Source organism: Pygocentrus nattereri, chromosome 4, assembly GCF_015220715.1.
Source record: "Pygocentrus nattereri isolate fPygNat1 chromosome 4, fPygNat1.pri, whole genome shotgun sequence".
Classification (NCBI taxonomy): Eukaryota; Metazoa; Chordata; class Actinopteri; order Characiformes; family Serrasalmidae; genus Pygocentrus; species Pygocentrus nattereri.
Window position 1 is genome coordinate 48,136,301 of NC_051214.1, and position 72,089 is coordinate 48,208,389.

Genomic DNA, 72,089 nt, shown 5'->3' on the forward strand with positions numbered 1-72,089 from the left:
ACCTTTGGAAGGTGAGCAACCCATTTTGATAGAGAGAATCTGATCCTTATGTTGATGATGGCGCAATCACGGTAGTCAAAGGTGTAGACGCTTCTATGGATACAAAAGCAGCAGCTTGTTAAGAAAGGTAGCTTGTGTTTTCCATCCTGCCTGCTGGTACAGTTTTCCTCATGCCACTTCTGGGCAAAGAAGCAGCTGCTCTTGAAATTCTCTCAGTTCTGTCAAGATCCTCTGGTGTTGTAAGTTGCCGTCTTAGTCTGGGTATGCATTCAGTTGTATTCCGCTGAGATTCAGCAATATACAGAGACAGTACATTCTCTGCCCTCAGCTATACTGTGTCTTCTTCAAATAGCCCAGTGACTGAGAGGATAAAGCAGGATTGGAGATCCCCGCTCTTAGCATGCACAGATGGCCATGTTAAAAGAATAATGCGCACACGTAAGACTGTAAGCTTATCAAGGCAATAAGGTGGCTTGTGGGTTGCCTTTTTTCTTTTTTCTAAATTGTAATCAACACTTAATTACTGTACAGTAGATGTTTTTACTCTATGGCAGTGAACAAAGATAGCAGTAAATATGTGGACTTGTTACAGTAAGAGTTCTGCCATATTCTCCCATACCAAGTATGTGGACATTTTAACTATAGGTAAACTTTAATGAAGTTCTTTAGGTTATTTACAATGGCAAAGAAAATTATATTTCTTTTAGAGAAAAACACTTTTAACTTAGAATCAAACTGACGGTGTAGAGAACTCTTGTAGAGGAACAGACAGACTGCAACACAGTAATAATGATCAGAAACCTTTTGAAAGAAATGACTGTTGTAGTCTATGTGTCTGTATGACTGTTGTAGGGGAGGCAACTTGGACTGGAGTTCAGGGTGGCCTCTGCTTCAAAGGGGAATTCCACAGATTTTTCATAATATCTGCATAGTCTTTTCATAAAGGTTGACTCTCCTCAGCTTACTGAGACGAGAAAGGCATTGTTGGGCCTTTTTGACAAGCTGTCATGTGTTGAATGACCAGGAGAAATGCTCAGCAGTGTGAACTCAGAGGAATGTCATTTAGAGTGGTTTGATGTGAAATGCTCTGCTCTGGTGGTTTTTAATGGTAAATAAAGTGGCTGTATTGTGTTGTAGATATGGTGCCCCCGGTTCCTATCACCACCACTGTAAGAAATCCGAGTCTTTACAATCAACCATTTTACAACAACCCACTCAGAACGACTCTGTTTACATGTCAGCCACTGAACTATGCAGACATTTAGAAAATTTAAGGTTGCACATAAAGCTTGAAGTAGGTCAGAGATAGGACTGAGGAACAGGGAGGAGATGAGGAGTTTGTCATAGAGAGAGATTAAAATGTAGCTCAGTTTGTAAGTAGGACGGTGCGCCTGCTCCCAAATTTAGTTCATTTAAAACTCCAGTAAGTGCTAACTATATAAATAAAGATGCTGTGAAGTCTGTGCCCCAACAGCACATTGGCTGAAAATATTGATGCTTATAAAAACAACCCAACCTATAAATAGCCCCCCAATTATTTACTTTCCCTCATCTGCAGGGTTTAAAACGTGTTACTCATTTTATATTTCAAAGGTATTTGTGTTTGTATTACATTATTACATTGATTGCTGTTTGTTTCCACAGACACAGTGTGCTTAGTGTGACTTCAACTTGTTTACTAAGTTGTTGTCCTCCTCTGAAATCTTCTCTGGATGCATGCCACAGGTCTAAACTACTGCCACTGTGTCTGAAGATAGGTGACCTGAGGAGGCTGTAAATGTGGGATTACTGATGTTACAGGCATTAAAGACACCAACAAGGTTTATCTGTTCATATACAAATTCTAGTGGAACTGAAGGAAATGCATTTTATCCCAGAAGGATTTTCCAAAAAAACAACATAATGAATAATATTTAAATATTTTACAATATTATACAAAAAAATATGACTGACTCATTTTTTGGTGAGGTGCATGGGAAAAACGCAAAGCCAGACAAAGAAATGGGTGAGCATGCTAAAGATGATTAAACCTGTTTAAAAAAAATAGACCTGATTGTTTTTGTTTAAACCAGTTTTCACAGCAGGCTTTTCTTTTTTTAGCTGGGTGCACTTGCTTTAACAGTGGCAAATAACTGCTGCCTGATCACAGACAGTGAGTTCTCAGTCTTTTCCCAGAGGACCTGGTAGCACTTTGGGATGAAGTGACAAAAAATAATGCCATAGTTGGAGACCGAGATGGCAGAAGCCTGAATAATCAGCCGCTGTTCGTTTTTGGTGATGTACATGGGAATAAAGCAAAGCCAGACATGGATCAGCGTGTTAATGATATACCTAGATTATGCCTGTCTCGTTAAAATCATAGAACGGCTATATAGGCGTGCATCATAGCAAAGCCAATTATAGATCCCTCAGCACACACAAGGTTGATGAACATGCTTTGGGTTGATGGTGGGTCGACGTCTGGGGAAGCAAAAATCAACCAGAATGCACAAATAAGCCCTTGGCCAGCTTGACGAGGATAATGATGGGAATAGGCCTGTAAAGCTTATTAAGCTTGTGCTGCTTGTCTATGTCAAAGGCCAGAAATGCCAAAAAGGTGCAGAAAGACTTAATTAGAATGCAACACACACAGAAGGTAAAACCAAGACCATGCATGATCTGTTGGGCCCTGCAGAGATGGATATTTGGCCTGCCAATGAAGGCAATAATGCTTCCAAAACTAATAAGCAGTCCTAACTTCATTAAACAAGACATTTCAAAGCCGGACTTCTTGATCACAGGTGTGTGTTTGTGAAACACATATAATATTAATGAGTTTAGCAGCAACATCACGCCTATTGCTGCTCCCACCATTAATGCAATGGGATAAGGGTCATTCCTCTTTAGAAAGAGCACAGTTCTTTGCTTGCAATATCACAACATGTGAGTTATGCAGAAAATCAGAAAATAGAAAAATCCTTAAAATAATATGTTGTATATATCCAATTCAGAATAAATTAACTGTATTAAGGAGTTCACACTGAAGGTAAGAGGTAAATTTGTCACACCTAAATACAGAACAAATCATTCTGAACAGGGGCCTCTGACAGTCGTTCCCAGCATACACTTGCTATTTGCTTGGGCCTACTGGTCTGACCATCAGTCTTTCCTGCCATCTAATCCAAGTCACCATCAGACGGTGATCATTTGACAGCTCAGCACCTCTCTTCACTCGAGTGTCCAGGAGATATGGTCCCAAGTCAGATGAAGAACAACAATGTTGATCATTGACCTTTGACCCAAGGAGCTATGGTACCATGTACACTTATGAACATCCTTGTGTTTGAACCTGGTGTTTGTTCTGGACAATCCATGCCTGGCACAGAAGTTCAATAACAATTCACCATTCGGGTTCAGATTGGGCAGGCCATTCTTCCCAATCATGCCTCTCCAGGTCTCCCAGTCATTGCCAACGTGAGCATTGAAGTCTCCCAGTAAGACTATGAAGTCTGTAGGTGGGACCCTTTCCAGAACCCCACCCACTTGCTCCAAGAAGGCCAAATGCTCTGACCTGTTGTTTGGTGTATAAGCACAGACAAGTCAGAGTTTTCCTCTCTGCGATTTAAATTCACATTGAGGCGACCCTCTTGTCCACCAGGAGAAACTACAACTGCATGGTCGCCAGGTGAGTATCCCCACACCTGCCCGGCACCTCTCACCCTGTGCAACCTCTGAGTAGGAGAGAGACCAACCCCTATCCAGGAGTTTGGTTCCAGAGCCAACCCCCCAGTGAGGTTACATTCCACGTACCAAGGACCAGTTCCTACTGCAGGGGCCTAGGCCACCAAGGGCCTCCCTGCAATCTCCCACTGCCTATATGGCACTGCACTGCTCCCCTATGCTGGACCTTGTGGGTTCCCCTAGGCTTAACCGTGGGGTCATAACACAAAATTCAGCAGTTTCTTGACGGAGATTAATTCCATGTGCTATCAAATGTTTCATCAGATTTGACGTTATCTGTTTTGGAGGCCACTATCTGAAGGAACATTTTGCACCTGGAACTGTTCTTAATAACATTTTCAAGGTGGAGCTAGACTTTCAACCTCTTGAAAACCTTCAACCTCTACATATTTAGCTGTGTGCTTTCTGACTGGGAGCCAGTCACATTTTCTTTTTCTTTTCCTTCCTGCATTTGCAGTAAGGTTAACTCCAGCAATCCCTCGTGATTTGCGTTGTATGCAAAGTATTGAAAATAGGCACAGATTTGTCGGTGTTTTGCCGATGTGTTCAGTACCCAGCCCTAGATAAGATGCTAAGGCATGGATGGTCATTATGATTAAATAAGTGTCAGAAATCAAGCAATGACTTTGACAATGACAGTGTCTTGCACAGGACACTGGCTAAACAATCAAACCTATCATCTTATTTTATTTTGTTTCAGAAGAAGGAAAAACAAGCTACTTACAGCTGCAAAAGCTCCACAGGATTTCTTAGCCACAAGCTGCTAAACCCCACCCACTGACATGTGAGCTGCCTTGTGATTGGCCAGGTTGAGTTCAGTTATTAAGTGACACTTTTTAATCTCATAAACAGCAAAATTTCTACTATGCATTTAACATATCCATGAAATAAAACACCACATACACACTAGTGAGCACACTTGCCCGGAGCGGTGGGCAGCCCTATTCACGGCACCCAGGGAGCAATTGGGGGTTAGGTGTCTTGCTCAAGGACACCTCAGCCATGGACTGTCGGCTCTGGGGATCGAACTGGCAACCTTCCGGTCACAGGGCCAGTTCCCTAACCTCCAGCCCACAACTGCCCACTCATTTGTTTTTTCAGAGTATTCCCTGAATTTCCAGACCTGGATTTTTTAATGACCTGAATTTTTATTACTAGAATTATTGTTAACTGTTAACAATATGTCATTGTTAAATCATTGTTAAATTATTGTTAAAATTTTCTACAATTTTTAGTTTTTAATTTTAATTATGCCAAATTTTACATGCTTTTATTTTTTTCCAAGTATCATGAATTTGAGTTCAGCATCACAAATTCAGGTTCAGGATCGTGAATTCAGGTTTAGGTTCTGATGACACTCATTTAACTCCACACACTCCATATCACACATCCTTGTCTCAACACACAGGATTGCAGTAAACAAAAAATGAAAGACAAACATAAAACATGTAAACAACTTAAACATAATCATTCTTTAATAAATAATAACACTAAGACAACACAGGATTTGACAAACCGCGACTCTCCATATCCACAGAGCAGCTAGTTTTGTCTGATTAAAAACAATTTGAGATGAATGATGTCAAAAAGAGATTGTAGCCCTCTTTCCCTAGAAGAAAGCACCAAACAGGTTCAGATTTTTTAAATTAAGGAGGATTTAACTAAGATTAAACAGAAGACAAACAAAACAGTGGCATTACTTCTTTATGATATTCTCACAACACTGTTTTATAACACACCCTGGAAAATCTGGAACAGTGCTTTCCTATCACAGGCCCAAGTAGCTACCATCTGAGATGGCTTAATAACTTAAATTGTGTCCAAGCAGTAGATGTAGATAACACCACAAACTGCAGAAAAAAACGGGTTTTGACCACTACTCTTCGGCTTAGTTTCCTAGTGCGTGGATCCATATTAAACACATTTTAACTAGCAAAAATTACAGATGCTTCAAAAAAGTCATTCAACCATTAGTCTTGGTAGTTTTTATCGTTTATACAAGTTTTAGTTTTGGTATGACCATGGTGATGCAGACTTCTGGGTTTGTAGAAAATACAACCCACTAGAAACTTGCTTGTCCTGTTGCTTATCACTGGTAAGACATGTACGAATTTTATTACAGATTGTACAGATGAATAAACCAATTCAACCCAAACAGGCTTATAAATTACTTCCGGCTTCTTGGTCTCAGACTTTTTGATCTCCAACTTCTTTGTCTCCGACGCCTAAATGAGGCTATACTGGCTTCAGACAGATGCAGGCTGCTAATATCCCAGTTGGATGGGTCTGACTCTGCAATGCTGAATCGGCTCTGTGGAATGCTGTGCGTTGACTCTCTTAAGCCACTTGTGAAGTTAGAAATTACTCCAGAGTCTGAGTCATTTGTGAGAGGAGCAACTGGGGTTTTTACTGTCTCCAATGTCTTTTCTGAGAGGATCTTAAACCATTTTGGGGCAAAGTGGCAGAAGATGACTCCATAGTTGGAGACCATAATGCCAGAGATCTGGACGATGGGGCGTGATTCATATTGAGTGATAAAGATTGGAATAAAGCAAAGCCAGGCAAACAGATGGATGAGCATGCTGAAGACTATAGGATCAGTCTCATCACCTCTCCCCTTGAAGGCCAATCCAAAACACACCACAGCTAGTAAAGCAATGTAGACATGCATCACACCAAAGCCATACATGAAGCCCTGAGTGCACAGACGGTTCAGGGTAAGTAACTGAGTTTTTGATTGTTTCTCCTCAACATCAACAGGATCAAATACCATCCAGAAGATGCAGATGAGAGCTTGAATAGCAGTGAGGATTCCTATGATGACAAAGGGCTTATCAAACTTTCTTAGTTGGCGCTGCTTTGTAGGATTAGAGGACATTAACTCTAAGAATGTGTGAAGGGCCTTGACCAGAATGCAGGACACACAGAGCGTGAACCCAAGACCATACATGGTCTGTTGTGCTCTGCAAACATGGATGTTTGGGCTGCCTAAGAAAAGTATTACACCTCCAAAACTCACCATCAGGCCAAATTTCATCAGACATGAAATGACTAAGATGCCCTTTATGATGGGTTTTTCTCTGTGTAGGATGTAAAAGATGAATGAGAACACCAGCAGTAGAGCACCTATTACTGTTCCAATCATCACTACAATGGAATAAGCTGCAGACCACTCCAAAAACCAGATCTTCCATTTCTGACATTCCCTCGACCCTGGAAGAGACCAAGAGCCATCTGGACATTTTTTACAGGTGTCCTGATCTGTGGAGAGAAAGAAAGAGGAACGTATAACAGTGAAGTGGGGGATAAAGACAGAATAATGAATTGTTTCATTTTTACACAATAATCAGAACAATTATGGATTTTTGGAGAAAAACAAAAATATGTTTTAATTACTTCTGTTAAAAACATCTTAATAATAATCATGGTTCTTTAATGTACCAGAAAGGGCGATTTTGTGACATTGCTCCAAAACTCGAAAACAACATCAAATAGCTGTAGCGTTTCTGTAGAGAAACACTGGCGATAGAATGAGAGCTCTGTGACGTTCGACATGGCACTGCTATAGGGAACCACTTTTTGCCAAGTTCCTTCATAAAATTTAAGCTGTGCTAGAGTTGCCCCAACCAGTTGTAAATGCAGCTGTTCTAAAGTGTAAATGTATTGCAGCAACAACAGTTCACAGAAGGTTTGGCTCTAACAGTAATATCAGCGCAAGAAAAGTTTGGTGGAGAAGGAATAATAATCTTAAATAACTCTAGAATAACCATGTAGAATAACTCAGACATCAGACATCGTCCACCGGTTGGCATCATTTCTGTTTTATTAGGTGTGTTTATGGAGGCAGACCATGGGCACCAGTCATGTTTCAAGCAGCTCCGCTCTTATCTTTAATGCTGCCTGTTGCAACTGCCGGGACACCTTTCTAGTGCACAGTACTACTCAACTGGCGGTTTGATCTCATAACATGACAGTTTCAACAACAGTTCATTATCTTACTCACCTGTTTCATTAGAATAAAATCCTTCATTACAGTTAGTACAGTTATAGCAACAGGAGATGCTTGATATGTTCTTCTCTGTGCCAGGGGGACATGGCTTTGAACACCTTGACCAGGGCACCTGGAAGTAAAGAAGAAAGGTTTTTAGTTATTAATGCTTTAAGTAATGCTAATGTACAATGGCACAGACAGCATGTCATTTTATCTCACCGTAGAGTTGGTCCAGTGGATTTTGTGCTCACTTATCTCAACGTCCCCATTCTTTATGAAGAATTTTCCCACCACTTCACAAACTTTTTCATCCCCTTTCTGTTTCCACATCATGACATCATAACCATTCTCAAAATCACCGTTTTCATTGAAGGAGAATGTCTGATTATCCAAAGTGAAGTTCACCTTACGAAGAATGTCCACGAGCTGTAAAAGTAGAGGTATAAACCTGCCTTTATTTATGTAGTTTATAGAATGATCTCAACTAAAATCACACTGAATGCTAAACATTCGCATTTGCAACCCAGAGCTATCAAATCATGATGAACAGCAAACCTGACTCAGCGAGTTTTACTTCGTTGAACTTTACAAAGAAAGTATTCCCTGTAAATAAACTTAATGAACGGATGAGCATTTTTACTGTTAATATATTGATGATTGACAGTAATGTGTAAAAAGCAAGATATACAACCCAGTTTCCAAACCATATATTTAAACCCTATATTTAATTGAAAACAGTACAAAGACAAACATAAAATAGCAAAGATGTTTTGCTTTTCATCATCTTATAACATTCATAATAATAACAGTACAAGATTGAGAGAATCTGGAGAAATCTCTGTATGCAAGGGACAAGCCCGTAAACCAGTTTTTGCTGGCCGTGATCTTTGGGCCATCAGGCAGCACTGTATTAAAAACAGAAATGATTCTGCAGTGGAAATCACTGCATGGGCTCAGAAACAGCTCTGAGAACTGTCTGTGAACACAGTTTGTTGCTGCATCCAAATGCAAGTTAAAACTCTAAAACACAAAGAAGAAACTGTACATAAGCAGGACCAAGAAATGCTGCCACCTTCTTTGGGCCTAAGCGCATTTAAGATGGACCAAAGGAAAGTGGAAAAGTGTCCTGTGGTTTGACAAAAAAATGTGAAATTCTTTTTGGAAATCATGGACACTGTGTTCTCCAGACTAAAGACGGCTCTGCTTGCTATCAGTGCACAGTTTAAAGCCAGCACCCATGATGGTATAGGGCTGCATGCATTACATCACCACGGCTCCGTATTAAAAGAGTCTGAGTGCTAAACTGGCTGCCTGCAGTCCAGACCTGGCACCCACTGATAATATGTGGCGTATTATGAAATGAAAAGTATGACAAAGGAAACCCTGAACTGCTGAGCAGCAGAAATCTTATATCAAACAATACTGGAAAAAAAACATTTCACTTTTCAAACTACAGCAATCTCCTCCATTCACAAACACTTACAGAGTGCTGTTAAAAGAGGAAGTGATGAAACACAGTGGTAAACATGACCCTGTCCCAACATTTTGGGAATGTGTTGTTGGTGTCAAAATCAAAATGGGCATAAATTTAAATGAAAAAATACAAAAATTTCTCAGTTTCAATATTAGATGTGTTGTCTTTGTAGAATTGTCCTTTAGAAATATGGTTTACATAATTTGCATTATCCTTACTTTCTGTTTTTTATATTTTTTTTACATTCCAACTTTTTTTTAAAGAGGTTGTATATTATTACACCCAATTTTTACCTTGTATGTCATGAAGTTGGTATCTCCAGAGCAGGCAGTGTCATTACACTGAAGAAGTTTCTTCATGGCATGAGCTACAGCGTGCACGGCTACTCTCTGACTGTAGGCCTCCGTCACGTCCACAGCTTGGAGCAGGTAGTCATCGTTTGCCTCCTGGGGGTCTGTCACATTGCAGGCCAAAGGGGACGTGTGCTGTGATTGCTGACTGCAGTTAAACCTCATTTGTTTGTACTCCATGATGAAGTCATTTCTCACCCCTGGACGTGGCCTCAGATTCTGGAGGTAGTCTTCAAAACCTGGGATCTTCCCTGTGATGAAGGTAGTGCCAATAATGTCTCCCACCTTGTTTATGCCCTTCATCTTCATTAAGAGGCGAGACATAGACCATGCATTACTGGCAATCCAGGTTCGAGAAGTATTTGTTTTAATCATCTCTTCAAACAGCATCTCTACCTGCTGAATTCTTAGGAAGAGCACCACAACTCTGGCAGTTGCGTTTCGGATAATATCAGCCACCTCCTGGATGCGCTGTTTCACATTATTGTAGTTTGGTATCACTTCATCAAAGTCAAAGCATATCCTCTCTTTCTCTGCATGTCGCACAAAGTTCTCATAGATACCTTTTCCATAATCATCATCAAGGCTCACAATTCCAATCCAGTCCCAGTTAAAGGGCCTCATCAGCTTTGCGAGTGCCTGCGACTGATATATGTTACTTGGGATGACACGAAAGAAGGATGTGTAGCGTAATTTGTCACTTAGGGCTGCTGCAGAAGATGAGCAACTCACCTGTAATGAGAAAGTTGAAATGTTTAGATATGAACTGACCCTTTTAGTGTATATGTAATATAACATAAAGAAGGAAAATCTGAACTGATTTTGTAGGAATGAAAATGAGCAAGAAAAATGAAGCTGTATAGAAATCAATGACCAAACAATAACCGGCAAATTTTTGCCCTAAATTTAATTGTTAATTGATATTTTTCTATATAAGTGTGTTTGTGAACATTTTTATGAACTACAACCCCAATTCCAGTGAAGTTGGGACGTTGTGTAAAACATGAATAAAAACAGAATATGATGATTTGCAAATCCTTTTCAACCTATATTTAATTGAATACACTACAAAGACGAGATATTTAATGTTCAAACGGATAAACTATTGTTTTTTGCAAATATTCACTCATTTTGAATTTGATGCCTGCAACATGTTCTAAAGAAGTTGGGACAGGGGTGTGTTTCCCACTGTGTTACATCAGCTTTCCTCTTAACATTCAATAAGCGTTTGGGAACTGAGGACACTGATTGTTGAAGCTTTGTAGGTGGAATTCTTTCCCATTCCTGCTTGATGTCCAGCTTCAGCTGCTCAGCAGTCCGGGGTCTCCGCTGTCGTATTTTGTGCTTCACAATGCGCCACACATTTTCAATGGGAGACGGTCTGGACTGCAGGCAGGTCAGTCTAGTACCCGCACTCTTTTACTACGAAGCCACGCTGTTGTAACACGTGCAGAATGTGGCTCGGCATCGTCTTGCTGAAATAAGCAGGACGTCCCTGAAAAAGACGCTGCTTGGATGGCAGCAGATGTTGCTCCAAAACCTGTATGTACCTTTCAGCATTAATGGGGCCTTCACAGATGGGCAAGTTACCCCTGCCATGGGCACTAACACCCCCCCACACCATCAGAGATGCTGGCTTTAGAACTTTGCGCTGATAACAATCCAGACAGTCCTTTTCCTCTTTGGCCCGGAGGACACGACGTCCATGATTTCCAAAAACAGTGTGAAGTGTGGACGCGTCAGACCACAGGACACTTTTCCACTCTGCGTCAGTCCATCTCAGATGAGCTCGGCCCAGAGAAGCCGGCGGCGTTTCTGGGTGGTGTTGATATGTGGCTTCGCTTTGCATGGCAGAGTTTTAACTTGCACTTGTAGACGGAGCGACGAACTGAGTTCACTGACAGTGGTTTTCTGAAGTGTTCCTGAGCCCATGTGGGAATATCCGTTACAGAATGATGTGGGTTTTTAATGCAGTGCCGTCTGAGGGGTCGAAGGTCACGGGCATTCAGTGTTGGTTTCCTGCCTTGCTGCTTACTTGCAGAGATTTCTCCAGATTCTCTGAATCTTTTGATGATATTATGGACTGTAGATGATGAAATCCCTAAATTCCTGCAGTTGCACGTTGAGAACGTTGTTCTTAAACTGTTGGACTATTTGCTCACGCAGTTGTTCACAGAGTGGTGAACCTCGCCCGTCCTTGCTTGTGAACGACTGAGCCTTTCAGGGATGCTCCCTTTATACCCAATCATGACACTCACCTGTTTCCAGTTAACCTGTTCACCTGTGGAATGTTCCAAACAGGTGTTTTTTGAGCATTCCTCAACTTACCCAGTCTTTTGTTGCCCCGTCCCAACTTCTTTGGAACGTGTTGCAGGCATCAAATTCAAAATGAGTGAATATTTGCAAAAAACAATAACGTTTATCTGTTTGAACATTAAATATCTCGTTTTTGTAGCATATTCCGTTGAATTTAAAGGATTTGCAAATCATCATATTCTGTTTTTATTAATGTTTTACCTAATATTCCCAACTTCATTGGAATTGGGGTTGTATTTTCATTGCCAATACTGTGGCCCTAATTTTGTATAACAATTTAACAATATAATAATAATAATAATAAAAATAAAATTGTCAGAACAAAACCTCGCATCTCCAAAATGGTAACTTTAGAGGAGAAGGAAAAAAATCTTACATTACTTTCAATGTCAGTCAATAGAACCAGTGATTTTTGGCCATTTATTTTGGTCCATCCTTCATGAGATTTACACACAATATACAGGCCATCATGCATTTTTAAATTATCCCAAAAACTGAAAATCGAGATTAGAGGTTTTGTTCTGATCAGTGATACACATCCACACACACAGTCACACCAAGGGGCAATCTAGGTAGGAGGAAATCCACAAAGCCATGGGGAGAAAATGCGGACTCCACACAGACAGAACCCTGATGGATCACAAACAGCTGAACTAAAATAATCAAAAAATAAACTGAGGTAAAATGACAGGTAAAGAAAATGACTACATAGAAAATATCTTAAATAAATATATAAACAAATAAACACAACAATGTTGTGTTGCTCAGTATTACCTGGGGAATCTTGTACAGGCTAATCAGTTTGGCAGCAGGAATAGATGTTTCAGTATATCTCTCGCCAAGGAAAGCTTTCACAGGTGGATTGAATTTTGAAAAGTCAGAGAGGACTGTAAGTGACCCATTAACAGCCAGCATGTCTGCCACACACTGTACAGCTTTGGTTGCATATGCACACGGATCACACATCAGATATCCAAGCTGAATTCCAGGAAGAAATCCAGAGTCATTGATCATTTCGATTGTGTGAATTGAAGCTAAAGACAGTACAAATGTTAATAGATCAAAGCTGAAATAGACAAAGAACATTAATTACAATGAGAGTGTGGTTTTAACACATAGAGGTAATTATGTCAGGATATTGTTTTCAAAGCAACTTGATACAAACAAGGAGACTCACTTTATACAGGCAGACGTATCTGGAAGGATCCAAGGCTGAAGATCTTTTATATCAGTATGAACTGAGCTCAGAATCCCAATGATGATGTCTCCAGGTGCATATGCCCCATACATAGACTCTGTGCCACTGCCGTGGAGCTGCGACCCCAACATTACAGCCACCTCCAGCACAAGAAGGCATGAAAGAGACCTCATACTGAGAACTCACTGATTGACACAGGAGTGAAGGAATGGAAATTTGCAGTGGAGTTTAATTCACTGTTCCAGGGGCGTGCTCTTAGAGGAATACAGCAAAACGTGGGTGAAGAGACACAAACAATGTTCTGATCTAAACCATCAAGACGGAGAATGTGGGAGGACAGGTAACACAGTAAAGGGAGAGTCTGTTTTATCTAAAGCTGAGACGAGAAACTGACATCTGAGAACGCAACACCCAGAAATGACGTACTTATTAATGCAGTTCTGCCTTTTGGGGAGTTTGCTCGTCTATAGAAACCCTCAAGGGGAAAAAATGGCAAAAAAAGTTGAAAGCCTGCTCCTGAGTCCAAGTTTCACTTTAGTGCTTTATATTTTTTTCTGTCTGAAAATCGTCTGAAGAGAAAGTTGGTGCATCACTTGCACAATTCCAGTATGAGGGAGCTAACTCCTTTGTGTCTATGTTGTATAATGTTACACCAGTTTCAATCAAAAGGGGTAATAAGGGGTAATGTCAGTCAGTCCAGAATGTTAGCAGTAGATGAAGGGAAGTAAAAGTGCAACTCAGAGACATTAAAATGTTACTTTTCCATCTTTTGTGCAAGATGTTTCATGTATTTCAGTCTGTGGTGTTCATAAAGGATTTAGCTTTTCCTGGATGCTGTTTTTACACCTAAGCATAATAATATCACCTCTTTAAAAGTGTTTTCTGAAGAATCCGAGTGTGATCTGCTTCATCACTTCATGCTTTCTTTTACTCAATTTGTTTTGGTTTAAAAGCATGTGCTGGATTTGAAGGGAGGTGCTTAGCGACAGGTAAAATGTGCGTACAAGATCAGGTCTACATGAGAAAAAAAAACAAACTCAGTTGTGTAAACAGCACAAAGGCAATTTTAATTATCTCAATCTGCCACCCTGGAAATTAACTCAGGCACTTGTGCAGCACCAGTCTGAATACAAATGCTTTCTCATGCATAACTATTGAAGTTATTGATTTTTTATACTTGTTCATTAAGTTCCATTATGTTTGTGATATTTTGTATCATACTTTAAGGACTTGAAGTTAAATGGTAAGCAGTAGTGAAGGGGTTCCATCTCTGTACGTGCTTAATAGGTTTGTAACCTGTTGAAAGAAAGCAGTCAACCATAACACCCCTCATGACATGAATAAGAGAATGGAACCCATGAGATGGAGAGGTTGGGGTCAGTGCTGACCCAGTAAACTCTACTACCCTAGCCTAAAACCTTTGAATGTCTGGATATACCACAATAAAACCTGCACTAGAGATGCTTTTTGTGCCAGTGAGATACCTTATGAGTGAATCAGTGCCATAATTATTTGAAAAAAAAAGAGAAATCTAACATGTAGCTAAAGTAAATTTAGTATACAAACACAAAAACATGTCTCAATTATTGGGCGGCCTTGGAAATTCTTATGTAACTGAATGCAACAGGTACCTCATATTTATACCCTAGTAAAACTGGAAGTACTGGATGCCTGCTTGAAGAACAACTACACCCTAAGACCTTTTTTCATTAACAGCTGAAATGCACCGCTCTGTAATAATAAATTAGACCAGCCTTGCTTAAAATGTGAACACATCTTTCCAAACTGCACACATGTAATGGTCAGTTCCACCTCTGCTGTGTCCCTCTGGTCAACTCTGCATACAAATCTTCATACTTCATACACGTCGCAGTATGCAAATCAGTCAAAGAATGTGATGCACTACTCACACTGGCCTAAATATGAAAGTATTGGACCCTGGAGCGAGGGGAAAACCACACTTATGCGCTGAGATTAATACCCCTAGCACCACCTCACAAGGCGGGCAAGCAGCACTGGAACTACGGAAAGCGCAAATGTTCAGGGAAGGTTAATGTTACATGGCTGACTGTGTCAACCTTTTGTCCATACAGCCTTTCTCCACCTTTCTTCCCCTTTCCATAGTTTCTGTATTACTTGCCATTGTTGTTGTTTTTTTTCAGTGAGCGCAGCGCACGAGAGTTCAATTTACAAAGGGAAATGTGAATTTGAGTGGGAGCTGAATCAGATATAACACTGGGAAGTGTCGTGAACAGCTTGCAGAACATAAGGATTGAAGGCCATTGCAGAAAATACTGTTAATAAACAAGTTTATTTGTCATTTGCACAACATGTCAGAACATTTATGCATTGAAAAGTTTGTGGTGAGGCTCAGGTAACCACTCTACAGAAAAGTAAAAATTAAATATAAGAAAAATAAACTGAAAAGTATTAAATACTCACAAATTATACACAAAATATAGAGACAATATACATTTCAAAGTGACTTAAGTCACTTAGTGTTATTGTTCTTTAAAGTGGCTTAGTGTTAAAGTGTTAAATTGTCCATGGCAGAGATCATATGATATAATAACAACCCACAGCTTCACAGCTTGTTCAGAAGCCTGACAGCCTGTGGGTATAAACTGTTCATTAGCCGGGTTATTCTAGCCTGGATGCTGCGGAATCTCCTGCCTGATGGCAGGATGGTGAACAGGCCATGGGCTGGGTGTCCGGATCTCTTTGATCTTCCTGAGGCAGCGGGACTGGTACATGTCCTGTAAAGCTGGTAGTTTGCCTATAATGGCTTCTGCCGTCCTCACAACCACTCCTTTAAAGGCCTTGCAGTTGTAGGTGATGCAACTGCTGTACCAGGTAATGATGCAGCCCATGAGGATGCTCTCTGTGGTGCATCTGTAGAAGTTGGTGAGGATCTGAGGAGGCAGACCAAACTTCCTGAGCCTACGCAGGAAGAAGAGATGCTGATGGGCAGATCTCACAATAACAACCCAAGTCTGTGAGCTTAGGAACGAGTTTGACAGGGATGATTGTGTTGAATGCTGAGTTGTAATCTATGAACTGCATTCGTACATATGTGTTTTTCCTGTCTAGGTGTGTGAGAGCAGTGTGTATCATTAGTGCAATGGCGTTGTCTGTGGATCTGTCAGCGGTATGCAAATTAGTGAGGATCCATGGTGGCTGGAAGTGTTGAGCAGATGGAAGGAAGGAAGAGCGCTGCTCTCCTCCTGTTAGTTGCCTCAAAATGAGCAAAATGAACATTAAGTTCATCTGCAAATGAGGAGGAAGAGATCACAGATCACACCTTCTTTGTAGTCAGTGATGGTGTGCAGGCCACTCCACATATGTCAGAGATCAGCGCTAAGATAGTTGGATTGCACTCTGTCCCTGTAGCTCCTTTTGGCCAGCCTGATGGTCCTCTGAAGGTCATATCTGGCCTCCTTGTAGCTAGCCGAGTCACCAGAGTTGTAGGCAGCAGCTTGAGCTCTTAGGTTGGCTCGAACCTCAGCATTGATCCAGGGTTTCTGGGTGGAAAATGATCTGACACTGATTTTTGGTACAATGTCTTCAGTGCATTTACTGATGTAGCTTGTGATGGAGTCAGTCTGATCCATAGTGTAGAAAAATCACCAACCTCATAAGACCTCTCAGTTGCAAAAGTGCCATTTGATTCTGTGACTCTCCATATGTTCTGGTAGCCAACATATGCTAGTCCTTAAACCACAGCAGCCCAGCCCTCCCGGTTTCCCTCGCAGCCCCAGCTCCACACCCACAGATCACTGCAGTGCCCCTCCTAGTGTGCCCCTCCCATTTTTTAGCATTTTTCAAAGTTCATTTCAAAGCTCACAGAGTCCGAGTTTACTCATTCATTCGTCTGCATGGGGAATATTAGAGAATATGCAAATGAAATGAGCTAAAAGTGCGTTGACCATTATAAATTAAACAATAATTATTAAAATTAACTACACGCCTGAAAATGTCCATATCCTCCGGCAATAATGGAGTTTAAAACAAGATGGAAGTGTATTTAATCCATTGTTAACATTAACATGAAATCAAGCAGCTATGGAGTCTCTACAGAGGAACATCAGCAGTAATGACTTTAAACATAGTATGCCACCTTTCAAATTAGTTTGTCAATTTCAGCCTTTGAAATATTTATAAATATTTAGTTTGAATTTAATGCCAGCAACACATTACAAAAAAGTTGGGACTGGGGTAACAAGTTGTGTAATGCCAAAAAAATATCTGGTCGTTGATTGGCAACAAGCCAGTGACGTGACTGGGTATAAAAAGAGAGGCTGAGTCTTTCAGAAGTTAAGATGAGGAGAAATTCACCACTATGTGAAAGATGTGCAACAATTCAAAAATAATGTTTCTCAGTGTACTTTTGCTTTTCATCATTTATGGTACACTATATTGCCAAAAATATTTGCTAGTCTGCCTTCACACGCATATGAAATTGAGTGACGTCCCATTCTTAATTCATAGGGTTTAATATGATGTCGGCCCACCCTTTGCAGCTATAACAGCTACAACTCTTCTGGGAAGGCTTTCCACAAGGGTTAGGAATGTGCTTATGGGAATTTTTGACCGTTCTTCCAGAGGCGCATTTGTCAGGTCATCAGACACAGCAGTCTCCAATCTAATTCATCCCAAAGGTGTTCTATCGGGATGAGGTCAAGACTCTGTGCAGGTCAGTGAAGTTCTTCCACACAACTGGCTCATTCATGTCTTTATGGACCTGCTTTGTGCACTGGTGTGCAGTCATGTTGGAATAAGAAGGGGCCGTCCCCAAACTGTTCCCACAAAGTTGGGAGCATGAAACTGTCCAAATCTCTTGGTGCTGAAGCATCAAGAGCTTCTTTCACTGGAACTAAGATGCCAAGCCCAACTCCTGAAAGACCTCACACCATAATTCCCCCTCTACCAAACTTTACACTGGTCACATTACAGTCAGACAAGTACCGTCTCCTGGCAACCACCAAACCCAGACTTGTCCATCGGATTGTCAGATGGAGAAGCATGATTGGTCACTCCAGAGAACACGTCTCCACTGCTCTAGAGTCCAGTAGCGGCACTTTACACCACTGCATTCCACGCTTTGCATTGCGCTTGGTGATGTAAAGCTTGGATGCAGCTGCTCGGCCATAGAAACCCATTCCATGAAGCTCTCTACGCTGTTCTTGAGCTGATCTGAAGGCCACATGAAGTTTGGAGGTCTGTAGCGATTGACTCTGCAGAAAGTCGGTGCTCACCATGTGCCTCAGCATCCGCTGACCCCACTCTATCATTTTACGTTACTGACTACTTCGTGGCCGAGTTGCTGTCATTCCCAATCACTTCCACTTTGTTATAATCCCACTGACAGTTGACTGTGGAATGTTTAGTAGTGAGGAAATTGCACGACTGGACTTGTTGCACAGGTGGCGTCCGATCACGGCACCATGCTGGAATTCACTGAGCTCCTGAGAGCGACCCATTCTTTCACTAATGTCTGTAGAAGCTCGGCTTTATACACCTGTGGCCATGGAAGTGATTCGAACACCTGAATCCAATAGTTTGGATGGGTGGCTGAATACTTTTGGCAATACATTAAAACATTAAAAGATTCAAAGAATCTGGAGAAATCTCTGTATGTAAGGGACAAGGCCAAGAACCAGTATTTGCTGGCCATGATCTTTGTGCCCTCAGATGGCACTACATTACAATAGACATTAATCTGTAGTGGAAATCACTGCATGGGCTCAGAATTACTTCTGAAAAACATCCATCCATCCATCCATCCATCCATCCATCCATCCATCCATCCATCCATCATCTTCCTCTTCTCCGGGGTTCGGGTCGCGGGGGCAGCATCCTGAGCAATGAGGCCCAGACCTCCCTTTCCCCAGCCACATCCACTAGCTCCCTGGGAGGGATTCCGAGGCGCTCTCTCAGGCCAGCTGGGCGATATAGTCACGCCAGCATGTCCTGGGTCTTCCCCGGGGTCTCCTCCCCGGTGGACTTGCCTGTGACACCTCCCAAGGGAGGCGTCCAGGAGGCATCCTAACCAGATGCCCGAACCACCTCAACTGGCTCCTCTCGACGTGGAGAAGCAGCGGCTCTACTTTGAGTCCCTCCCGGATGACCAAACTTCTCACCCTATCTCTAAGGGAGAGTCCAGACACCCTGCGGAGGAAACTCATTTCGGCCACTTGTATTCGCGATCTCGTTCTTTCGGTCATTACCCAAAGCTCATGACCATAGGTGAGGGTGGGAACGTAGATCGACCAGTAAATCGAGAGCCTTGCCTTATGGCTCAGCTCTTTCTTTACCACAACAGACCGGTAAAGAGCCCACAGCACTGCTGACCCAGCACCAATCCGCCTGTCAATCTCCCGCTCCCTTGTACCATCACTCGTGAACAAGACCCCGAGATACTTAAACTCCTCCACTTGAGGCAAGAGCTCATCCCCGACCCAGAGAGGGCTCTCCACCCTTTCCCGCGTGAGAACCATGGCCTCGGATTTGGAGGTACTGATCCTCATCCCGGCCGCTTCACACTCGGCTGCAAACCGATCCAGTGAAAGCTGAAGTTCACGGCCTGATGTACCCAATAGGACCACATCATCTGCAAACAGCAGCGATGTGACCCTGAGGTCACCAAACCAGACACCTTCCATCCCCTGACTGCGCCTAGAAATTCTATCCATAAAAATTATGAATAGAATCGGTGACAAAGGGCAGCCCTGACGGAGTCCAACTCTCACTGGGAACAAGTCTGACTTACTGCCGGCCATGCGAACCAAACTCCTGCTTTGTTTGTACAGGGAGCTTTTTAACTACCTTAGTGACTTCGGCCTCAGTAATGGACAAACCTATTCCCGTGTCCCCAGACTCTGCCTCCTCACTGGAGAACGTGTTGGTGGGATTAAGAAGGTCCTCAAAGTATTCCTTCCACCGCCCAATGACGTCTTCAGTCGAAGTCAGCAGCACACCATCTCCACTATATACAGTGCTAGTGGCACACTGCTTTCCCCTTCTGAGTCGCCTGACGGTTTGCCAGAATCTTTTCGGAGCCGACTTAAAGTCACTTTCCATGGCCTCACCGAACTCTTCCCACACCCGGGTTTTTGCCTTGGCAACGACTGAAGCCGCAGATCGCTTGGCCTGTCGATACCTGCCAGCTGCCTCTGGTGTCCTACAGGCCAACTTTGATGGCATCTCTCACCTGGGGCGTCCACCACTGGGTTCGAGGATTACCACCCCGACAGGCGCCAACTACCTTGCGACCACAGCTACAGTCAGCCGCTTCAACAATGGAGGAGCGGAACATGGCCCATTCTGAGTCAATGTCCCCCACCTCCCCCGATATCTGGTCAAAGTTCTGACGGAGGTGTGAGTTTAAGATCAATCTGACAGGTTCTTCTGCCAGACGTTCCCAGCAAACCCTGATCTGACCGGCATCTTCCCCCACCACCTGATCCAACTCACCACAAGGTGGTGATCAGTTAACAGCTCAGCTCCTCTCTTTACCCGAGTGTCCAATACACATGGCCGCAAGTCCGCTGACACGACTACAAAGTCAATCATTGAACTGCGGCCTAGGGTGTCCTGGTGCCATGTGCACTTATGGACATCCTTGTGTTCGAACATGGTGTTCGTTATGGACAAACTGTGGTTTGCACAGAAGTCCAAAAACTGAACACCACTCGGGTTCAGATCAGAGAGGCCATTCCTCCCAATCACACCCTATGAAGGACTCTATGAAGGCTGGCTATTCTGAACTGCTGTTCGGTGCATAAACACAGACAACAGTCAGGACCCGTTCCCCAACCCGAAGGCGTAGGGAAGCTACCCTCTCGTCCCCCAGGGAAAACCCCAACACACAGGCGCCGAGTCGAGGGGCTATGAGAAAGCCCACACCTGCCCGCCGCCTCTCACCATGGGCAACTCCAGAAAAGAAAAAAGTCCAGCCCCTCTCAAGGAGATTGGACCCAGAGCCCAAGCTGTGTGTTGAGGTGAGCCCGACTATATCTAGCCGGTATCTCTCAACCTCGCGCACCAACTCAGGCTCCTTCCCCGCCAGTGAGGTAACGTTCCAAGTTCCAAAAGCCAGTTTCAGCAACCGAGGATCAGAACGCCAAGGCCCACGCCTTCGGACACTGCCCGATCCACAACGCACCGAACCCCTACTACTGCCCCTCCCATTGGTGGTGGGTCGATGGGAGGGGGGACTCATGTAACTCCTTCGGGCTGGGCCCGGCCGGGCACCATGAGTGAATGCCCGGCCACCAGACGCTCGCTGGCGAGCCCCTCCCCCAGGCCTGGCTCCAGGGTGGGGCCCCGGTAACCCTGATCCGGGCAGGGTACACAAGTCCTTCCTTTTTGGTTTCATAGGGGTGATTGTGGATCGCACTTTGTCTGGCCTGTCACCTAGGACCAGTTTGCCATGGGAGTCCCTACCAGGAGCTTTTGCTCCAGACAACATAGGTCCTAGGATCATTCAAGCACACAAACCTCTCCACCACGATAAGGTGGTGATCCATGGAGAGGTACTTCTGAAAAACCACTGTCTGTGAAATCAGTTTGTCGTAACACGCATAAATGCAAGTTAAAACTCTAAAATCTAAAGAAGAAACCATATGTGAAAAGGATCCAGAAATGGCAGCACCTTCTCTGGGCCTGAGGTCATTTAAAATGGACTGAGGGGAAGTGGAAAAGTGCCCTGTGCTCTGACGATTCAACATTTGAAATTCTTTTTGGAAATCTTGGACACTGTGTACTCAGACTAAAGATCACTCAGCATGCTATCAGTGCACAGTTCAAAAGGTACTATTCATGAGGATATGAGGGTGTATTCGTGCACATGGCATGGGTGAGGGGCACATCTGTGAAAGCCCAATTATTGCTGAATGATATATACGTTTTGGCACGTTACCATCCAGACGACGTCTTTTTCAGGGGAGGTCTTGCTTAATTCACATTCTGCATGCATTACAACAGCATTGCTCTGTATTAAAAGAGTCTGGACACTAAACTGACCTGCCTGCAGTCCAGGCCTGTCACCCACTGAAAACATTTGGCGCATTATGAAATGAAAAATACAACAACGGAGACCTGGAACTGTTGAGCAGCTGAAACCCTATATCAACCAAGAACAAGAAAACATTTCCCTTTCTATACTGCAGCAATACATTCTCCTCAGTTCCCAAATGCTTACAGATGGTTATTAAAAGAAGAGGTAATGAAAAACAGTGGTAAACATACCCACGTGTTGTTGCCATCAAATTTAAAATGGGCATATATTTTTCGAAAAACAATAACATTCCTTAGTTTCAGCATATGATTTATCATCTTTGTACTATTTTTCAATGAAATATAACTTTTAAATGGTTTGCACATCATTTCATTTTGTTTTTATTTACATTTTGCACAGTATCCTGGGTCTTTTGGAAATAGCATTGTAAAGACAGGCACATCTTCGATAGATTTTTTTTTGTTTGTCACATTTTAACAAACACATAACTGCTCCAATAGCCCACATGTAACAGAAAAACAGCAGATCCAGTGAGGTGCACAGACTGTGGAAAGAGTAGAGACAAAAGTATCGGCTGTGAGATTTTCTGGAAAACAGAGAGTGATTTCCATTACGCTTATGTAAAATATACCATGTTATTGATTGTTATGTGAAATACTGTAATAAAACAGTAGGTCTTTAAGAGTTCTTTAGCAAAAAGTTGGTTAAATAAAGAACAATTTGAATACTTAAATTAGGACTGCTTACAACCCCAATTCCAATGAAGTTGGGACGTTGTGTTAAACATAAATAAAAACAGTGATTTGCAAATATTCACTCATTTTGAATTTGATGCCTGCAACACGTTCCAAAGAAGTTGGGACAGGGGCAACAAAAGACTGGGAAAGTTGAGGAATGCTCAAAAAACACCTGTTTGGAACATTCCACAGGTGAACAGGTTCATTGGAAACAGGTGAGTGTCATGATTGGGTATAAAGGGAGCATTCCTGAAAGGCTCAGTCGTTCACAAGCAAGGACGGGGCGAGGTTCACCACTTAGAACAACTGCGTGAGCAAATAGTCCAACAGGTTAAGAACAACGTTTCTCAACATGCAACTGCAAAGAATTTAGGGATTTCATCATCTACAGTCCATAATATCATCAAAAGATTCAGAGAATCTGGAGAAATCTCTGCAGGTAAGCAGCAAGGCAGAAAACCAACACTGAGTGCCCGTGACCTTCGATCCCTCAGACGGCTCTACATTAAAAACCGACATCATTCTGTAACGGATATTCTCACATGGGCTCAGGAACACTTCAGAAAACCACTGTCAGTGAACACAGTTCGTCGCTCCATCTACAAGTGCAAGTTAAAACTCTGCCATGCAAAGTGAAAGCCACATATCAACACCACCCAGAAACGCCGTCGGCTTCTCTGGGCCCAAGCTCATCTGAGATGGATGGATGTCATGTCCTCCGGGCCAAAGAGGAAAAGGACTGTCCAGATTGTTATCAGTGCAAAATTCAATTATCAAACGTTTATTGAGTGTGTTAAAAGGAAAGGTGACTGTTAGGAAGGGTCTCCTTGGACAGTGTTCTCCCTCAGAAACCAGAGAATGAAGCGATAAACCAGCTCGGCAGATCCCGCTAAGACCCAAGTTTAGAGCATGCCCGGTGCAATGATGAACAACCACTCTTGTATAGAGACAGAGTTTATTCAGCATAAAGCACACAGAAGAAGGGGAAGTCCCCTCTTTTATAAACACAGAGAGCCCGTCCCTCGTGCTCGCAGGCAGCCAAGGAAGGGCCCGACCACATTCTAACATTTGTCGTAATGTGCTTGTCCATACATGGAGTTGTTTTTCTCCATCTCTGGATGTGCTCAGTTCAACATCAAAATCCAGTAAGTCAAAAGTGCAAATGGGCTGCAGAATGAAAGAGGAACAATAGTTATTAACAGCCACACAGTATGCACAAAGGGCAGACACCCTTGCACCCTCAGCAGAGTCTGATTTTATTAATACATGTTAGTCACTGGGGAAGAGACAGGCCAAAGGAAAGTTAACCCTTTCATTCCCCTCTTTTATAACTCATTGAAGACGGGTTATAAGCAATACGCACATCAGAGAGAACAGAGAAAAAGGTTCCTACACAGAGACAGAAACAGCATCATAATAAGATGGTTCCAATGACGCGTAGATGGGCTGTCGCACAGTCTGTGCCATAAAGACGTAGTCGGACCGGTGGGGGATGAGCGAGGAGGCCAGAGCGTACACTCGATCCATGAGGCACCTGAAAAGACACGGTCCCATACACAACAGTAGCAACAGCACACATACACATACAATAGGAGCTTTCATGGCGAGATACCTTCCGAGCAGAGAAAGAGCATTATCAGCAGCATCATGCTTCTGCAAAACAAAAGAGAGATTAATAATAGGCAGAGTGGGTTATAATTCAGGAGCTTTAACACAACGGGAGGCGTGGATCCACTGTGGGAAAAGGTCAGTTAAGACACCAGTACACGTAACAGTGAGTACAGTTGTGGGCTCTGAAAAAGGAGGGTCAGAAAAACCCTTTCGTTCAAACTTTTTAACCATGATTTGGTCCCTGGACTTATACGGATGCGTGGGGGTCTTGGGAGGGTCAGTAATGTTTTGATTGACCCTCTCCCAGTATTCATTCAAGACTGACAACAGGCCCGCTGTGTACTCACTGCGACGTACTTCAAGGTCCGCCAGTCCCCCCAGAGGACTGGAAATGGTCGTCCCATGACAATCTCGTATGGCGATAGTCCACCTAAAGTGTCTGTTCGCGCCATGCACAGTTCAGCTAAGACCACAGGTAGGACTTTCACCCAGTTGGTTGTGTTTTGAGTCGGCATGGCTTTTGCACAAACGAGGCATCGGTCTAGAATGCGGTCTATAGCCGAATTCAAATTATGAATGCAAAACAATTCTGATGTCATGTCATGCTTCACCCCTCTTCGCTCCCGATGAGAAATGCCATGAAAAATCGGGAACGAGAAAAGGAACACAACGGGCGGGGAGACACAGACGGCCCTTACCGTCAAGGAACGGCACAACAGCAGAGTCATAACCACACGAGAACCAATGCCGCGTATCCGAAGGCGAGGCAGAAGACTGGATGTCAACCAGATCCAGGCCAGGGATGCAATCAACAGTAAGAGCAGCACAGGAGAAAGAGGAGGAGCCAAGAAACGGGCAAGGGGGCCCATGGAGCGCGCCATGCCTGGCGGCAGAGTCAGCAGCGTTATCCCCCGATCGAGTCAGGATCGGAGCCACGCTGATGAGCACGGACCTTGACCACAGCCAGACGAGAAGGCAGGAAACTAGCGCGAATGAGGTCCTCGATAAGCGAGGCATGAGATATGGGCTTATTATCAGACGTGACAAAACCACGTAGAGACCATATACCCCCAAAATCGTGCACGACACCGAAAGCGTAACGACTATAAGTGTAAATAGTAACATCCTGATCCTGAGAGAGAATACAGGCGCGCGTGATAGCGTACAATTCGGCCGCCTGAGCAGAGGAGAAAGGCAGAGAGAAGGACTCCACAACAGTAGAGGGAGGGGAGCAGACAGCGTAACCACAAAGGAAAGTGCCGTCAGAAGGCTTAGAGCAAGAGCCACCCACATCCACATAGAAAGAAAGACCACTAGAGAGGGGGGTGGACAGGACGTCCAGGCGAACAGAAGTTTCTGCGGCCAGGCGAGAAGTGCAGTCATGCGAATCAAAAGAGGAAGAAGAGTGTGAGTCAGACAAGGATAGCAGGCGCATGAGAGCAGAGGACACAGAATCAGGGCAGAGTGAGGACGGATAGAAAGATTTACAGTGGCGAGAAGAATGTTCTCATAACCTGCACGGCGCTGGGCCGATAAATGCTGTGTGGAACAATTGTCAAGAAGCTGACACACCTGATGTGAATTATGCAAGGTGAGGGCATGACCTAAAACGATTTTCTCCGCATCTTGTATCATGAGGGCACAAGCTGCGACCCCTCTGAAAAAAGAGTAGTATGCGCAAGGGCGCCCCCCCCCCCCCCCCCGTGGGACTGGGCAAGCACAGCAGCCGCGGCGCCCCCAGACTCCGACACCCAGAGATGGAATGGCAGGCTGTAGTTAGGAAGACCCATGGCAGGTGCTGAACGAAGGGCAGTAAGCAGAGCCACATAGGCAGCGTTCATGGCATCAGTCCAAGTCAGGGAGGAAGACATGGGCTGGTCACGGGAGAAGGAGGCCCTCAGGGTCTCATCGTGGGTGGAGCAGTCGGGAATCCACTGTCTGCAGTAATTGATGAGACCCAGGAAGGACATCATGGCCTGTTTGGTGGCGGGTGTAGGAAGGCGTGTGATGCAAGAGACCCGGTCGGCAGAGAGCAGGCGTTGACCTTGAGAGAGTTCATGGCCTAGGTATTGAACACGCGGGAGGCAGAACTGCAACTTTTTCAGTGAAACCTTGAAGCCTAAGGCGGCCAGCCGTGTGAGAACCAGTTTGGAGGCATCAACACAGGTGCATTCGTCTGGGGCCGAAATCAGGAGGTCATCCGCGTACTGCAAGAGCACAGCGCCCCCGGGGAGGGAGAGGTCTGAAAGGAGGTCCCTAAGCAACGCAGCGAAAGCAAAAACCGCGGCAAACGAGTCCACGTATATTGGCGCTGACGGTGCGTGAACGCAAAAATGGGCTGTGTGTCAGGCTTGACCGGAATACTGAAAAAAGCGGAACTGACGTCAATCACGGTGAAAAATGCATGATGGCAAGGAACCGATGACAGAATTGATGTCACGTCAGAAACAATAGGGGCTATCGGCACCACTGCATCATTTAAGCGCCGCAAATCCTGTGTGAAACGCCAAGACCCGTCCGGCTTAGGAACCGGATTAATTGGGGTATTATAGGCGCTTTGACACGGGACTACCATGCCCAGAGACAGCAATGTAGCGAGAATGGAGTCGATACCACGCAGTTTGTGTTCAGGCAGCGGGTATTGTTTCACCGGTGTAGAATGTTTAAGAGTGGCCTCATAGGGTCTACAATCTACACACCCCACGTCATCCTTATGGGCGGCCCAGACCGTGCGAGGAATGGAGCTGAGAGGTTCCGGGATGGTTGAGCTGTCAGAGGGAGAGAGAGAAAAACAGGTGAAAAAGACTTATATGATTTGTTAGCAATCTGCAAATCTCTAGAGGGAGAGCCAGTGGAAAGTCATGCGAGAGCCACTGAAAGTCAGAGTAATGCCAAGGCGGCTCATGAGGTCATGGCCCATGAGATTAAACGGGCAGTCCGGCATAAAAACAAACGCATGGGAAAAACAGAGGTCGTCGCAAAGAACCGATAGCGGGGGAGTGTAATGGGACACAAATGGCTGACCAGTTATACCCACAGAGCTAGTGGTTCTAGATGACAAAGGGCCCTCATACTTAGGTCCGAGCGAAGAAAGAGTGGCACCAGTATCTATGAGAAAACTGAAGTCCACGCCCGACACGTTAAGCGAAATAACGGGAAGATCGTGGTTCTGGAAAGAGGAAAAAGTAGTGCTAAGATAAGCTTCACTCTGAACCAGACTCTGTGGGCAGCCCTATACCGGGGGAGGTGGAGGAAAAGGAAAAGGGCCAGGAGGAGGAGGAGGGCCCTTTGCCTTCAAGTCTCTCGCACGTTTTCTACACTCCGGCTGCCAATGACCCTCCCTGCCACAGTAATGACATTTCCCCGGTTTTCTATCAGGGGCTGGCCTGTCCGGCCTGTGGTTAGATCTAACGTGGCCTGAACCTGGATTCCCCTGATATTGCAACAGAACTGTGTTAGGGGCCATATCAAACAACCCATCTGATTCCATCATACGAAGCTTCTTCCCTACATCCTGTATTCTCAAGTTACTCCGATCAGTTAGCTGCATTTTCAGCATCTGCTGACAATCAGCGCGACAGTTACTCATGAATGTATTAATGAGCAAAACATTTGGGTCCTTCTCATTCACATCCATACCTCTCTGGAAAATCCAAACATTCTTAAACCTTTCCCAAAACTTAACAATTGGCTCACCCTTCTGATAGGCTGATAAGGGGGTGGCAAGACGGGATTATTTGTTACCAGAGGAGCCATTGGGCTAGTAGGGGACACGGTGTTCATACTACAACATGATGCTTGGTTTGAGGGCAGGGACAATTTAGGGCCTTGCCTTTTGGCCTTAATGGGCTTCGGAATTGTTTTCAGCACGCTTTTTGGAGTAAAAATCTTTTTAAAATCATCCCACACCTGTTTCATGTCATACCATGACGTATAACCCTCTTTCATGTAGGGGAGGTCCCATTGCGGATCCCCAATACCTTCATAGATCATTCTATGAGCAGAACTCAAGTACCCTGCGTCAAAAGTCCCATTCCTAGGGTATGGCGGAATCTGAGGATTACTCTCAGTCCATCCTGCTAGGTTAGAGAGTGGTAAACACGCCCCTGTCCCAACTTCTTTGCAACGTGTTGCAGGCATCAAATTCAAAATTAGTGAATATTTGCAAAAAACAATAAAGTTTATCCGTTTGAACATTAAATATCTTGTCTTTGTAGTGTATTCAATTGAATATAGGTTGAAAAGGATTTGCAGATCATCGTATTCTTTTTTTATGTTTTACACAATGTCCCAACTTAATTGGAATTGGGGTTGTATATGATGGGAGGTAAAGCAGAAGGACTTTGGATTCTGAGGCATACAGAGGAACACAAGTGTAAAGTTAGGAAAGTCCTTGCTTCCCTGTCTGACTACTTTTTCTGCTCAGATGATGTCTGTGCTGCCTGGGCCTGCCTTTGCGGAAGAATTGACACAAATGATCTCTCGAGGCTTCTGGTAAAGACTGAATATCTGTTTTTTCTCTGTATTGAGCCCAATTTGCTAGGTGCAGTCCTGGCCAGCTTCCAACCACAGCATCCTGCCTGATTGGATGAGCAGGCATGATACTCTGAGAGCTCTGATGTTCAGCACAGTATCCGTCTGCAGTGAAGCTCATAGTGATTGAATCATTGAGACATTGCATCTCTGTCTCTGTCTGGAATAACCCTGATTTAGGGTCATCACCAGGATCCTCTCAAAAGAGTTGTCCATCGGGACGTCAAGGGGAGGCAGAGGAAAGCTGGCCCCATCCATATCACCAGGTCTCTCTGAGATCCTCTGGTCAACTGATAAACTGTTGTTGTTGCCATTGGCGGAATCACCATCCATGCTATTGACTAAGATGGACAGAATACTTCTTTTGGTTTCTCTAACTTTCCAATCTGGGGTCTTTTAAATGGATTTGTCTTGGACACCTTGGCTAAAGGTATTTATGTGTCTTTTGATCGTGTTTCTGCCATGGGGAGCAGGCAAAATTGCAGAAGGTGAGCTAAGTGACAGAGTAGCTTTTAGTGGCCCTGTTCCTCCATATTGGAGGCTGTAGCATTGTGCCATATGCTGGTCAAAAGCCTTTCTATAAATTGCACCTTAATTAATTACTTAGTAATCAGTAACAAATCACATTCCTTTAATGTCACGTTCCAGTCCTCACCGGACAAAAAACGCTACAGATTTCAGAACACAGACTGACAAACACACTTCAATCAGCTCATCAGCTAATTAGCAAGGCCTTCTTGGACTGAATTCATATCATGTGGACCACTGTCCTTGGCTTGAAACATGTAATTTTATCTCACCAAATTGATGTGCTGTCTGGTGTGTAAATGTGTAAGTGTGTACTTGTTGTGTAAATAGTGTGGTACCACTTCATGGAAAGTTGTACATACATATTCTTTCTCTGCATCCAGCAGAAAGTTCTCAAATGCAGCTTTGTTATAGTCATCATCTAAGGATACCACTCCAACCCAGTCCAAGGAAAAAGTGTGACATGAACTTTGTCCAGGTTGAGTCTCACTATTTTGCCAGAAAAAGTGTCATGACAACATTCCTTAGTTGTATCTGGACAGTCTCACTCTAACACTCTGGACAGCCTCACTCTAACAGTCTGTAATGTCTCACTGTAACACTCTGGACAGCCTCACTCTCACTGTAATGTCTCACTCTAACAGTCTGTAATGTCTCGCTCTAACAGTCTGTAATGTCTAACTCTAACACTCTGGACAGCCTCACTCTCACTGTAATGTCTCACTCTAACACTCTGGACAGCCTCACTCTAACAGTCTGTAATGTCTCACTCTAACACTCTGGACAGCCTCACTCTAACAGTCTGTAATGTCTCACACTAACAGTCTGTAATGTCTCACTCTAACAGTCTGTAGTGTCTCACTATAACACTCTGGACAGCCTCACTCCAACAGTCTGTAATGTCTCACTATAACACTCTGGACAGCCTCACTCCAACAGTCTGTAGTGTCTCACTATAACACTCTGGACAGCCTCACTCTAACAGTCTGTAATGTCTCACTCTAACAGTCTGTAATGTCTAACTCTAACACTCTGGACAGCCTCACTCTCACTGTAATGTCTCACTCTAACACTCTGGACAGCCTCACTCTAACAGTCTGTAATGTCTCACTCTAACACTCTGGACAGCCTCACTCTAACAGTCTGTAATGTCTCACACTCACACTATGGACAGCCTCACTCTAACAGTCTGTAATGTCTCACACTAACAGTCTGTAATGTCTCACTCTAACAGTCTGTAGTGTCTCACTATAACACTCTGGACAGCCTCACTCCAACAGTCTGTAATGTCTCACTATAACACTCTGGACAGCCTCACTCCAACAGTCTGTAGTGTCTCACTATAACACTCTGGACAGCCTCACTCTAACAGTCTGTAATGTCTCACTCTAACACTTGCTTAATAATAATAAATAGGATGGCCCCCCTTCCTGGATTGAGGACTTGTCGTGGCGGAAGGGCTTGTGTGGTCTAGGGATCCTCAGAGCTAAGTCGTCAGGAGCAATATGCTCTTGGTAGGGTCTCCCAAGGCGAACAGGTCTGGGGTGAAGACCCAGACTAACGAGATCCAAACTACTCCATGCATATCGTGCACAAAAAATCATGTACCCTGCCCAGGAAAGGGTCACCGGGTCCTACCCCTGAAGCCAGGCCTGTTCCACGGCGAGCGCCTGGTGGCCGGGCAGCCCACGTAACCTGGCTCAGCCTGAAGATGCAACGTAGGGAGGCCTAGGCCCCTGCAGCAGAAACTAGCTCTTGGCACATGGAATGTAACCTCACTTGGGATGGGAGCCAGAACTTGTGCAGAAGGTTGAGAGGTACCAATTAGATATAGTTGGGCTGACCACCACCCACAGTGTCGGCTCTGGAGCCAAACTTCTTGATAGGGGTTGGTCTCTCTCCTACTCAGGGGTTGCACAGGGTGAGAGGTGCTGGGCGGGTGTGGGGATACTCATGAGTCCCCAGCTGGTGACCATGCAGTTGGAGTTTGTCCTGGTGGACGAGAGGGTCACCTCAATGCGAATTAAAATCACAGAGAGGAAAACTTTGACTGTTGTCTGTGCTTATGCACCAAACAACAGGTCAGAGTATTCAGCCTTCTTAGAGCGAGTGGGCGGGGTTCTGGAAAGGGTCCCGCCTACAGACTCCATAGTCTTACTGGGAGACTTCAATGCTCACGTTGGCAATGACTGGGAGACCTGGAGAGGTGTGATTGGGAAGAACGGCCTGCCCGATCTAAACCCGAATGGTGAATTGTTATTGGACTTCTGTGCCAGACATGGATTGTCCATAATGAACACCAAGTTCGAACACAAGGATGTTCATAAGTGTACATGATACCACAGCTCTACAGACCGGTATCACTTCTTTCTTTCCTTTCAAAAGTTATTGAACGTGCAGTCTATAATCAACTTTCTCTATTTCTCACACAGAACCAGCTCCAAGACCCCAACCAGTCTGGCTTCAAACCAGCACACTCTACAGAAACTGCCCTCATCGCAGTGACTGAGAACCTCCAATCTGCAAGATCGGCCAAATTGTCTTCTGTCCTGATCCTTCTTGATCTCTCAGCAGCTTTTGACACAGTCAACCATACGATCCTTCTGGACACCCTCACCAACCTCGGAATCACTGGTTATGCATGGAAATGGTTCAAGTCCTACATGGAGGATCACTCTTATCAGGTAACATGGAGAGGGTTCACATCCTCTCCATGCAGGCTCTCCACTGGCGTCCCCCAAGGCTCGGTCCTGGGTCCTCTTCTCTTTTCTCTTTACACTAGCTCTCTTGGTGATGTAATATCTTCTCATGGCTTCTCTTACCACTGTTATGCTGATGACACTCAGCTAATGTTTTCTTTCTCTCCCTCTGACACACAGTCGCATCTCGGCATGCCTCTCTGACATCTCTACATGGATGGCAGCCCACCACCTGAAGCTCAATCCCAGCAAGACTGAGCTGATATTCATCCCTGCGACTACAGGTCCTCATGATCTTGCTATCTCATTCGAGAACTCCCGGATTGTTCCATCTGCAGAGGCAAGAAGTTTTGGTGTGACCCTGGATGACCAGTTATCGTTCTCGACTCACATTGCGAACCTGACTCGGTCATGCGGGTATCTACTGTACAACATCCGTTGGATCCGACCCTTCCTCACCCGAGAGGCCACCCAGGTGCTAGTGCAGTCTCTGGTCATCTCAAGGCTTGACTACTGCAACTCGCTCTTGGCTGGTCTTCCCATGCAGTCCATCAAGCCTCTGCAACTCATCCAGAATGCGGCAGCACAACTCGTCTTCAATCTGCCCAAGTTCAGCCATGTCACCCCATTGATGCGCTCCCTTCACTGGCTTCCTGTAGCTGCGCGCATCAGATTTAAAACCCTAATGCTGGCCTACAAAGCCAAAAATGGACCAGCCCCTATCGACTTGATGGCAATGGTGAAATCTGGAACTGGACCACGAGCCCTTTGAGCTTCGAGTACAGCTCGGCTTGACCCGCCATCCTTCAAGGTGCACGGAAGACGAGCGTCAAGAGTGGTGGAATGAACTCCCACTGGCTGTCCGAACAGCAGAGTCTCTTGCTGTCTTCAAACGCAGACTGAAGACTCATCTTTTTACACAGCACTTGAATGAGCATTGAACTATAAGCTGCACTTATTTTATTTATTGTATTGTATCTTATTGTTATTGTATTGCATTGAATGGCACAGAGTTCTGCGTTCAACTCTGTTTCTTTTTCTCTTGGTGTCTGCAGTGACATTTGTTTCTAGCAGTATCTGAGCTCAGGTCGGTCTTTCTCTAAGCTATTGGTAACTAGCAAAGATACTTTCTCTAGATTGACAAAGCACTTCTTGTAAGTCACTCTGGATAAGAGCGTCTGCTAAATGCTGTAAATGTAAATGTAAATGTGTGGAGGCCAGAGGGTGGCATCTCTGCTATTTGCAGATGATGTTGTTCTTTTGGCGGAATCACATGGATGCCTCCAGCGCTCGCTGGAGCGGTTTGCAGTTGAGTGTGAAGCGGTTGGTATGCGGATCAGCATCTCCAAGTCTGAGTCCATGGTCTTGGCCCGGAAAAGGATGGCATGCCCACTCCAGGTAAGGGGAAAGGACCTGGCCCAGGTGGAGGAGTATCTTGGGGTCTTGCTCACAAGTGACGGGAAGAGGGATCGTGAGATCGGCCGCAGGCTGGGACAGGTGGCAGCAGTAATGCGGTCACTGTACTGGACTGTAGTGGTGAAGAGAGAGTTGAGCCACAAGGTGAAGCTCTCTGTTTACCGGTCGATCTACATCCCAACCCTCACCTATGGTCATGAGTTGTGGGTAATGACCAAAAGAATAAGATCTCGAATACAAGCGGCGGAAATGAGCTTTCTTCGTTGGGTGGCAGGCTACACGCTATGTGATAGAGTGAGGAGCTCAGTCATCCGGGAGGAGCTCAGAGTAGAGTCACTACTCCTCCGCATTGAGAGGAGCCAGCTGAGGTGGCTCGGTCATCTGATCCGGATGCCCCCTGGACACCTCCCGTTGGGTGTGTTCCAGGCACGGCCTACCGGGACAACACCCGGGTTTGTCCTAGGACCTACTGAAGGGATTATATCTCCAAGTTGGCCTGGGAGCAGCTTGGGGTCCCCAGAATTTATCTGGAGGAAGTTGCAGGGGACAGGGTCATCTGGGATTCTCTGCTCTCCCAACTACTACCACGACCCTATCTGGACTAGTGGTCAATGATGTGATGATGATGATGACAAAGGAGTTAGCTCCCTCATACTGGAATTGTGCAAGTGATGCGGCATGTTTCTCTTCAGATGAGTTTCAGACAGAAAAAAATATAAAGCACTAAAGTGAAACTTGGACTCAGGAGCAGGCTTTCAACGTTTTTTGCCATTTTTTCCCCTTGAGGGTTTCTATAGACGAGCAAACTCCCCAAAAGGCAGAACTGCATTAATAAGTACGTCATTTCTGGGTGTTGCGTTCTCAGATGTCAGTTTCTCGTATCAGCTTTAGATAAAACAGAGTCTACCTTTACTGTGTTTCCTGTCCTCCCACATTCTCCGTCTTGATGGTTTAGATCAAAACATTGTTTGTGTCTGTTCGCCCGCATGCTGTATTCCTCTAAGAGCACGCCCCTGGAACAGTGAATTAAACTCCACTGCAAATTTCCATTCCTTCACTCCTGTGTCAATCAGTGAGTTCTCAGTATGAGGTCTTTTTCATGCATTCTTGTGCTGGAGGTGGCTGTAATGTTGGGGTCGCAGCTCCACGGCAGTGGTGCAGCGTCTATATATGGGGCATATGCACCTGGAGACATCATCATTGGAATTCTGAGCTCAGTTCATACTGATATAAAAGATCTTCAGCCTTGGATCCTTCCAGATACGTCTGCCTGTATAAAGTGAGTCTCCTTGTTTGTATCAAGTTGCTTTTAAACAATATCCTGATATAATTACCTCTATGTGTTAAAACCACACTCTCATTGTAATTAATGTTCTTTGTCTCTTCATTTCAGCTTTGATCTATTAACATTTGTACTGTCTTTAGCTTCAATTCACACAATCGAAATGATCAATGACTCTGGATTTCTTCCTGGAATTCAGCTTGGATATCTGATGTGTGATCCGTGTGCATATGCAACCAAAGCTGTACAGTGTGTGGCAGACATGCTGGCTGTTAATGGGTCACTTACAGTCCTCTCTGACTTTTCAAAATTCAATCCACCTGTGAAAGCTTTCCTTGGCGAGAGATATACTGAAACATCTATTCCTGCTGCCAAACTGATTAGCCTGTACAAGATTCCCCAGGTAATACTGAGCAACACAACATTGTTGTGTTTATTTGTTTATATATTTATTTAAGATATTTTCTATGTAGTCATTTTCTTTACCTGTCATTTTACCTCAGTTTATTTTTTGATTATTTTAGTTCAGCTGTTTGTGATCCATCAGGGTTCTGTCTGTGTGGAGTCCGCATGTTCTCCCCATGGCTTTGTGGATTTCCTCCTACCTAGATTGCCCCTTGGTGTGACTGTGTGTGTGGATGTGTATCGCTGATCAGAACAAAACCTCTAATCTCGATTTTCAGTTTTTGGCATAATTTAAAAATGCATGATGGCCTGTATATTGTGTGTAAATTTCATGAAGGATGGACCAAAATAAATGGCCAAAAATCACTGGTTCTATTGACTGACATTTACATTTACATTTACCTTTATGGCATTTGGCTGACGCTCTTATCTAGAGTGACTTCAATTTGATCATTTTACACAAGTAGGCCAAGGATAGGAGTCTTGCCCAAGGACTCATTGGTATAGTGTAGGGTTCTTGCCCTGGAAAGTAATGTAAGTTTTTTTTATTCTCCTCTAAAGTTACCATTTTGGAGATGCAAGGTTTCGTTCTGACAACTTTATATATATGCCCAATGATCACTGGGAAGGGCTTCAGCGGTATTTGTGTGTGTGTGTGATCCTATTTTTAATTTTTGTTCTTATTATCTAATTTTACTCTTCAATTGTTAAGCTGCTTTGTGCTCTATAAATGCAATGCATTATTATTACTATTAATATTACTATTATTATTATTATTATTATTATTATATTAAATTGTTATACAAAATTAGGGCCACAGTATTGACAATGAAAATAGTTCATAAAAATGTTCACAAACACACTTATATAGAAAATCATATCAAATCATTTGGGAGGGACTCGGAGTAGAGCCGCTGCTTCTTCACATTGTGAGGAGTCAGCTGAGGTGGTTCGGGCATCTAGTTAGGATACACCTCGGGAGGTGTCACAGGCAAGTCCACCTGGGAGGAGACCCCGGGGAAGACCCAGGACACGCTGGCGTGTTTATATTGCCCAGCTGGCCTGGGAGCGCCTCGGAATCCCCCTTGGAGAGCTAGTGGAAGTGGCTGGGGAAAGGGAGGTCTGGGCCTCATTGCTTAGGATGCTGCCCCCACGACCCGAACCCCGGAGAAGAGGAAGATAATGGATGGATGGATAGATGGATGGATGGATGTTATATTACACATACACTAAAAGGGTCAGTTCATATCTAAACATTTCAACTTTCTCATTACAGGTGAGTTGCTCATCTTCTGCAGCAGCCCTAAGTGACAAATTACGCTACACATCCTTCTTTCGTGTCATCCCAAGTAACATATATCAGTCGCAGGCACTCGCAAAGCTGATGAGGCACTTTAACTGGGACTGGATTGGAGTTGTGAGCCTTGATGATGATTATGGAAAAGGTATCTATGAGAACTTTGTGCGACATGCAGAGAAAGAGAGGATATGCTTTGACTTTGATGAAGTGATACCAAACTACAATAATGTGAAACAGCGCATCCAGGAGGTGGCTGATATTATCCGAAACGCAACTGCCAGAGTTGTGGTGCTCTTCCTAAGAATTCAGCAGGTAGAGATGCTGTTTGAAGAGATGATTAAAACAAATACTTCTCGAACCTGGATTGCCAGTAATGCATGGTCTATGTCTCGCCTCTTAATGAAGATGAAGGGCATAAACAAGGTGGGAGACATTATTGGCACTACCTTCATCACAGGGAAGATCCCAGGTTTTGAAGACTACCTCCAGAATCTGAGGCCACGTCCAGGGGCGAGAAATGACCTCATCATGGAGTACAAACAAATGAGGTTTAACTGCAGTCAGCAATCACAGCATACGTCCCCTTTGGCCTGCAATGTGACAGACCCCCAGGAGGCAAACGATGACTACCTGCTCCAAGCTGTGGACGTGACGGAGGCCTACAGTCAGAGAGTAGCCGTGCACGCTGTAGCTCATGCCATGAAGAAACTTCTTCAGTGTAATGACACTGCCTGCTCTGGAGATACCAACTTCATGTCATACAAGGTAAAAATTGGGTGTGATAATATACAACCTCATTTCCAAAAAAGTTGGGACACTGTGCAGAATGTAAAAAAAAACAGAAAGTAAGGATAATGCAAATGATGTAAACCATATTTCTAAAGGACAATTCTACAAAGACAACACATCTAATATTGAAACTGAGAAATATTTGTGTTTTTTCATTTAAATTTATGCCCATTTTGATTTTGACGCCAACAACACATTCCCAAAATGTTGGGACAGGGTCATGTTTACCACTGTGTTTCATCACTTCCTCTTTTAACAGCACTCTGTAAGTGTTTGTGAATGGAGGAGATTGCTGTAGTTTGAAAAGTGAAATGTTTTTTTTCCAGTATTGTTTGATATAAGATTTCTGCTGCTCAGCAGTTCAGGGTTTCCTTTGTCATACTTTTCATTTCATAATACGCCAAATATTATCAGTGTCTGGACTGCAGGCAGCCAGTTTAGCACTCAGACTCTTTTAATACGGAGCCGTGGTGATGTAATGCATGCAGCCCTATACCATCATGGGTGCTGGCTTTAAACTGTGCACTGATAGCAAGCAGAGCCGTCTTTAGTCTGGAGAACACAGTGTCCATGATTTCCAAAAAGAATTTCACATTTTTTTGTCAAACCACAGGACACTTTTCCTCTTTCCTTTGGTCCATCTTAAATGCGCTTAGGCCCAAAGAAGGTGGCAGCATTTCTTGGTCCTGCTTATGTACAGTTTCTTCTTTGCGTTTTAGAGTTTTAACTTGCATTTGGATGCAGCAACAAACTGTGTTCACAGACAGTTCTCAGAGCTGTTTCTGAGCCCATGCAGTGATTTCCACTGCAGAATCATTTCTGTTTTTAATACAGTGCTGCCTGACGGCCCAAAGATCACGGCCAGCAAAAACTGGTTTACGGGCTTGTCCCTTGCATACAGAGATTTCTCCAGATTCTCTCAATCTTGTACAGTTATTATTATGAATGTTATAAGATGATGAAAAGCAAAACCTCTTTACTATTTTATGTTGAGAAACATTATTTTTGGATTGTTGCAGTATTTGATGATGCAGTCTTTAACAGAGTGGTGAATCCCTCCTCATCTTCACTTGTAAAAGACTCAGCCTCTCTGGGATGCTTTTTTATATATTATGTTACTGACCTGTTGTCAATCACCCACCTGGTGATTTTTTGGCGTTACACAACTTTACCAGTTTTTTGTTACCCCAATTTTTTTTGGACCGTGTTGTTGGCATCAAATTCAAAACATTTCTCACTTTCAACACTTGATATTCTGTCTTTGTACTCTTTTCAATTAAATATAGGGTTTAAATATATGGTTTGGAAACAGGGTTGTATATCTTGCTTTTTACACATTACTGTCAATCATCAATATATTAACAGTAAAAATGCTCATCCGTTCATTAAGTTTATTTACAGGGAATACTTTCTTTGTAAAGTTCAACGAAGTAAAACTCGCTGAGTCAGGTTTGCTGTTCATCATGATTTGATAGCTCTGGGTTGCAAATGCGAATGTTTAGCATTCAGTGTGATTTTAGTTGAGATCATTCTATAAACTACATAAATAAAGGCAGGTTTATACCTCTACTTTTACAGCTCGTGGACATTCTTCGTAAGGTGAACTTCACTTTGGATAATCAGACATTCTCCTTCAATGAAAACGGTGATTTTGAGAATGGTTATGATGTCATGATGTGGAAACAGAAAGGGGATGAAAAAGTTTGTGAAGTGGTGGGAAAATTCTTCATAAAGAATGGGGACGTTGAGATAAGTGAGCACAAAATCCACTGGACCAACTCTACGGTGAGATAAAATGACATGCTGTCTGTGCCATTGTACATTAGCATTACTTAAAGCATTAATAACTAAAAACCTTTCTTCTTTACTTCCAGGTGCCCTGGTCAAGGTGTTCAAAGCCATGTCCCCCTGGCACAGAGAAGAGCATATCAAGCATCTCCTGTTGCTATAACTGTACTAACTGTAATGAAGGATTTTATTCTAATGAAACAGGTGAGTAAGATAATGAACTGTTGTTGAAACTGTCATGTTATGAGATCAAACCGCCAGTTGAGTAGTACTGTGCACTAGAAAGGTGTCCCGGCAGTTGCAACAGGCAGCATTAAAGATAAGAGCGGAGCTGCTTGAAACATGACTGGTGCCCATGGTCTGCCTCCATAAACACACCTAACAAAACAGAAATGATGCCAACCGGTGGACGATGTCTGATGTCTGAGTTATTCTACATGGTTATTCTAGAGTTATTTAAGATTATTATTCCTTCTCCACCAAACTTTTCTTGCGCTGATATTGCTGTTAGAGCCAAGTAATTAAAAAATATTTTTGTTTTTCTCCAAAAATCCATAATTGTTCTGATTATTGTGTAGAAATGAAACAATTCATTATTCTGTCTTTATCCCCCACTTCACTGTTATATGTTCCTCTTTCTCTCCACAGATCAGGACACTTGTAAACAATGTCCAGAAGGCTTTTGGTCTCTTCCAGGGTCGAGGGAATGTCAGAAATGGAGTATCTGGTTTTTGGAGTGGTCTGCAGCTTATTCCATTGTAGTGATGATTGGAACAGTAATAGGTGCTCTACTGCTGGTGTTCTCATTCATCTTTTACATCCTACACAGAGAAAAACCCATCATAAAGGGCATCTTAGTCATTTCATGTCTGATGAAATTTGGCCTGATGGTGAGTTTTGGAGGTGTAATACTTTTCTTAGGCAGCCCAAACATCCATGTTTGCAGAGCACAACAGACCATGTATGGTCTTGGGTTCACTCTCTGTGTTTCCTGCATTCTGGTTAAGGCCCTTCACATATTCTTAGAGTTAATGTCCTGTAATCCTACAAAGCAGCGTGAACTAAGAAAGTTTGATAAGCCCTTTGTCATCATAGGAATCCTCACTGCTATTCAAGCTCTCATCTGCATCTTCTGGATGGTATTTGATCCTGTTAATGTTGAGGAGAAACAATCAAAAACTCAGTTACTTACCCTGAACCGTCTGTGCACTCAGGGCTTTATGTATGGCTTTGGTGCGATGCATGTCTACATTGCTTTACTAGCTGTGGTGTGTTTTGGATTGGCCTTCAAGGGGAGAGATGACGAGACTGATCCTATAGTCTTCAGCATGCTCATCCATCTGTTTGCCTGGCTTTGCTTTATTCCAGTCTTTATCACTCAATATGAGTCACGCCCCATCGTCCAGATCTCTGGCATTATGGTCTCCAACTATGGAGTCATCTTCTGCCACTTTGCCCCAAAATGGTTTAAGATCCTCTCAGAAAGATCTGAAACATTGAAGGCAGGTAAAGCCCCAGTTGCTTCTCTCACAAATGATTCAGACTCTGGAGTGGTTTGTAGGAGCACACCACAGAGCCGATTCAGCTTTGCAGAGTCAGACCCATCCAACTGGGATATTAGCAGCCTGTATCCGTCAGAAGTCAGTGCCGCCTCATTTAGACATCGTAGACAAAGAAGTCAGAGATCAAGGAGGAGTCTATAACCCTATATAATTTGTTTATCTGGTGAACATCTGTAAGAAAATTCTTACAGGACTTGGCAGTGATAAATTTACAACTGGATAAGCAAATTTATATTAGGTTGTATTTTCAACAAACCCAGATGTTTGCATCACACATGACCATATTTTTCTGCCCAATTTAATCGTCTCCAAATCCACCCAGTAGTTACGGCTCCTCCAACCACATGATGCCATCAACATTAGGAGGGTGAAGGCTGGCACAGGTTTCCTTCAAGACCTGTGAAACCAGCCACTGCTTCTTTTTGAACTGCCACTCACGCAGCGTCATTGGACAGCTGAACGCGCTGGAAAGCACCAGCCGCCAGATCTGTTACGTCAGCTAACAGACGCCTGCGCTGACCAGCATTGCGTTGAGTGATTGAGGTGGTGGGGGGGTGGAGGGGGGAGAAGGGGGGCCATTCTACCCCCCTAGAGAGAGTGAGACCAGTTGTGCTCTCTTGGACTCCCGGCTATGGAAAGCTGTAGCATCACCAGGGATCTAACTCGCACTCTCCTGATGACGGAGCCAACGCTTAGACGGCTGCGCCACTCAGGAGCTTTATAATCACTTCTTTATTCTCTTTCTTCTACTGCTGATGTTTTCCCAGTGTATAGAAGGCAGAGAGACCTAGACTAAGACTGAAGGTTGAAAGACTCTTTCAAGTCATCTCTCACGTTGCTATTCGAAGTGTTTATTATGGATGCATCTGCTAGGAGAATAAAGCAAGTAGCAGCAATTTAAAAACCTTCCTTTCCATTGCCTGGTTCTATCTGCTTGGATAGCTATGGAGAATCAGACAAATGTGTACAGACAGCATTCCAATTATCAAGATAGCACTTGTTTATTTTATAAATTTAATATTTTATTTAATTTATTTTTAATTTAACTTGTTTGCTACGCCTTTGATATGTCATTTTAATAAAATAATTAATAATCCTGCTTAACTTTAAAAAGTTTCTGGCTTTTGTTTAATGTGAGCTCCATAGAGTTTGTCACACCCAGGCAGCCTTTTTTGTGCACATATTTCAAAGAAAAAAATCTAATGCATTATTTTTATTTTGTCTTTAGAAAAGAAATCTGTATATTATATGAAAACCTGTATTCTGTATTGTTTTGTATACTTCTGAGAAATGCTTGGTGTAGCGCCGGGGAACGAGATAAGCGACTTTTATTGTGGGCAAATCCAGGGTCCTGGTCAAAATGGTCCATACGGAGAGCAGGAGGGACAGACGTGATGAAATGAACACTGAATCAAATGACACCAAACACCATGATTATTACAGAAACAGTCTTACTACATTACTACAGAAACAGTCATTAATAAACACATAACAGCAACTAATTCATATTATAATTCCGTAGAATAAATATATTTACAATATTAAAAATGTTCATTTAATTGAACGCACCATAGCAAAAGGTGCGCTGCCCCTTTACGGCCTCCCTGCAGCTCACACAAAAACAAGACAGTGGTGAGCGGAAAGTTCGAGAACACCCGGATGGGAGTTCAGCAGAGGGGAGAGGGGAGAAAAGAGTGTGCTGCAGTTCTAAGATACAGCCTGTTTTCTTACAAACTACCGAAATACAAAGATTAAAAATGAGCTCTACTTGTGTTTACCAGTCCAGTACCCAAAGAGGACGACAAATTTCCCTGTTTTTGAATAAAACCAGCTGGTTTTGGTGTGTTAAAGCTCAGCTTCACTGTTGTATTTAAGTGAATTAATATCTTTAAGGTGGGACCTCTGGGTATATTAACATAAAACGTTGTAGTGTTATATTGCGGTCAAATGAGACTGAGTATGTTGTGTCTGGCTATGTGGAGTTTTGATGCTTAATGCTGTGGAGCACGCGTTGGTTCCTGAATTACTGCTAATATCACATGAAATGGACATTAACTGAGATATTTTGTGCTCTTCTGACCTCTTTTGATCAGGTTTTTTTTTTCCTGCTTTGAAATCCAGTTTCTCCGTGTTACGCCTGCGTGTGCATCATACACTGGAACTAGTGTGAGTGCAGCAGACACCAGATGGCGAGCCGACCCCTGGATTTTGTGCCTATTAACAGCTACTAACTGATCCTGTTCCTCCTGCACGGTAGGGCCTGGATTGCTTGAGTTTTTGAACAGAACAATTAGAGCATCGGAAAAAGGCGAGAGACCACATTAATCTCCGGAAGAGACAAGGACCCTGCGACTTTTCCCCTTTTTTTGTTTAACCCTGGAACATTCATGGACAGGACTGTCCTGAGAGCTTGAACAAAATATTGAGTGAAGTGTAATTCACTCAATAGACCGAACCAGAAGCACCAAGAATTCCTTTTCATTCCTGCTTTATTAATTTCTAGGAAACGTTTAGAGGGTGTAAATCTATTAATGTTAAAGAGTGTTACGTAAATGGTCACTGGTCATTTGAAACCCTGAAAAGTAAGGGAAGTTAGCAGTACTCTCTCAGTTGCAAAAGACAGACAACATTTTTTATTTTATTTTGTTACTTTATTGAATTTATTTCATTGTTGTATTCACAAGGATTGCTAAAGAGTTGGCTGTGGGAACGGATCCTGGGAAACCTAGGAAGAAGGAAAATAGGTTAACTGACAATATTCAACGTAAATAGGAGAAAATACAATTGTTAATTGCATAAATATGCTTACATTTTAACCTGCAAACCAAAGGAAATCCACAGTCACACTAAATAAGCAAATAATTAATTAGAAAGAAATAACGATATTGACCTAAACTTATTGTGAATTAACTGAATTATACTAACCCATAATTAATATAACCTCAACCATTAACTAAACTTGAACTAATACATCCTAAATAAAGAACTACACTGCTCAAAAAATAGGGAACACTCAAATAACACATCCTAGATCTGAATGAATGAAATATTCTCATTGAATACTTTGTTCTGTACAAAGTTGAATGTGCTGACAACAAAATCACACAAAAATCATCAATGGAAATCAAATTTATTAACCAATGGAGGGCTGGATTTGGAGTCACACACACAATTAAAGTGGAAAAACACACGACAGGCTGATCCAACTTGGATGTGATGTCCTTAAAACAAGTCAAAATGAGGCTCAGTGTTGTGTGTGGCCTCCACGTGCCTGTATGACCTCCCTACAACGCCTGGGCAGGTTTCTGATGAGGTGGTGGATGGTCTCCTGAGGGATCTCCTCCCAGACCTGGACTAAAGCATCCGCCAACTCCTGGACAGTCTGTGGTGCAACGTGGCGTTGGTGGAAGGAGCGAGACATGATGTCCCAGATGTGCTCAATCGGATTCAGGTCTGGGGAACGGGCAGGCCGGTCCATAGCTTCAATGCCTTCATCTTGCAGGAACTGCTGACACACTCCAGCCACATGAGGTCTAGCATTGTCCTGCGTTAGGAGGAACCCAGGGCCAACCGCACCAGCATATGGTCTCACAAGGAGTCTGAGGATCCCATCTCGGTACCTAATGGCAGTCAGACTACCTCTGGCGAGCACATGGAGGGCTGTGCGGCCCTCCAAAGAAATGCCACCCCACACCATTACTGACCCACTGCCAAACCGGTCATGCTGAAGGATGTTGCAGGCAGCAGATCGCTCTCCACGGCGTCTCCAGACTCTGTCAGGTCTGTCACATCTGCTCAGTGTGAACCTGCTTTCATCTGTGAAGATCACAGGGCGCCAGTGGCGAATAGCTGCACTACCTGAGCCACTTGTGTGGGTTGTAGAGTCCGTCTCCTGCTACCACGAGTGTGAAAGCACCACCAACATTCAAAAGTGACCAAAACATCAGCCAGAAAGCAGAAAGGTACTGAGAAGTGGTCTGTGGTCCCACCTGCAGAACCACTCCTTTACTGAGTGTGTCTTGCTAATCGCCAATAATCTCCACCTGTTGTCTGTTCCATTTGAACAACAGCTGTGAAATTGATTGTCAGTGTTGCTTCCTAACGTGGACAGTTTGATTTCACAGAAGTTTGATTTACTTGGAGTTATATTGTGTTGTTTAAGTGTTCCCTTTATTTTTTGAGCAGTGTTGTTTATCATCTCTGACTGTACCAGGTGAACCAAGACGGGGATGTAAATTAAAGATTCCCTAAATTAAAATATCTTGTATTATGCAGGATAAAACCTAAATAAAGTACAATATGGCCTAGCATATTGGAACAAGTGCCTTAAAACAAGTTTCCTTAGTTTCCTTAGTAGAAAAACACTTTTTAGGAGGTGAGTGAACTTATGAACTTCTCAAAGCCGAACGGCCAAGATGGAAAAACACCAGCAATCATCCTAGGCTGTGCTAGGCTGTGCTAGGCTGTGCCTGGTACATTGTCTTTTTTAAAAAATGATACAGATCGGACTTGGAGATATTGGTTCCATAATTGGATATGATTCCATAAGTTAGACGTATGGGCGGAAGAAAATCATCAATTTGGACATAATGGTGATGTAACGATTTTAGGAGATAACAAAAAGGGGTGGGGTGACACCACCGCATCTTTACTGAGGGTATAAATTATGTGTCCAAACCCTGTATCTGTGTGAGTGTTGTCCGAAGGCCTTTGGGAAACATTCTCCATGCTCAAGAAGAATAAACGACCTGCACTTCTGAAATCTGAAGAGTCTTCTCACATTTTTAGTTAGTTTGATTCTTTTGTTTTCCTTCAACAAACCGTTAAATTCGTCTTATTTTACCAAACATAAATAATACCTAGGCTTAGTAGTCGAACAAGTGTCAAGCGACGACAACGGTAAGTGTGTTTTATAGACTGGACAGTGAGTGGACACCGTGTTTAAGAACTCCAGTAGTACTGCTGTGTCTTACAGTGCAACACACACTAACACACCACCACCACCACGTCAGAGTCACTGCAGTGCTGAGAATGATAGACGCTCTAATAATACCTGCTCTGTGGGGGTCCTGTGAGTTTCCTGAACATTGAAGAACAGCGTAACAAAGTATGCAGAATGTAGATGGACTACAGTCTGTAACTGTAGAACTACAAAGCGCTCCTATATGGTCAGTGGAGCTGATAAAGTAGACATGAGTGTAAAAACGAGGAGGTGTTCCTAATAATGATCATAATAAAGTTCTCAGATAGTGTTTATATAAGACCTTTAATATGGCCTCACTAAATCCATACAGTTGTGTGCAAAAATTCATATTTATAAATGTATGTATATACATGAACTTTGGCACATACATACATGTATGTGCATGCGTGCGTGCGTGCGTGTGTGTGTGTGTGTGTGTGTGTGTGTGTGTGCATATATATAAACATCAACAGTCACTGTTATTTTATTGCTCAAGTCAATCTTTTATTAGAACAGCAGGTCAGAAATGGCAGAACTGAGGAAGAACACAAACTGAAAGCAACACTAGAAGAAAGAAGCAGAAAAACACAATGTGCAGCTTTGGTGAAGTTCAGGGACATGGGGAATTTTTCGTGGCATCGCTGAGCAACTTCTTCATTGGAGTGCTCCTCACGGCCACCTCTTTAATTCTGCCCATCCCCTGATTAGATGAACAATCGGAGGGCTTCCCTGCAGAACGCACCCATTTCATGTGTGCAGGGTTCTGTGGAGCTCATTTTGATCCTCATGTTCAGAAGTTCCACCTCTCCAGCAGCTTAAGAGGAGAACCACCAACCCAGCCCTTCTGCTACTTCTTCTTCTTCCTCTATGCTGCACTAACAGTCACGGCTCTTTTACTGCAGAAGTCAGTCTTTGCTTACAGCTCCAGAAAGTAATGAAAAGAAGTAAAAGCAATAAAACCCAGATAACCTAAATAAATCAGAAACCACAAGCAGCAATACAGGAATTGCAGCTTTGATGGAGTTGGCGGTTGTCTGGTGGTCTCCTTTGTGACAGTGCAGAGGTCCTCTAGGCAGACTGCTACATCATCAGGCACTTTAGTGCGTCTCTCACCGCGAGTGGCGCACTTCTCCTCACGAAGCGTGATGGTGCTGCTCTGAAGATCTCGGAGGTGGGACGGTCCTGCTCTCGGCTCATGCTGCTCAAGTGTAGCGGGTTCTCTCTCGCTTTTGCTTTTTTCCTCACGGCTGCCGAAGAGCACTGGAACCCTGTTCAGCTTATCAATCACCTGTGGGAACAGGATGATGTGATCATGAGGGTCTTCATGGTGTGATGGTCCTGGTTTTGGCTCGTGCTGCTGAGGTTGCACTGTTTCTTTCATGCTTTTGCCATGTTTCTCACAGCTGCCAAAGAGCACTGGAAGCCTGTTTAGTTCATCAGTCACCTGTGGGAACTGGATGATGTGATCACAGGGGTCTTCAAGGTGTGATGGTCCTGGTTTTGGCTCGTGCTGCTGAGGTTGCACTGTTTCTTTCATGCTTTTGACATGTTTCTCACAGCTGCCAAAGAGCACTGGAAGCCTGTTTAGTTCATCAGTCACCTGTGGGAACTGGATGATGCGATCACGGGGGTCTTCAAGGTCTGATGGTCCTGGTTTTGGCTCGTGCTGCTGAGGTTGCACTGTTTCTTTCATGCTTTTGACATGTTTCTCACAGCTGCCAAAGAGCACTGGAAGCCTGTTTAGTTCATCAGTCACCTGTGGGAACTGGATGATGCGATCACGGGGGTCTTCAAGGTCTGATGGTCCTGGTTTTGGCTCGTGCTGCTGAGGTTGCACTGTTTCTTTCATGCTTTTGACATGTTTCTCACAGCTGCCAAAGAGCACTGGAAGCCTGTTTAGCTCATCAGTCACCTGTGGGAACTGGAAGATGTGATCAAGGGGGTCTTCAAGGTGTGATGGTCCTGGTTTTGGCTCGTGCTGCTGAGGTTGCACTGTTTCTTTCATGCTTTTGCCATGTTTCTCACAGCTGCCAAAGAGCACTGGAAGCCTGTTTAGCTCATCAGTCACCTGTGGGAACTGGATGATGTGATCACGGGGGTCTTCAAGGTGTGATGGTCCTGGTTTTGGCTCGTGCTGCTGAGGTTGCACTGTTTCTTTCATGCTTTTGCCATGTTTCTCACAGCTGCCAAAGAGCACTGGAAGCCTGTTTAGGTCATCAGTCACCTGTGGGAACTGGATGATGTGATCACGGGGGTCTTCAAGGTGTGATGGTCCTGGATTTGGCTCGTGCTGCTGACGTTGCACTGTTATTTTCATGCTTTTGCCATATTTCTCACAGCTGCAAAAGAGCACTGGAAGCCTGTTTAGCTCATCAATCACCTGAGAGGCCAGGATGGTCTGATCACGGGGGTCTTCATGGCGGGACAGTCCTGCACTCAGCTCATGCAGCTCTGGTGCCGAAGTGACTTTCTTACACTTTCCAGTGCTGCTCTGAGTCGTTGCTGCTGCAGGAACACCAGGCAGTCTCCACTCAGACACGCTCTTGTGGTTAGTGGAGGACGTCTGTCTGCGTGGAGGAGCTTCCCGTGAACTTGTTTCAGTGCCATCATTCTGTCCATCGCCGCCCCCTCCTTTCTCATTCCGTCCGTTTTTTCCAGCCTCCCGTTTGGCGAACAGGCCGAGGGCTTTCTTCGTTTTTTTCTGTGTCGGCGCGCATGTTCTTCTGGGGTTCCCAGCGTGACTGGTCCTGCAGCGCTCATTCTGGTCCTCCTCCTGGTCCTGTCCTGAAGCTCCACCTCTACAGCAGTTCAGAAGGAGAACCATCCGCAGAAAGGTGACCACCGCCTGGCCCTTCCGCTTCTTTTCCCTCCTCTGCTGAGGCAGTGGGTCCATGCCTAGGACCCACGAGTGTTCGCGAAGATCATGTGCACAGTTCAAGCGGCAAACTTGAAATGAGAGAGAACGCGCGGCGTGTGACGTCACAGTGGGCGTGGCGTCGCGCCTTGGTTTTGTTCTGCTATGACGCCACTGCCCTCTGACCGAGGGACCTACACAGTGAATGAGCAGCCTGTAAAATTCAAGCCCTTATAGTGAGGAATTAAGTAGCTACATTAAGAGTAATTTTTTTATCCTAATCTAACTTTTAATTTCTAATGAGGCTTTTTAACTTTCTAATTGAATCATAATTGATTTTTAATTCAGTGATTTTCTCTTTTAATTTTTTAAATCATATTTGAATTTCGTTTTTCTTTCTGTTTTGTGTATTTTTTAAAAAAAACTCTATTTTTCGGCTCTATTTTCTCATTTGTAAAGCACTTTGAAGGACTTCTGAAATAAAAATGACCCCATGAGCGTCTGAGGGCGGCGGGTGAAGTGGGGCAGTAAAATGTGCTGTTATTGGACAGTAAATCTGACCATCATTAGAGAAGCCGCGCTGTGATACAGCTTTGATGTCCAGACGCTGGGGTTTGAGAGTCCGGCTGGACCGGAAACCGATGAAACTTCATGGAAATGAAGTCCGTGTTAAACTCAAGTTCTGACCCAAACTTGGCTGGCTGGCCTGAGCTTAGCCACCTTAACTGCTTCGTGCCTTAGTCACAAACACACCGCGGGTACACGAGGCTTAAGGTCGCTAGTTTCTTGTCTGAATTCTCCGTTCCACCTTAAATCGTCCTCCAGTTTGATTCCACTAAATGCAGCGCCATTTAAGGTGGAACGGAGAATTCGATCGAGAAACTGGCGAAGAAGAAACTCGAGCTCCGCGGCGGCTGCTTCCCCCTGGAAAACGAGTTTTAAATTGGGAATTAAAATTAAAATTAAACCTTAAAAAAGCGAACAAGCGGAAAACGTAAACAACAACAACCACCGCCCGGCTGTCGCGAGCTGTTTACGTTACCGTGTTACAGTCACTGCGCGAGCTTGAATGGGTTTTTATTAAAGCTGATGTTTATAGCTTTTTATATCTGACTTTGATGAATTGATCAAAGCTCACAAATCTGGAGGAGCACTGAGACAGTTCTGATGCAGTCGAACCTTTTACTGGCTTCAAAAAAAATAAAGGTACTTAATAATAATAATAATAATAATAATAATAATAATAATAATAATAATAATGGACTGGTTATCTAAATATGATCACTAATGTGTAGATTGTGAGCAGTGATTACGGCTGGAGCACACAAACCATATTTGGAGGGTCAGAGATGGATCATAACCATATTTAAAGCAACATGTAGCAGTTTTACTTTAAAATAACAGCTTTAAAACCATGTTGTTGGTATACTGACTCATGATAGGGAGAATAGTGTCTCCCTGGAATACCTGCTATACACTGTGGATCTGAAGAACAGTGACCATACCCACCACGACGCATGAGAGAGAGGCCACTTGATCAGCCTGTTATATCAGGCTATCTGTGCAAGGCAGGCTGTGTCGGTTGGTAGGTTCAGCTCACTTTTCTGTCTTTTCTCATTTTGCTTTGCGCCCATGAATCTAAAATCCGGAAGCTTCACTGAAGAGAACTTTGCAGTGTTTCTTTCACGGTTAGCAGTGCTGGCATGTTGAACTGCATGAAGATCTGCATGATGTGTGCACACCCCCACATCGAATCCATGATTTTAATCCACTGTCTTTGTCCCACTCTTAGTTTATTTCCATGTTTCTCCCACTTAGTGCCTGGCATTGTTAACATACTAGCTAAAGAAAGTCCGTCCTTGATGGACCATCAATGGCGCGATTTTGATTTGTTTTGATCTGAAATTTGAGTGGGGAAGGGCATGAGGGAACGGGGTTGTGGACGGGTTGTGCAACAGGAGAAACTAATTAGAGTTGACAACTTTGCTTCATCTACATCTTAAAATGGGGGCAGTCGTGGGCTGGAGGTCAGGGAACTGGCCCTTTGACCGGAATGTTGCCGGTTCGATCCCCAGCACCGACAGTCCATGACTGAGGTGTCCTTGAGCAAGACACCTAACCCCCAATTGCTCTCCGGGCTCCGTGGATAGGGCTTCTACCGCTCCGGGCAAGTGTGCTCACTGCCCCCTAGTGTGTGTGTGTGTATTCACTAGTGTGTATGTGGTGTTTCCCTTCAGGGATGGGTTAAATGCGGAGGTAGAATTTCCCTGTTTGTGGGGTTAAAAAAAAAAAAAGTATCACTTAACTTAAATGTAATATACACTGCTCAAAAAAATGAAGGGAACACTCAAATAACTCATCCTAGATCTGAATGAATGAAATATTCTCATTGAACACTTTGTTCTGTACAAAGTTGAATGTGCTGACAACAAAATCACACAAAAATCAATGGAATTCAAATTTATTAACCAATGGAGGCCTGGATTTGGAGTCACACACACAATTAAAGTGGAAAAACACGACAGGCTGATCCAACAGTGTATATATATATATATATTCTTTACTATCTATACCATCTAACCTCTGCATTTTGTGCCTCCCACACAGATCAACCCACTTGCCAAAAGTGTCCTAACAGCACCTGATCTGAGAAGAACTTCACAGAGTACAAGCCAAGAACTGCTCTTGTGGAATGACCCTCATACCTTTGTGTTTTACACAACATCCCAACTTCATTGGAACTGGGGTTGTAATATTAAATACCACAATACATTTGAAACCTAAAATTGGTTTTAGAGTATTAAGCCATCTAAGTTTTGTGTTAGGACTGTTAAGAAACTGCAGATGAGGGAAAATAATCAATTAAGGTGCAATTTATAGAAAGGCTTTCGCTTATGAACAAACACTATCAGCCTCTGTGCCATTGATTACATCATTATCTGAAAAGATATCACTTAGTAGTAGTTTTGAGTCAACTGAGTGGAGCTGAAGAAGACAGAAATGATGAGAATGTTGATGATGCTAGTGAAGAAGACTCCAATGAGGATGAATAGGAGGTAAAAGTGGAGCATAGAAGAAAAACGGCTTTCGTGGAAAAAATGTCTCATTGCTCAAGTCTTGGCAGGACAAGCTTGAGTAAACATTCCTCAGAAGACCAGCACATGGCACAATGCTACAGCCTCCAATATGGAGGAACAGGGCCACTAACAGCTACTCTGTCACTTAGCTCATCTTCTGCAATTTTGCCTGCTCCCCCTGGCAGAAACACCATCAAAAGACACATAAATACCTTTAGCCAAGGTGTCCAAGACAAATCCATCTAAAAGACCCCAGATTGGAAAGTTAGAGAAACCAAAAGAAGTTTTCTGTCCATCTTAGTCAATAGCATGGATGGTGATTCCGCCAATGGCAGCAACAACAACAGTTTATCAGTTGACCAGAGGATCTCAGAGAGACCTGATGATATGGATGGGGCCAGCTTTCCTCTGCCTCCCCTTGACGTCCCGATGGAGAACTCTTTTGAGAGCATCCTGGTGATGACCCTAAATCAGGGTTATTCCAGACAGAGACAGAGATGCAGTGTCTCAATGATTCAATCACTATGAGCTTCACTGCAGACGGATACTGTGCTGAACATCAGAGCTCTCAGAGTATCATGCCTGCTCATCCAATCAGGCAGGATGCTGTGGTTGGAAGCTGGCCAGGACTGCACCTAGCAAATTGGGCTCAATACAGAGACAAAACAGACATTCAGTCTTTACCAGAAGCCTCGAGAGATCATTCGTGTCAATTCTTCCTCAAAGGCAGGCCCAGGCAGCACAGACATCATCTGAGCAGAAAAAGTAGTCAGACAGGGAAGCAAGGACTTTCCTAACTTTACACTTGTGTTCCTCTGTATGCCTCAGAATCCAAAGTCCTTCTGCTTTACCTCCCATCATATAAGCAGTCCTATTTTAAGTATTCAAATGGTTCTATGGCATGCATTGCTGTTTATTTAACCAGGTTTTTGCTAAAGAACTCTTAAAGACCTACTGTTTCATTACATTATTTCACATAACAATCAATAACATGGTATATTTTACATAAGCGTAATGGAAATCACTCTGTTTTCCAGAACATCTCACAGCCGATACTTTTGTCTCTACTCTTTCCACAGTCTGTGCACCTCACTGGATCTGCTGTTTTACTGTTACATGTGGGCTATTGGAGCAGTTATGTGTTCGTTAAAATGTGACAAACAAAAAAAAATCTATCGAAGATGTGCCTGTCTTTACAATGCTATTTCCAAAAGAGACGGGATACTGTGCAAAATGTAAATAAAAACAAAATGCAATGATGTGCAAACCATTTAAAAGTTATATTCCATTGAAAAATAGCACAAAGACGATAAATCACATGCTGAAACTAAGGAATGTTATTGTTTTTCGAAAAATATATGCCCATTTTAAATTTGATGCCAACAACACGTTCCAAAAAGTTTAGACAGGGGTATGTTTACCACTGGGGGCGGCACGCTGGCGTGGTGGGTAGCGCTGTCGCCTCACAACAAGGAGGGCCTGGGTTCGATTCCCCAGCCGGGTGACCAGGGTCCTCTCTATGTGGGTTTCCTCCGGGTTCTCTGGTTTCCTCCCACAGTCCAAAGACATGCAGTCAGGCCAATTGGACAAGCTAAACTGCCCGTGTCTGTCTGTCTCCCCTGCGATGGACTGGCGACCTGTCCAGGGTGTATCCTGCCTTCCACCCGAAGACTGCTGGGATAGGCTCCAGCACCCCCTGCGACCCTGACGGAGAAGCGGCTTAGATAATGGATGGATGGATGGATGGATGGAGCTGTAGGTAATAACCGAAAGAATAAGATCGCAAATACAAGCAGCGGAAATGAGCTTTCTTCATTGGGTGGTGGGCTACACTCTATGTGATAGAGTGAGGAGCTCGGTCATCCGGGAGGAGCTCAGAGTAGAGCCGCTACTCCTCCGCATTGAGAGGAGCCAGCTGAGGTGGTTCGGGCATGTGATCTGGATGCCCCCTGGACGCCTCCCGGATCAAGACCCCGGGGTCATCCTAGGATCCACTGGAGGGATTATATGTCCAAGTTGGCCTGGGAGCAGCTTGGGGTCCCTGGAAATGAGCTGGAGGAAGTTGCAGGGGCCAGGGTCATCTCGGATCCTCTGCTCTCCCAACTGCTACCGCGACTCTATCTGGACTAGCGGTCGATGATGATGATGATGATGATGATGATGGCGTTTGATATTCATTCTTTTGTAATCAATGAAACTTTCTGTATTCTTTTTTTACAGCAGATTTGTTTGTACCTGAATCCCTTTATCTTTCCACAGATAAAGCTGCTACCCAATAGAAAACGATTACCGTACATAAAGTATTATATACAGTAAGAAGAGTTTCATAATATATTAATTAAGTCATATGCAAAAGTTTGGGTGCCCCTGGTCAAATTACATTTTGTTGACACCTCCTCAAATATGGCATTTTACTAGAAATCTTTCACAGTTCTTATTTATTTTGCAGAGGCCACTTTTTACAGTGATTGTGCATTGTAATGTACAGAGGTGTGTTTTGTAGAGGATGTGTTAACTTATTGACACATTGAAAATGAACAAAACAGGGAATCTGAGCAAACATTTGCAGCTACAGAATTGGGTGGAGATCAGTTCAATTCAGATCTGCTTTAATAACAAAGATTGTAGCACTTCCAGTGAGCAGTGATTTGTCTGGGTCAGAATAGTCAAATACTTCCCTGTCGAATTATCACTGCTAGGGTCTCCTTTTGCTTTTTGCTAGTTCTATTTTAACTTAAATAGTTTAATTTAAACTGTTTAACTCCCTCATTTACTCACTCCGTGCAGGTAAACACCTCTGGGCAAACCCATTCCTGATGGTCTTTTACTTTGGAGTGAACTGAACTCAGATCCCAGTGACAGTGTAATGTCACAGTTATTACAGTCCAACAACCCCAATATCACCGTCACCCCAGCTCGGAAACACACTGACCAGACCTCATGTTATGAATGCCTATATTATGGACATCACCGGTGTTTAGGCTGAGCTAAACACTCTGGAATATGGCGTAAACTGACTTAAAATATGTTCACAAGAGCATTCTTGGAAAATGATGATTATTATTATTATATATTCAATTTTATATATATATATAACTTTTCAAAAACCTAACCTTTTCCCTGGCCCTAATCCTAACCCTAACCTAAACCTCAACCCAGAACCTAACCTTAGCCCTCACCCTAATCCTAACCTTAACCTTAACCTAAACCTCAACCCAGAACCTAATCCTAACCTAAATCCTGTTCTTAATCCCAACCCTAACCTTAACCTCAACCCAAACCTAACCCTATGGTTTTACAGTGTTACTGAGAGTCCGTTGACTGTGTCACCCATTTTATACATACAAAATATCTTCACAAGACAATATGAGATTTTACAGTAATTTACAAATCTCCACTGTCAATCAGAGGAAAAAACCTAGTGGAGGTAAAATAGATGATATGAATGATTTTTAAATTAAAAACAGCAACAGGCTGCACATCAGCAATGGGGCTTTATAAGCAACCAAGTTTAGTTGACACAGTTTATGACACATATCAAGCAGAACACCAACCACATACAAGTATAAGCATTCCTGTAATATCAGTATGGTAGAGCTGATAGTGTGTATTAGACTGTATAGAGTGTAATGACTCTTAAAGCTCCCTCATGGAAAGTTTTTACATGAAATGGTTATGAATAATATTTTGTGTTAGTTTTGAGAAAGTTTTGGCTTAAAATCCATTCGAGTACAGAGATACATGCAGATTCAGATTCAGATTCAGATTCCTTTATTGATCCCAGGGGGAAATTGCAGTTGTTACAGTTGCAGCCATTTATGTAAAAATAAACACTTTACTAATAATTTAAGACAATATAGAGAAATTTACAGTATGTACACCAGATTTAAGCTCTTATGAATATAGTAAGGTGGCGGTGATTGTGATAGTAATATGAAACATCAGGTATAAAGCAGTTAAAATTATTTAAATTATTTAAATTAAGTTAGTGTCCCTCTGAGTTTTTGCACACACAATTGTTATTATTGCACATATGAACAGTTTGGTATTGAGTTTTGTGAATCACACACTGAGGGAGGAGTTATAGAGTTTGATGGCCACAGGTAAGAATGACCTCCTGTGGTGCTCTGTGGTCATTTTGGTAGAGTGAGTCTTGAGCTGAATGAGCTCCTGTGTCTCATCACCGTGTCGTAGAGTGGGTGGGAGCCATTGTCCATAATGGCCCTCAGCTTAGACAGCGTCCTCCTCTCCGACACGGCCGTCAGCGAGTCCAGCTCCACACCCACAACATCACCGGCCTTGCGGATCAGTTTGTTGGCGTCTGCCACCCTCAGCCTGCTTCCCCAGCATGCAGCAGCATAGAGGACAGCACTCGCCACCACAGACTCATAGAAGATCCTGAGCATAGTCCGGCAGATGCTGAAGGACCTCAGGCGCCTCAGAAAATAGAGACGACTTTGGCCCTTCCTGTAGAGGGCGTCAGTGTTCTTAGCCCAGTCCAGTTTATTGTCAATATATACACCCAGATATTTGTAATCATCCACAGTGTCCACACTGACCCCGCTGATGGACACAGTGGTTATAGATGCCTTGTCCCTCCTCAGGTCCACCACCAGTTCCTTTGTCTTTGTCACATTGAGGTGCAGGTGGTCATCGTAATATATGTATATATTTGTCCAAGCATTTTTCAGAAGTATATAAAACAATACAGAATACAGGTTTTCATATAATATACAGATTTCTTTTCTAAAGACAAAATAAAAATAATACATTAGATTTTTTTCTTTGAAATATGTGCACAAAAAAGGCTGCCTGGGTGTGACAAACTCTATGGAGCTCACATTAAACAAAAGCCAGAAACTTTTATAGTTAAGCAGGATTATTAATTATTTTATTAAAATGACATATCAAAGGCGTAGCAAACAAGTTAAATTAAAAATAAATTAAATAAAATATAAAATTTATAAAATAAACAAGTGCTATCTTGATAATTGGAATGCTGTCTGTACACATTTGTCTGATTCTCCATAGCTATCCAAGCAGATAGAACCAGGCAATAGAAAGGAAGGTTTTTAAATTGCTGCTACTTGCTTTATTCTCCTAGCAGATGCATCCATAATAAACACTTCGAATAGCAAATTGAGAGATGATTTGAAAGAGTCTTTCAACCTTCAGTCTTAGTCTAGGTCTCTCTGCCTTCTATACACTGGGAAAACATCAGCAGTGGAAGAAAGAGAATAAAGAAGTGATTATAAAGCTCCTGAGTGGCGCAGCCGTCTAAGCGTTGGCTCCGTCATCAGGAGAGTGCGAGTTCGATCCCTGGTGATGCTACAGCTTTCCGTAGCCGGGAGTCCAAGAGAGCACAACTGGTCTCACTCTCTCTGGGGAGGTAGGATGGCCCCCCCTTCTCCCCCCTCCACCCCCCCACCACCTCAATCACTCAACGCAATGCTGGTCAGCGCAGGCGTCTGTTAGCTGACGTAACAGATCTGGCGGCTGGTGCTTTCCAGCGCGTTCAGCTGCCCAATGACGCTGCGTGAGTGGCAGTTCAAAAAGAAGCAGTGGCTGGTTTCACAGGTCTTGGAGGAAACCTGTGCCAGCCTTCACCCTCCTAATGTTGATGGCATCATGTGGTTGGAGGAGCCGTAACTACTGGGTGGATTTGGAGACGATTAAATTGGGCAGAAAAATATGATCATGTGTGATGCAAACATCTGGGTTTGTTGAAAATACAACCTAATATAAATTTGCTTATCCAGTTGTAAATTTATCACTGCCAAGTCCTGTAAGAATTTTCTTACAGATGTTCACCAGTTAAACAAATTATATAGGGTTATAGACTCCTCCTTGATCTCTGACTTCTTTGTCTACGATGTCTAAATGAGGCGGCACTGACTTCAGACGGACGCAGGCTGCTAATATCCCAGTTGGATGGGTCTGACTCTGCAAAGCTGAATCGGCTCTGTGGAATGCTGTGCGTTGACTCTCTTAAGCCACTTGTGAAGTTAGAAATTACTCCAGAGTCTGAATCATTTGTGAGAGAAGCAACTGGGGCTTTACCTGCCTTCAATGTTTCAGATCTTTCTGAGAGGATCTTAAACCATTTTGGGGCAAAGTGGCAGAAGATGACTCCATAGTTGGAGACCATAATGCCAGAGATCTGGACGATGGGGCGTGACTCATATTGAGTGATAAAGACTGGAATAAAGCAAAGCCAGGCAAACAGATGGATGAGCATGCTGAAGACTATAGGATCAGTCTTGTCATCTCTCCCCTTGAAGGCCAATCCAAAACACACCACAGCTAGTAAAGCAATGTAGACATGCATCGCACCAAAGCCATACATAAAGCCCTGAGTGCACAGACGGTTCAGGGTAAGTAACTGAGTTTTTGATTGTTTCTCCTCAACATCAACAGGATCAAATACCATCCAGAAGATGCAGATGAGAGCTTGAATAGCAGTGAGGATTCCTATGATGACAAAGGGCTTATCAAACTTTCTTAGTTGGCGCTGCTTTGCAGGATTAGAGGACATTAACTCTAAGAATATGTGAAGGGCCTTAACCAGAATGCAGGACACACAGAGAGTAAACCCAAGACCATACATGGTCTGTTGTGCTCTGCAAACATGGATGTTTGGGCTGCCTAAGAAAAGTATTACACCTCCAAAACTCACCATCAGGCCAAATTTCATCAGACATGAAATGACTAAGATGCCCTTTATGATGGGTTTTTCTCTGTGTAGGATGTAAAAGATGAATGAGAACACCAGCAGTAGAGCACCTATTACTGTTCCAATCATCACTACAATGGAATAAGCTGCAGACCACTCCAAAAACCAGATACTCCATTTCTGACATTCCCTCGACCCTGGAAGAGACCAAGAGCCTTCTGGACATGGGTGACAAGAAGGTTGATCTGTGAACACAAAAAGAGAAGCGTAATGTTCAAGTGAAGATAGACAGACCAGAAAGAATTTTCTCCTTAATACTGAACATTAGTTATATTGCATCATGTGAGAAACTACATGAATAGACAAACCTTCACCTACAACTTTAAATCTCTGTGGTAGGCCACTTCATAATAATCTTAGAGGGAAACGCTTGGTCAACGTTGAAAATAATTTTTGCCAGGTTATCAAGGTCAGGTTGAAAGTAACGGCTAGGTATAATTTTTGTCTGTCACTGGTATGTTAAAACATAAATAACTAACAAAATACATAAATGACTCCTAAAATGCAATCTGATCTTCATCTAGTGGTGGGCGAAGTACACAAATCATGTCCTTGAATTAAACTAGAGACCCCCAAGGTAAAATATTACTCCAGTGAAAGTAGAAGTTCCTCCCTTTAGACCTCCACTTGAGTAAAAGTACTAAAGTATTTACCTTCAAAAGTATAAAGTAAAAGTACTAAAAGAGTAATTCTGGCTCTGATGTCCTGTTATCATTTTTATAACCAGACTGGCTTCATGAACTCATTTCAGGTGAAAGTCCTCCAGCGTCTCTCTTGGTAAACCAGTCTTTTAATAGAACGTCATTAATTAGTGATGCTGACGTCTATTAAAATGATCAGAAGCACAAAACACTGAAGGTAAACAGTTTCCATCAGGGAGAACCGAGTGGCTCTGAAATCACTTTTTACACACAAGCAAAGTTTCAGTTTCAGATTTATTTACAACTTAGTTCCAAGTTTAAGTTGAATAAAAACTGGCTTTAAACTCAGGATCTCAGATGAGCTCCTTTACTATGTTGATCTGTAGGCGTCTGTTCATAAACATAAACCAGCCCAAACTCATTTACTATAAAATGAAATGGTGTTTGTAGAAATTCAGAAAAAAGCCGCGTCAGTCTCGACTGCATATGTGGACATATTTCTATATTGAGCTCTATTTACACAAAGTTAGGTTAGTTCATCATTTATGTTGAACAGACTCTCCCAAAGTTTTACGCTGCTGCGCTGACGTTGAACCGCGTGCTGCACTGGGTCGGTATGACCAACAGGTCAAAATCAGCTCTAAACAAAGTGACCGCTGGGCCCTGATTGGTGCTCTGGCTTTGCGCTACTTTCGTTTTGACATGTTACGTTTTTATACACACAGAAACCAAAAGGAAGATTTCTCAAAATGTAGTGGAGGAAAAAGTCGGATATTAGACTCTGAAATGTAGTGGAGTGAAAGGAAAAAGTCCAGAACTGAACAGCTTCAATAAAGTACAGATACAGGAAAAAACTACTTAAGTACAGAAACTAATTACATTTACTCAGTTACTCAGTTACTGTCCACCACTGTCTTCATCTAAGGCATTTATCACCGAATTTGTTTATCTGATCTAATTACTGCCTTCAGTAATCCTTGATTAGCTGAATGAGATGGTAGCACATTCCAGCTATTTTGGTTGGAAGGTAGATCTCCAGGTGGAGGGTTGGTGACCACTGATTTAATGGCTAAAAATATTTAACAATCTCTTTTTATACAAACCTTTGTTATAGGCTTGTAGAATTCCTGGAGTTTCTAGAGGGTTGTTCAGCACAGTTTGGTAATTTCCCTGCTCAAACACATCTAGTAGATATGGCAGTCAGCAGATACGTAGATTGAATCAGCTGTGCTTAAGCAAGTAAATCACCAAATTGTGCTGGACAATTGTCTTTCAGTACCAGAAATAAAGAACCCTGCTGTAGAAAAATAGCAACTTAAGAAATATGTAATTGTTGTCAGAAATGCTGAGCTTTAGGTGACTGAGAGCATCTGTGCAGGACATGATCAGATTGTCATTAGAAACTATAGTGATATAGTAGGACTGCAGTGGAAAAGTTCTCATTACTAACACAAATGAGCATGTGAGTGGTCAGTAGTGTAAACTCATCGCCACTGGTTTACAGAAATGTAGAAACATGCAATGTGGTCAGTTCAGGCATCCTTAGCCATATTCTCCACAAGTGGCTGAGAGCATCAAGAGGACGGAACAGTTCTGAATGACTGACTCCCACAGTTAGGTGGCCCAATGGCTGTGTGAGGAGGTGGGGGGCAGAGGGGGCATTTTACTAGCATGTTTTAGATCTACTTGTCCCTTTAGTGGGAAGAGTGACTACAAAGAGTGACTAGGGGGGACAGTCGTGGGCTGGAGGTTAGGGATCCAGCCCTGTGACTGGAAGGTTGCCAGTTTGATCCCCAGAGCCGACAGCACATGACTGAGGTGTCCTTGAGCAAGACGCCCCAACTGCTCCCCAGGCGCCGTGGATAGGGCTGCCCACTGCTCCGGGCAAGTGTGCTCACTGCCCCTAGTGTGTGTGTGTTCACTAGTGTGTATGTGGTGTTTCACTTCACGGACGGGGTAAATGCAGAGGTGGAATTTCCCCGTTTGTGGGATCAAAAAAGTATCACTTAATCACTTAAAATCAATTCAAACTTGACTGATTACCTATACTATACTTTGGCCTTAAGACTTTTACACACTGAGAGCTGTTTATTCATATAATTTATTCAGCTATAAAAAAATGAGCATGTGTAAAACAGATGCATTTTTGAATGGCAAAAATGTGACATTGGATCTACAGAGACAAAGCATGAGTAATAGAGAGTCCTGTAGACAGACAGTGGTAAAGCACTTTGGGATTATTGAGACCAGATTATTGATAGAGACCATATATTATTTGATTTGTTCAAAAAGATATTGATTTGTCGAAAAGAGGCCTTCCAAAATAAGCCAATATCTGCCATTCAAGTGATGATCACTAATGTCTTAATGACTCAATGTTGGACATGCCTTGTTTACTACAATCATTTCCTTTATTTTTATCCTCAAGGGCTGGGTAATCTAGCATACACGTCAGTGGACTGGTTGTTTGTTCTTTGAGAGTGGATAGCACCCTGATTCTGCAAAAAATGTTCTTTCTGGCAAAATTAGTCAGTCGAGGAGAAAGCCTTTCAATAGAGATCTATGGGCAGATCCCTCTCATAGCTATGTTACGGCAGCATGAAGAGCCTGTATGAAACTACAGCCTTCGGATACTCTTTGGTGCTAAGGGCTTTGTTTGGTCTATGAAACCTCTTGGATTCATTTTACTCTTGGTTGGCAGTCGTGGGCTGGAGGGTAGGGAACCAGCCTCATGACGGGAAGGTCACCGGTTAGATCCCCAGAGCCGACAGCACATGACTGAGGTGTCCTTGAGCAAGACACCTAAACCCCAACTGCACTGTGGATTGGGCTGCCCACCCCTCTGGGCGAGTGTGCTCACTGCCCCCTAGTGTTCCTGTGTGTTCACTAGTGTGTATGTGGTGTTTCACTTCACGGATGGGTTAAATGCAGAGGTAATATTTCCCTGTTGTGGGACTAATAATGGTCACTTAATCTAATCTAATCCATCATTGCTCCTGGATGGGAGTTCAGCAGAGGGGAGAGGGGAGAAAAGAGTGTGCTGCAGTTCTAAGATACAGCCTGTTTTCTTACAAACTACCGAAATACAAAGATTAAAAATGAGCTCTACTTGTGTTTACCAGTCCAGTACCCAAAGAGGACGACAAATTTCCCTGTTTTTGAATAAAACCAGCTGGTTTTGGTGTGTTAAAGCTCAGCTTCACTGTTGTATTTAAGTGAATTAATATCTTTAAGGTGGGACCTCTGGGTATATTAACATAAAACGTTGTAGTGTTATATTGCGGTCAAATGAGACTGAGTATGTTGTGTCTGGCTATGTGGAGTTTTGATGCTTAATGCTGTGGAGCACGCGTTGGTTCCTGAATTACTGCTAATATCACATGAAATGGACATTAACTGAGATATTTTGTGCTCTTCTGACCTCTTTTGATCAGGTTTTTTTTCCTCCTGCTTTGAAATCCAGTTTCTCCGTGTTACGCCTGCGTGTGCATCATACACTGGAACTAGTGTGAGTGCAGCAGACACCAGATGGCGAGCCGACCCCTGGATTTTGTGCCTATTAACAGCTACAAACTGATCCTGTTCCTCCTGTACGGTAGGGCCTGGATTGCTTGAGTTTTGGACAGAACAATTAGAGCATCGGAAAAAGGCGAGAGACCACATTAATCTCCGGAAGAGACAAGGACCCTGCGACTTTTCCCCTTTTTTTGTTTAACCCTGGAACATTCATGGACAGGACTGTCCTGAGAGCTTGAACAAAATATTGAGTGAAGTGTAATTCACTCAATAGACCGAACCAGAAGCACCAAGAATTCCTTTTCATTCCTGCTTTATTAATTTCTAGGAAACGTTTAGAGGGTGTAAATCTATTAATGTTAAAGAGTGTTACGTAAATGGTCACTGGTCATTTGAAACCCTGAAAAGTAAGGGAAGTTAGCAGTACTCTCTCAGTTGCAAAAGACAGACAACATTTTTTATTTTATTTTGTTACTTTATTGAATTTATTTCATTGTTGTATTCACACGGATTGCTAAAGAGTTGGCTGTGGGAACGGATCCTGGGAAACCTAGGAAGAAGGAAAATAGGTTAACTGACAATATTCAACCTAAATAGGAGAAAATACAATTGTTAATTGCATAAATATGCTTACATTTTAACCTGCAAACCAAAGGAAATCCACAGTCACACTAAATAAGCAAATAATTAATTAGAAAGAAATAACGATATTGACCTAAACTTATTGTGAATTAACTGAATTATACTAACCCATAATTAATATAACCTCAACCATTAACTAAACTTGAACTAATACATCCTAAATAAAGAACTACACTGCTCAAAAAATAGGGAACACTCAAATAACACATCCTAGATCTGAATGAATGAAATATTCTCATTGAATACTTTGTTCTGTACAAAGTTGAATGTGCTGACAACAAAATCACACAAAAATCATCAATGCAAATCAAATTTATTAACCAATGGAGGGCTGGATTTGGAGTCACACACACAATTAAAGTGGAAAAACACACGACAGGCTGATCCAACTTGGATGTGATGTCCTTAAAACAAGTCAAAATGAGGCTCAGTGTTGTGTGTGGCCTCCACGTGCCTGTATGACCTCCCTACAACGCCTGGGCAGGTTTCTGATGAGGTGGTGGATGGTCTCCTGAGGGATCTCCTCCCAGACCTGGACTAAAGCATCCGCCAACTCCTGGACAGTCTGTGGTGCAACGTGGCGTTGGTGGAAGGAGCGAGACATGATGTCCCAGATGTGCTCAATCGGATTCAGGTCTGGGGAACGGGCGGGTCAGTCCACAGCTTCAATGCCTTCATCTTGCAGGAACTGCTGACACACTCCAGCCACATGAGGTCTAGCATTGTCCTGCGTTAGGAGGAACCCAGGGCCAACCGCACCAGCATATGGTCTCACAAGGAGTCTGAGGATCCCATCTCGGTACCTAATGGCAGTCAGACTACCTCTGGCGAGCACATGGAGGGCTGTGCGGCCCTCCAAAGAAATGCCACCCCACACCATTACTGACCCACTGCCAAACCGGTCATGCTGAAGGATGTTGCAGGCAGCAGATCGCTCTCCACGGCGTCTCCAGACTCTGTCAGGTCTGTCACATCTGCTCAGTGTGAACCTGCTTTCATCTGTGAAGATCACAGGGCGCCAGTGGCGAATAGCTGCACTACCTGAGCCACTTGTGTGGGTTGTAGAGTCCGTCTCCTGCTACCACGAGTGTGAAAGCACCACCAACATTCAAAAGTGACCAAAACATCAGCCAGAAAGCAGAAAGGTACTGAGAAGTGGTCTGTGGTCCCACCTGCAGAACCACTCCTTTACTGAGTGTGTCTTGCTAATCGCCAATAATCTCCACCTGTTGTCTGTTCCATTTGAACAACAGCTGTGAAATTGATTGTCAGTGTTGCTTCCTAAGTGGACAGTTTGATTTCACAGAAGTTTGATTTACTTGGAGTTATATTGTGTTGTTTAAGTGTTCCCTTTATTTTTTGAGCAGTGTTGTTTATCATCTCTGACTGTACCAGGTGAACCAAGACGGGGATGTAAATTAAAGATTCCCTAAATTAAAATATCTTGTATTATGCAGGATAAAACCTAAATAAAGTACAATATGGCCTAGCATATTGGAACAAGTGCCTTAAAACAAGTTTCCTTAGTTTCCTTAGTAGAAAAACACTTTTTAAGAGGTGAGTGAACTTATGAACTTCTCAAAGCCGAACGGCCAAGATGGAAAAACACCAGCAATCATCCTAGGCTGTGCTAGGCTGTGCTAGGCTGTGCCTGGTACATTGTCTTTTTAAAAAAATGATACAGATCGGACTTGGAGATATTGGTTCCATAATTGGATATGATTCCATAAGTGGACACCGTGTTTAAGAACTCCAGTAGTACTGCTGTGTCTTACAGTGCAACACACACTAACACACCACCACCACCACGTCAGAGTCACTGCAGTGCTGAGAATGATAGATGCTCAAATAATACCTGCTCTGTGGGGGTCCTGTGAGTTTCCTGAACATTGAAGAACAGCGTAACAAAGTATGCAGAATGTAGATGGACTACAGTCTGTAACTGTAGAACTACAAAGCGCTCCTATATGGTCAGTGGAGCTGATAAAGTAGACATGAGTGTAAAAACGAGGAGGTGTTCCTAATAATGATCATAATAAAGTTCTCAGATAGTGTTTATATAAGACCTTTAATATGGCCTCACTAAATCCATACAGTTGTGTGCAAAAATTCATATTTATAAATGTATGTATATACATGAACTTTGGCACATACATACATGTATGTGCATGCGTGCGTGCGTGCGTGCGTGCGTGTGTGTGTGTGTGTGTGTGTGTGTGTGTGTGTGCATATATATCAACATCAACAGTCACAGTTCTTTTATTGCTCAAGTCAATCTTTTATTAGAACAGCAGGTCAGAAATGGCAGAACTGAGGAAGAACACAAACTGAAAGCAACACTAGAAGAAAGAAGCAGAAAAACACAATGTGCAGCTTTGGTGAAGTTCAGGGTCATGGGGAATTTTTCGTGGCATCGCTGAGCAACTTCTTCATTGGAGTGCTTCTCACGGCCACCTCTTTAATTCTGCCCATCCCCTGATTAGATGAACAATCGGAGGGCTTCCCTGCAGAACGCACCCATTTCATGTGTGCAGGGTTCTGTGGAGCTCATTTTGATCCTCATGTTCAGAAGTTCCACCTCTCCAGCAGCTTAAGAGGAGAACCACCAACCCAGCCCTTCTGCTACTTCTTCTTCTTCCTCTATGCTGCACTAACAGTCACGGCTCTTTTACTGCAGAAGTCAGTCTTTGCTTACAGCTCCAGAAAGTAATGAAAAGAAGTAAAAGCAATAAAACCCAGATAACCTAAATAAATCAGAAACCACAAGCAGCAATACAGGAATTGCAGCTTTGATGGAGTTGGGGGTTGTCTGGTGGTCTCCTTTGTGACAGTGCAGAGGTCCTCTAGGCAGACTGCTACATCATCAGGCACTTTAGTGCGTCTCTCACCGCGAGTGGCGCACTTCTCCTTACGAAGCGTGATGGTGCTGCTCTGAAGATCTCGGAGGTGGGACGGTCCTGCTCTCGGCTCATGCTGCTCAAGTGTAGCGGGTTCTCTCTCGCTTTTGCTTTTTTCCTCATGGCTGCCGAATACCACTGGAACCCTGTTCAGCTTATCAATCACCTGTGGGAACAGGATGATGTGATCACGGGGGTCTTCAAGGTGTGATGGTCCTGGTTTTGGCTCGTGCTGCTGAGGTTGCACTGTTTCTTTCATGCTTTTGACATGTTTCTCACAGCTGCCAAAGAGCACTGGAAGCCTGTTTAGTTCATCAGTCACCTGTGGGAACTGGATGATGTGATCATGAGGGTCTTCAAGGTGTGAAGGTCCTGGTTTTGGCTCGTGCTGCTGAGGTTGCACTGTTTCTTTCATGCTTTTGCCATGTTTCTCACAGCTGCCAAAGAGCACTGGAAGCCTGTTTAGTTCATCAGTCACCTGTGGGAACTGGATGATGTGATCAAGGGGGTCTTCAAGGTGTGATGGTCCTGGTTTTGGCTCGTGCTGCTGAGGTTGCACTGTTTCTTTCATGCTTTTGACATGTTTCTCACAGCTGCCAAAGAGCACTGGAAGCCTGTTTAGCTCATCAGTCACCTGTGGGAACTGGAAGATGTGATCAAGGGGGTCTTCAAGGTGTGATGGTCCTGGTTTTGGCTCGTGCTGCTGAGGTTGCACTGTTTCTTTCATGCTTTTGCCATGTTTCTCACAGCTGCCAAAGAGCACTGGAAGCCTGTTTAGTTCATCAGTCACCTGTGGGAACTGGATGATGTGATCACGGGGGTCTTCAAGGTGTGATGGTCCTGGTTTTGGCTCGTGCTGCTGACGTTGCACTGTTATTTTCATGCTTTTGCCATATTTTTCACAGCTGCAAAAGAGCACTGGAAGCCTGTTTAGCTCATCAATCACCTGAGAGGCCAGGATGGTCTGATCACGGGGGTCTTCATGGCGGGACGGTCCTGCACTCAGCTCATGCAGCTCTGGTGCCGAAGTGACTTTCTTACACTTTCCAGTGCTGCTCTGAGTCGTTGCTGCTGCAGGAACACCAGGCAGTCTCCACTCAGACACGCTCTTGTGGTTAGTGGAGGACGTCTGTCTGCGTGGAGGAGCTTCCCGTGAACTTGGTTCAGTGCCATCATTCTGTCCATCGCCGCCCCCTCCTTTCTCATTCCGTCCGTTTTTTCCAGCCTCCCGTTTGGCGAACAGGCCGAGGGCTTTCTTCGTTTTTTTCTGTGTCGGCGCGCATGTTCTTCTGGGGTTCCCAGCGTGACTGGTCCTGCGGCGCTCATTCTGGTCCTCCTCCTGGTCCTTTCCTGAAGCTCCACCTCTACAGCAGTTCAGAAGGAGAACCATCCGCAGAAAGGTGACCACCGCCTGGCCCTTCCGTTTCTTTTCCCTCCTCTGCTGAGGCAGTGGGTCCATGCCTAGGACCCACGAGTGTTCGCGAAGATCATGTGCACAGTTCAAGCGGCAAACTTGAAATGAGAGAGAACGCGCGGCGTGTGACGTCACAGTGGGCGTGGCGTCGCGCCTTGGTTTTGTTCTGCTATGACGCCACTGCCCTCTGACCGAGGGACCTACACAGTGAATGAGCAGCCTGTAAAATTCAAGCCCTTATAGTGAGGAATTAAGTAGCTACATTAAGAGTAATTTTTTTATCCTAATCTAACTTTTAATTTCTAATGAGGCTTTTTAACTTTTTAATTGAATCATAAATGATTTTTAATTCAGTGATTTTCTCTTTTAATTTTTTAAATCATATTTGAATTCCGTTTTTCTTTCTGTTTTGTGTATTTTTTAAAAAAACTCTATTTTTCGGCTCTATTTTCTCATTTGTAAAGCACTTTGAAGGACTTCTGAAATAAAAATGACCCCATGAGCGTCTGAGGGCGGCGGGTGAAGTGGGGCAGTAAAATGTGCTGTTATTGGACAGTAAATCTGACCATCATTAGAGAAGCCGCGCTGTGATACAGCTTTGATGTCCAGACGCTGGGGTTTGAGAGTCCGGCTGGACCGGAAACCGATGAAACTTCATGGAAATGAAGTCCGTGTTAAACTCAAGTTCTGACCCAAACTTGGCTGGCTGGCCTGAGCTTAGCCACCTTAACTGCTTCGTGCCTTAGTCACAAACACACCGCGGGTACACGAGGCTTAAGGTCGCTAGTTTCTTGTCTGAATTCTCCGTTCCACCTTAAATCGTCCTCCAGTTTGATTCCACTAAATGCAGCGCCATTTAAGGTGGAACGGAGAATTCGATCGAGAAACTGGCGAAGAAGAAACTCGAGCTCCGCGGCGGCTGCTTCCCCCTGGAAAACGAGTTTTAAATCGGGAATAAAATTAAAATTAAACCTTAAAAAAGCGAACAAGCGGAAAACGTAAACAACAACAACCACCGCGCGGCTGTCGCGAGCTGTTTACGTTACCGTGTTACAGTCACTGCGCGAGCTTGAATGGGTTTTTATTAAAGCTGATGTTTATAGCTTTTTATATCTGACTTTGATGAATTGATCAAAGCTCACAAATCTGGAGGAGCACTGAGACAGTTCTGATGCAGTCGAACCTTTTACTGGCTTCAAAAAAAATAAAGGTACTTAATAATAATAATAATAATAATAATAATAATAATAATAATAATGGACTGGTTATCTAAATATGATCACTAATGTGTAGATTGTGAGCAGTGATTACGGCTGGAGCACACAAACCATATTTGGAGGGTCAGAGATGGATCATAACCATATTTAAAGCAACATGTAGCAGTTTTACTTTAAAATAACAGCTTTAAAACCATGTTGTTGGTATACTGACTCATGATAGGGAGAATAGTGTCTCCCTGGAATACCTGCTATACACTGTGGATCTGAAGAACAGTGACCATACCCACCACGACGCATGAGAGAGAGGCCACTTGATCAGCCTGTTATATCAGGCTATCTGTGCAAGGCAGGCTGTGTCGGTTGGTAGGTTCAGCTCACTTTTCTGTCTTTTCTCATTTTGCTTTGCGCCCATGAATCTAAAATCCGGAAGCTTCACTGAAGAGAACTTTGCGGTGTTTCTTTCACGGTTAGCAGTGCTGGCATGTTGAACTGCATGAAGATCTGCATGATGTGTGCACACCCCCACATCGAATCCATGATTTTAATCCACTGTCTTTGTCCCACTCTTAGTTTATTTCCATGTTTCTCCCACTTAGTGCCTGGCATTGTTAACAAACTAGCCAAAGAAAGTCCGTCCTTGATGGACCATCAGTGGCGCGATTTTGATTTGTTTTGATTTGAAATTTGAGTGGGGAAGGGCATGAGGGAACGGGGTTGTGGACGGGTTGTGCAACAGGAGAAACTAATTAGAGTTGACAACTTTGCTTCATCTACATCTTAAAATGGGGGCAGTCGTGGGCTGGAGGTCAGGGAACTGGCCCTTTGACCGGAATGTTGCCGGTTCGATCCCCAGCACCGACAGTCCAGGACTGAGGTGTCCTTGAGCAAGACACCTAACCCCCAATTGCTCTCCGGGCTCCGTGGATAGGGCTTCTACCGCTCCGGGCAAGTGTGCTCACTGCCCCCTAGTGTGTGTGTGTGTATTCACTAGTGTGTATGTGGGGTTTCCCTTCAGGGATGGGTTAAATGCGGAGGTAGAATTTCCCTGTTTGTGGGGTTAAAAAAAAAAAAAGTATCACTTAACTTAAATGTAATATACACTGCTCAAAAAAATGAAGGGAACACTCAAATAACTCATCCTAGATCTGAATGAATGAAATATTCTCATTGAACACTTTGTTCTGTACAAAGTTGAATGTGCTGACAACAAAATCACACAAAAATCAATGGAAATCAAATTTATTAACCAATGGAGGCCTGGATTTGGAGTCACACACAAAATTAAAGTGGAAAAACACGACAGGCTGATCCAACAGTGTATATATATATATATATATTCTTTACTATCTATACCATCTAACCTCTGCATTTTGTGCCTCCCACACAGATCAACCCACTTGCCAAAAGTGTCCTAACAGCACCTGATCTGAGAAGAACTTCACAGAGTACAAGCCAAGAACTGCTCTTGTGGAATGACCCTCATACCTTTGTGTTTTACACAACATCCCAACTTCATTGGAACTGGGGTTGTAATATTAAATACCACAATACATTTGAAACCTAAAATTGGTTTTAGAGTATTAAGCCATCTAAGTTTTGTGTTAGGACTGTTAAGAAACTGCAGATGAGGGAAAATAATCAATTAAGGTGCAATTTATAGAAAGGCTTTCGCTTATGAACAAACACTATCAGCCTCTGTGCCATTGATTACATCATTATCTGAAAAGATATCACTTACAGTAGTTTTGAGTCAACTGAGTGGAGCTGAAGAAGACAGAAATGATGAGAATGTTGATGATGCTAGTGAAGAAGACTCCAATGAGGATCAATAGGAGGTAAAAGTGGAGCATAGAAGAAAAACGGCTTTCGTGGAAAAAATGTCTCATTGCTCAAGTCTTGGCAGGACAAGCTTGAGTAAACATTCCTCAGAAGACCAGCACATGGCACAATGCTACAGCCTCCAATATGGAGGAACAGGGCCACTAACAGCTACTCTGTCACTTAGCTCATCTTCTGCAATTTTGCCTGCTCCCCCTGGCAGAAACACCATCAAAAGACACATAAACACCTTTAGCCAAGGTGTCCAAGACAAATCCATCTAAAAGACCCCAAATTGGAAAGTTAGAGAAACCAAAAGAAGTTTTCTGTCCATCTTAGTCAATAGCATGGATGGTGATTCCGCCAATGGCAACAACAGTTTATCAGTTGACCAGAGGATCTCAGAGAGACCTGATGATATGGATGGGGCCAGCTTTCCTCTGCCTCCCCTTGACGTCCCGATGGACAACTCTTTTGAGAGGATCCTGGTGATGACCCTAAATCAGGGTTATTCCAGACAGAGACAGAGATGCAGTGTCTCAATGATTCAATCACTATGAGCTTCACTGCAGACGGATACTGTGCTGAACATCAGAGCTCTCAGAGTATCATGCCTGCTCATCCAATCAGGCAGGATGCTGTGGTTGGAAGCTGGCCAGGACTGCATCTAGCAAATTGGGCTCAATACAGAGAAAAAACAGATATTCAGTCTTTACCAGAAGCCTCGAGAGATCATTTGTGTCAATTCTTCCTCAAAGGCAGGCCCAGGCAGCACAGACATCATCTGAGCAGAAAAAGTAGTCAGACAGGGAAGCAAGGACTTTCCTAACTTTACACTTGTGTTCCTCTGTATGCCTCAGAATCCAAAGTCCTTCTGCTTTACCTCCTATCATATAAGCAGTCCTATTTTAAGTATTCAAATGGTTCTGTTGCATGCATTGCTGTTTATTTAACCAGGTTTTTGCTAAAGAACTCTTAAAGACCTACTGTTTCATTACATTCTTGCACATAACAATCAATAACATGGTATATTTTACATAAGCGTAATGGAAATCACTCTGTTTTCCAGAAAATCTCACAGCCGATACTTTTGTCTCTACTCTTTCCACAGTCTGTGCACCTCACTGGATCTGCTGTTTTACTGTTACATGTGGGCTATTGGAGCAGTTATGTGTTCGTTAAAATGTGACAAACAAAAAAAAATCTATCGAAGATGTGCCTGTCTTTACAATGCTATTTCCATAAGAGCCGGGATACTGTGCAAAATGTAAATAAAAACAAAATGCAATGATGTGCAAACCATTTAAAAGTTATATTCCATTGAAAAATAGCACAAAGACGATAAATCACATGCTGAAACTAAGGAATGTTATTGTTTTTCGAAAAATATATGCCCATTTTTAATTTGATGCCAACAACACGTTCCAAAAAGTTTAGACAGGGGTATGTTTACCACTGGGGGCGGCACGGTGGCGTGGTGGGTAGCGCTGTCGCCTCACAACAAGGAGGGCCTGGGTTCAATTCCCCAGCCGGGTGACCAGGGTCCTCTCTATGTGGAGTTTGCATGTTCTCCCCGTGTCTGTGTGGGTTTCCTCC

General features: G+C 43.5%; 3 protein-coding genes and 1 pseudogene across 4 annotated transcripts in view; 2 read left to right on the plus strand and 2 right to left on the minus strand.

Annotated features, from left to right (window-relative positions):
• Window positions 1-377, minus strand: part of LOC108426279 (photoreceptor cilium actin regulator) — a 15,889-nt gene extending 15,512 nt beyond the window's left edge. For both annotated transcript variants that reach the window (XM_017695641.2, XM_017695640.2), the window contains exon 1: window positions 1-377. This exon is cut by the window's left edge. In XM_017695641.2, the coding sequence (XP_017551130.1) occupies window positions 1-24 (24 nt within the window). In that variant the 5' untranslated portion in view covers window positions 25-377.
• A 5,317-nt stretch (window positions 378-5,694) lies between these two features.
• On the minus strand, window positions 5,695-16,660 carry LOC108426250 (G-protein coupled receptor family C group 6 member A-like). The gene is made up of 8 exons (XM_037538121.1): window positions 16,427-16,660; window positions 15,743-15,961; window positions 13,029-13,189; window positions 12,626-12,917; window positions 9,479-10,267; window positions 7,931-8,137; window positions 7,724-7,841; window positions 5,695-6,981 (listed from the first exon to the last, which is right to left on the minus strand). The coding sequence occupies exons 1-8, from the start codon at window positions 16,658-16,660 to the stop codon at window positions 5,888-5,890; spliced, it is 3,114 nt and encodes a 1,037-aa protein (XP_037394018.1). The 3' UTR covers window positions 5,695-5,887.
• Window positions 16,661-28,459: 11,799 nt separating this feature from the next.
• On the plus strand, window positions 28,460-33,099 carry LOC119263273 (annotated as a pseudogene).
• A 1,620-nt stretch (window positions 33,100-34,719) lies between these two features.
• Window positions 34,720-41,091, plus strand: LOC108426249 (G-protein coupled receptor family C group 6 member A-like). Its single transcript, XM_037538122.1, has 6 exons — window positions 34,720-34,871; window positions 34,986-35,277; window positions 36,556-37,344; window positions 38,947-39,153; window positions 39,243-39,360; window positions 39,805-41,091. Exons 1-6 carry the CDS (start codon window positions 34,720-34,722, stop codon window positions 40,857-40,859), a joined length of 2,613 nt encoding a protein of 870 aa, XP_037394019.1. The 3' UTR covers window positions 40,860-41,091.
• The last annotated feature ends 30,998 nt before the right edge of the window (window positions 41,092-72,089 follow it).

Coding starts and splice junctions, on each gene's coding strand:
- LOC108426250 (XM_037538121.1), bottom strand. CDS start 16,660: ATGGATCAGACTGACTCCATCACAAGCTACATCAGTAAATGCACTGAA. Junction 15,962..16,426: donor AAAGGAGCTACAGGGACAGA/GTGCAATCCAAC, acceptor CTGCCTCCTCAG/ATCCTCACCAACTTCTACAG. Junction 13,190..15,742: donor GGACACCCAGCCCATGGCCT/GTTCACCATCCT, acceptor CTTGTGCTGGAG/GTGGCTGTAATGTTGGGGTC.
- LOC108426249 (XM_037538122.1), top strand. CDS start 34,720: ATGTTGGGGTCGCAGCTCCACGGCAGTGGTGCAGCGTCTATATATGGG. Junction 34,872..34,985: donor GATACGTCTGCCTGTATAAA/GTGAGTCTCCTT, acceptor TCTTCATTTCAG/CTTTGATCTATTAACATTTG. Junction 35,278..36,555: donor GCCTGTACAAGATTCCCCAG/GTAATACTGAGC, acceptor TTCTCATTACAG/GTGAGTTGCTCATCTTCTGC.